The following is a 72,089-nucleotide window of genomic DNA, read 5'->3' as shown; positions in this document are numbered from 1 at the left end:
GCCTCTGAGTGTTTTTCTTGCTGCTGTCACGGAACGCTGCACCCTACCCACATGTGTATCACACCATCAATCCCCCACATATTTACCCAATCACAATCTCAGTCTAAAGTTGTGACCTACTGTAGTGGCTCTCTCCTCTTCTCCCTTTTCTCACAGACTTTGCTGACAACAACGGGAGCCATTGTCTCCTGCTGCTGTCAACCAAATCCTGTGATGAGGGACCAAGGGGCATGACCAAGCCTCACTACCTGTGTCTATAGATGCAAGTAGCATGGCCCAGGATCAAGTCCGCAGGTGTGCCACCATAGGAAGCAGCTTCCTGTGGTGGCACACTGAGAAAAGGAGGAGCGAAGAGCGATGGTGGGGGACCCCAAAAGTGGAGGTTTGGGGCCTCTCAGTGCAATACCATTGCACAGAGTAGATAAGGCCAGCATGTTCGTTATTTTAGATAATTTATTTTAGAAACAATATAAAAGCCTTTACTACCACTTTAAAGTTTCTTACCTGCCTGTCTGCACTGTATGGAAAATAAATTATGTTATGTGCATGTATCTTGGCCTGGCCAATCAAAATGGCCAAAGATCAGAAAGCAGAAGACTGGCCAAAGATGTTCACAACACCACAGCGCTGGAGTTGACGTGGGTATAGTTCAACATATATATATTTTTTTATACCTGAATGTGGCTTGGTATCAGCTTTTTGCAGTCCCTGTACCCAAGAATTTAGACGAGAGAGAGAGAGAGAGAGAAGCAGCACAAGGAGCCAATAAAATGTGCTGCAGTTAAAGAGCAAAGGAAACAAATACTCGTGCTAGGGCACAATCTTTTTCGGTGTTTGCACACTTTTAACCCCCTCTGGTGCAGTTTATTTGTACTATTTATGTTATTGGTAAAAAAGCACTGCCGCTTTTTCCTTTATATAAGTTGTGCTGTAGTGCCAGGAGCACAATGATAGGTGGAGAGAAAAAAGTAACAAAAAGATCAGTCTGCTGCTTCTCCTTTCACTGTCCAGTCACAGGCTGAGGGAGAGACAGGACATGTAAGTATTAATGGACTGCAACAGAGAAAAATCAGTTTTCCTCTCCTGCCAGATAGGGCTGTGCTGTGTGCCAGAGCTGTGTAAATCTCAGGACTTGATGGACAGAAATACAAATCCTTTCACGTTTTGGATAGTGATCTGTTACATCAGTTTTGTGCAGGGCAGTACTTAGGGTGGTGGGGGCCCCTGGGCTTGAGTCACTTTCGGGCCCTACCTTCTATATGTTACCGTATTTTTTGTAGCCTTGTCTTTTGCAGTCTTAAAGTTTAAAAAATGGCGCAGCCGAGATACAGAGTCCAGTATATCTTGGCACCTCTTGGGTCCTCTCTGCAGCTCTCGGTTCCTCTCGCAGTCCTGAGCGGAGCGTACTCGGCTCGGCTCACAGTCACGCCCAGTCCCTATGTTATGTGCGTCATAGGGCGGGACTGGGCGTGACTGTGAGCGGAGCGGAGCCAAGTACACTCGGCTATGTATTTCGGCGGGGTCCATGGGGCCCCCTATTGGGTGGGGCCCATGGGCTTGAGCCCAGTCAAGCCCAATGGTAAGTCCTGCCCTGGTTTTGTGTATTATTATTATGTATCAAATATATTTTTTTTCATTTAGACTCATACCCGTATACATCCCCCTTATCCGCCGCGGAGGGAGCCTTTAGTTCTGGCCAGTGGTTCCCCACATAGGCCATTTCTACAGCATGGTGAGCAATTTGTTAACAATAACTTTTATATATTTTTTTTGTACAATGTGCTGAAATGTATTGTGTGCAATTTTGAATATGATGTATTCGATTTATGCCTCATTTATTATTTACCTTACAGAATAGTTCTCCTGACGAAGTGGTTATCCGTGAAACTAGTCGAGACCCCTATCAATTTTGAGAATTGTTTCAACATCAGATATCTTCTAGGAGTATCCTGAGTATTTGCTATTTGAATAGCATTTTTTTCTTAATTGGTGTTTTAATATACCCTGTATGTTGTTTTATGTAATAAATAGCTTTTTTTTATATTATTTATTTGTTTGTTATTAGTACCGAGATAGTCCATCACACTATTTTTGAGTTTGGGATTAGAATTACGGTCAGTCTCAGCAAACTGCCCTATCTTCCCATTTCTCGTTGCCCCTCTTTCCAAATTTCACAAGTAAAACAACTTCATATCTGTGTATTCAGCTGTTTGCCTGTAGTTCAGCCTTCATGGAACATTACTTCATGTACAAGAATTTATTCTGCAGAAATAAGCCATCACTCCTCTCTACCACATTACAATAGTGGGGCCCGTTGGACAAATAGTGCATCAACAGGAGCATAGGTCATTCAAAATATTGGTGTGGCTTTTGAAGATTAAATTTGAAATCACTATTTGTTTTCTGACGAATGAATGACAGATATTAATCTTTACAGCATAAATATTATGGGCCTTTTCAACGCTCTAGTATTGAATTGTATTGTAACTGTACTGTCTCTCTTTATTTTGTAAAGTGCTGCGCAAACTGTTGGTGCTATATAAATCCTGTATAATAATAACAATCTCCCTATACCATGATCTCCTCTTTCTTCATTCCCAACCAATGTGTCATGTAGGTAAGCTGGGTATGTTTGCTGAACAAATACAGACTGACAGACGGATTAGTCAAACGCAATAGGAGGTTTGGTTCCTGCTCCCAGCGTAAACCCTCATACCCTGCTGCTGTGACATGAATCACTCGTACTCCCCTTACATTTTCTTACCTTGATCCATCCTTTCCATCTTTGTCTATTTTTTAATGATCTACATAATCGTTCCAACTAATATCTGTAATTGAATCCTGCTGTGTAAGAACGAGCAGATGGATTTCATTGGTGTAGAAATACATGACGCAGGCCTGGCTTGTCCCTGATCAATAGCATGTTTTACAAGTAATCCAGTCATACCAGTAAACTGTATTAACATCAACATCTAACATCAAAGCAATTATTAAACCTTCTGAAAGCACGGCTGAGAGAACGCCTCCAGCAAGCCGCAAGCCATAATCCCTTTGCCTCACAGTGCACGGTTTTAAGCACTCTTTTAATCCACCAGAAACAATGACTGCTTCATACTTCATGCTACAAGCAGCACAAAAGGAAACTAGTGATCCATCAAACAAAGCAGCTGGGCTGGCAGGTAGGAAAAGAGCCAGGTTTGTGTCACCAGGCCGGTGACCAGGATTGCAGGGGGGGGGGGGCAGGCAAATGCCTTTCATTTGACACCAATACAGGAATGCAATGTCATGCATAAAGATAATGCCAGCCGTGCAGCTAAATACACAATATACAATATCTCTGGGGTCCAGCTAAATATACAGCTGAAGTACATATAGGTGTATTAATGTCCTTGCCAAAATATTTGTAATTCTGTTTCTCCACTGCTGTGATTTACACCCCCCCAAGTAGGGTGACACCCTATATCAGCTTACTTTGGGTTCCGAACATGACAACGTCTTGTGGCCCCTCTTTGACACGTTTCGTCACGTGACTCATGTTTGCTTGACACACTGCTGCAAGTAACTTATTGTAAGTTTCCACCAAATTTGTGTACATGGATATTGCATTTTTTTCCTATCTTTGGGGCTCAGCTAAATACACAGCTGATATACGTATAGGTGTATTGAGGTCCTTTCCAAAATAATCTTAGTTCCGTTTCTCCACTGCAGTGATTCACACCCCCCAAATAGGATGACACCCTATATCAGCTTACTTCAGTTTCTGAACATGATGGCGTCTTGTGGCCTCTGACATGTTTCGTCACGTGACTCGTGTCTTCATCAAAGGGAAAAACTGTTTCCTTGATACACTTACTGCTGCAAGTCACTTAAGGTAAGTTTTCACCAAATTTTTGTACATGGATATTGCAATTTTTTCCTATCTTTGGGGCTCAGCTAAATACACAGCTGATATACATATAGTGGTATTGAGGTCCTTTCCAAAATAATCTTCGTTCCATTTCTCCTCTGCTGTGATTCACACCTCCCAAGTAGGGTGACAACACTATTTTTGTAAATCGGCTCTGCAGTTTCCTTCTCATCTGGTGCTCAATGGAATATGAAATAACACCATCATATTACTGGGGTCCCCCCAAATCCTTTTCTTGGTCTATGTTGCTGGATTAACAACAATGTGTAATGCAGTAAAAGCCTTATTAGCTAACAGCATTAGTAATCCACAATGGCCATCCAGGGGAAGCTTGTTCAAAGTTTACTCTGTTGGTTAAAAGCCGTTAAAAAAACAATCAATATATCCTATCAATTGATTTAACATTTACATAAATAATTTTGTGAAAAAACCAAGTGCTTCTTCCACTAAATAAGTACAAAAACAAAGGCAAAAAATGATCGATATAATGAAACAATCAATTTAGACATTCAAAAGGAATATTATTATTCACTACTAGTGCCTTCAATAAAATCCATTTCTATATCACCAAAAATGGTCCATTAAAACTTGTTGTTGCCGTTTCAAGCTGAGATTTAGAGCCCAAATGACACTTACTATAGACGATTCTGGTGTGGATGGATACATGTGAAAGCTTCAGTTGATGCTGCTCCTCCAGCCAAGCCCCCAAAAAGTGTCCATGTGATTTTTTCCAAGTATCCATATACCACCCACAAGTGAAAAAAATGAACAGAATAATTGGCAGTATTATTCTACCAATATTTGCAGAAATCCATATAAACCATCCCTTTATTTAAAAAAAAAAACATTATAAACCACTCACAAAATAAGTGAATTTCCTTCCAGTGCACACAGAATATTGACTGCTTTAACAGTGTATTATTGCCCCCTTAAGGATCTCATCAACATCAGCATGTGTGTATATCAACCTACTTAAGGTAAATTTCCACCAAATTTGTGTACATGGATTCTGCAATTTTTGCCTATCTTTGAGGTTCATTGGTAACCACAATTTTAAAAAAATTGTCTTGACACTGACTAAGTTCTTGCATTTTCTCTACCATTTTCCTTTATTAGGCTTCATCTATCTTACCCTTAAGGGCCGGTTCACACTGCGGGCGATGCGAGGCGACACCGACTTGCCTCGCCGCGACCTGCCGCGACCTCAGCGGCGACTTGCAAATTACTTCTGTATAGAAGTCAATGCAAGTCGCCCCGAGGTCGCCCAAAAGTAGTACAGGAACCTTTTTTCTGAGTCGGAGCGACTCGAGTCGCTCCTCTCAGAACGGTTCCATTGTACAGAACGGGGGCGACTTGTCAGATCGCAGCGAGGCAAGTCGTGTCGCCTCGCATCGCCCGCAGTGTGAACCGGCCCTAAACCTCAACAGTTTCCAATCCCTGCCAATGAACAACTTCCCTTCAACAAGATGCTACAATGGAATGTTTCCATTAATGGTTGTGATGGGTAAGTTAATACTTCATGCTACAAAAAGGGAGAAGGAGATAAAGAGGGTTTCCTACAGGTACCATATGGTCAGGGCAGCCATCAGAAATTTTTGGGCCCCTTACACAGCTTTAGGTCTGGGCTCACACGAGGGGTGTACATGCACATAGTAGCAAGAGGTGGCAGTAAAGGGCTCAACGACACAAAGAGCAGCAGAAGCTGCAAGATCATTTCTATAGTGCACAACACAGCTTCCCTTCATCTGTCCTGCCTTTTTCTGGCCCTGGTGTGCCCCGAGGCCCCTTACAGTTGTATCGGCTGTCCCCCTCTCTGATGGTGGCCCTGGAAAAACTAAATCTAAATCTGGAGTACTAAGAATCTGGTGCAGCTGTGCATGATGGCCAATCAGCTTCTAACTTCAGCTTGTTCAAATAAGCTCTGACAAAAAAAACTTGGAAGCTGATTTCTACACAGAGCTACACCAGATTTTGCACTCTTCAGTTTTAGTAAATCAACCACAGAGGATGGCAGTCTGTGCTGGAGGAACAAGAGAACGTAAAGTAGATATAAGAGGAGGAGGAGGCACTCTGAGCAGAGCAAGCAGCTGGAGGAAGCAGCTGAACATCCTACACTGATAGACCTGCAATATCCTCTGTGATGACCCTGCCCCCTCTGCACCTACAGCCCTTCTCTGCCCTCACACAAAACTGTGAGTAGGGGGAATGCTGACAGGCTTTAGTGGTTGCTTTACTGGATGTGCTGTGAGCTTAGCTGAGGAATTGGAGTCTCTCTCTCCATCTTACCATTATCTGTGAGGCTGCACTGCATGCTCTGTCCTGTGAGGCTGAGCTGTATACTCTATCCTGTGATTCTGGGCCTGTATACTCTGTCCTGTGAGGCTGTGCTGTATACCTTGTCCTGTGAGGCTGCGGTCTATACTCTGTCCTCTGAGGCTGCGCTGCATACTCTGTCCTGTGAGGCTGAGCTGTATACCCTATCCTATGATTCTGGGCCTGTATACTCTGTCATGTGAGGCTTTGCTGTATATCTTGTCCTGTGAGGCTGAGTTTTATACCCTGTCCTGCGATTCTGGGACTGTATACTCTGTCCTGTGAGGCTGTGCTGTATACCTTGTCCTGCGAGGCTGCACTGTATAGTCTGTCCTGCAAAGCTGCGCTGTATACTCTGTCCTGTGAGGCTGAGCTGTATACCCTGTCCTGTGAGGCTGTGCTGTATACTCTGTCCTGTGAAGCTGTGCTGTATACCCTGTCCTGTGAGGCTGTGTTGTATACTCTGTCCTGTGAGGCTGTGCTGTATACTTTGTCTTGTAAGGCTAAGCTGTATACTTGATCCTGTGAGGCTGCACTGTATACTCTGTCCTTTGAGGCTGAGCTTTTCTACCCTGTCCTGTGAGGCTGCGCTGTATACTCTGTCCTGTGAGGCTGAGATGTATATCCTGTCCTGTGAGGCTGCTCTGTATACTATGTCCTGTGAAGCTGAGCTGTATACCCTGTCCTGTGATTCTGGGCCTGTATACTCTGTCCTTTGAGGCTGCGCTGTATACCCTGTCCCGTGAGGCTGGGCTGTATACTCTGTCCTGTGAGGCTGGACTGTATACTCTGTCCTGTGAGGCTGAGCTGTATACCCTATCCTGTGATTCTGGGCCTGTATACTCTGTCCTTTGAGTCTGTGCTGTATACCCTGTCCTGTGAGGATGCGGTGTATACTCTGGCCTGTGAGGCTGCGCTGCATACTCTGTCCTGTAAGGCTGAGCAGTATACCTTATCCTGTGATTCTGGGCCTCTATACTCTGTCATGTGAGGCTGTGCTGCATACCTTGTCCTGCGAGGCTGCGGTGTATACTCTGTCCTGTGAGGCTGTGCTGCATACTCTGTCCTGTGAGGCTGAGCTGTATACCCTATCCTGTGATTCTGGGCCTGTTTATTCTGTCCTGTGAGGCTGCGCTGTATACCTTGTCCTGTGAGGCTGAGCTGTATACTCTGTCCTCTGAGGCTGTGCTGCATACTCCATCCTTTGAGGCTGAGCTGTATACCCTATCCTGTGATTCTGGGCCTGTATACTCTGTCCTGTCAGTCTGTGCTGTATACCTTGTCCTGTGAGGCTGAGCTGTATACCCTATCCTGTGATTCTGGGCCTGTATACTCTGTCCTGTGAGGCTGTGCTGTATACCTTGTCCTGTGTGGCTGAGCTGTATACTCTGTCCTCTGAGGCTGCGCTGCATACTCTGTCCTATGAGGCTGAGCTGTATACCCTATCCTGTGATTCTGGGCCTGTATACTCTGTCCTGTGAGGCTGTGTTGTATACCTTGTCCTGTGAGGCTGAGCTGTATACCCTGCCCTGTGATTCTGGGCCTGTATACTCTGTCCTGTAAGGCTGTGCTGTATACCTTGTCCTGCGAGGCTGAGCTGTATAGTCTGTCCTGCGAGGCTGTGCTGTATACTTTGTCCTGTAAGGCTAAGCTGTATACTTGATCCTGTGAGGCTACACTTTATACTCTGTCCTGTGAGGCTGAGCTTTTCTACCCTGTCTTATGAGGCTGCGCTGTATACTCTGTCCTGTGAGGCTGATATGTATACCCTGTCCTGTGTGGCTGCTCTGTATACTGTGTCCTGTGAGGCTGAGCTGTATACCCTGTCCTGTGAGGCTGTGCTGTATACTCTGTCCTGTGAGGCTGCGCTGTATACTCTGTCCTTTGAGGCTGCGCTGTATACTCTGTCCTATGAGGCTGTGCTGTATACTCTGTCCTGTGAGGATGCGCTGTATACCCTGTCCTGTAATTCTGAGCCTGTATACTCTGTCCGGTAATGCTAAGGTGAATATGCCTGACACTATGGGTGGAAGACAGGGGATGGAGTGGGTGGATTCCTTAAGGGGTGGGGCTTATTAGAAGTGGAAGGGGTCAAATGGAAGGGTGGGGTCTGGCACCGCCTCATCCTAAAACTTCACCAGCCGCCACTGCTCATATTCATCATCTTGAAGTGCAGCCGTATCTTGTTTTTTGCTATATTTTGTGAGGCCACCTTTATTTTGCAGCACTGCCTTAACCCTCTTGGGCATAGAGTTCACCAGAGCTTCACAGGTGCACAACTGCAGAGGCGTGCCTGCTCCAGTGTTTTTCTCTTGGGCTGTGGATGATAAGGGGTCGTTCTGGACTTCTAAATGACCAACAGATCTAGCAGTTGCTTGATATGTCAGCTCTCAAACTCTCTGCCCCGATCAGAATGGATTTGTTGGGGCAGCCCATAGTGGAAGAAAAACTTCTCCACCAACAACGTAAAGCGGAGTTCCACCTATTTTATGTACTTTGTCTGTATTTCATCCCCTTAGCTCATCTTTTTCACAATGTCATTTTTATTTTATTTTTTATGCTTGGAAATACATTTTTTCTGTTATTTTTTTTCTTTACTTTTGCCCATACCCGCGTAGGCGATTACATCTCACTAGGCAATTTGCAAGGGTTCCTGGGATAGCTCGTCATGTATCCCAGGAGTCCTTGCGAAACGTCTACTGCCAAAATCTTGCAGAGAGGAAATTACGTGAATGGGAGATCCGACTTCTATTACCTTCCTGTCCTCTCCTCTGATTGACAGGTTGCTAAAGCAATGGGGCAGAACTTCCACCAACACTGAAATTGCTATGGCAACCTGTTAGGAAGAAGGACAGCCTCGAAATTCGGAGGTGCATGCTGGGTAGCCAGCTGCACAGAAATTCAGGAAATGAAACAGGAGGGAGAAATTCAGGAAATGAAACAGGAAATGAAACAGATGCCCAAAGCTAAAATTGAACCTGCCTGCTTTCGAGATCTGTGAGTAACAAATTATTTTCAAGAGAGTAAAAACGCAAAAAATATGACATGTTAGAAATGTACATTTACAGGTTTTGATAATTACAGAGCAGTCTTTAATCACTTCCCGACTGACTCAGGCCGAAATATGTCGGCAAAGTGGTTTGTTCCCACGAATCGCCATATGGTAATGTCTGTACCTTTTGAGGGCAATAGCAGGCACGCGTGCGCCTGCTGCACAGCGGGGAACCCGGTGTGATCGTGTGCACGAGAGCAGCAACAGAGAATTGTGTGTGTAAACACACAAATCCCTGTTCTGTCAGGAGAGAAGGGACATATTGTTTGTTCCTAAGTAGGAAAACCAATATGTCTCTTCCTCTAGTCAGTCCTAACCCCTCCCAGTTAGAACACACTGAGGGAATACACATTTAACCACTTGATCGCCCTCTAGTGTTAACACCTTCACTAACAATGACATATACACAATAAACAGTGCATTTTTATAGCACTGATCGCTGTATAAATGTCAATGGTCCCAAAAAAGTGTCAAAGGTGTCCTGTCTGTCGCAATGTCACAGTACTGCTAAAAAATGCAGATCACCGCCATTGCTAGTAAAAAAAAAATAATAATAATAATAAAAATGCCATCATTTTTTTCCCATAGTTTGTAGATGCTATAACTTTTGCACAAACCAATCAATACCTCCGGTAGCGGTGGAGGCAATCGCGTCCTTCTCCCTGTTAGGTATGGAGATGAGTGACGGAAAGATGGCCCCCACCCGTCTACATACCATTGCAGGGCAGAAGCAACATTTTTTCCCCAAATGACATTTAATTTTTTTTTTTATTGCATGTGTAAATATGAGATCTGAGGTCTTTTTGACCCCAGATCTCATATTTAAGAGGTCCTGTCATGCTTTTTTTCTATTACAAGGGATGTTTACATTCCTTGTAATAGGAATAAAAGTGACACCATTTTTTTTTAAAGAACAATGTAAAAATAAAATAAAAGTTAAAATAAATAATAAAAAAATATGTAAATCTGCCCCGTCCCTCCGAGCACGTGTGCAGAGGCAAACGCATATGTGAGTAGCACCCGAATATGAAAACAGTGTTCAAACCACACATGTGAGATATTGCCATGATCGTTAGAGTGAGAGCAATAATTCTAGACCTGGACCTCGTCTGTAACGCAAAATATGGAACCTGTAGAATTTTTAAAACGTCGCATATGGAGATTTTTAAGGGTAAAAGTTTGTCGCCATTCCACAAGCGGGCGCAACTTTGAAGCCTGACATGTTGGGTATCAATTTACTCGGCGTAACATCATCTTTCACAATATGAAAAAAATAGGGCTAACGTCACTGTTGTCTTATTTTTTTTAAATGTATTTTTTTCCAAAAACAATGCCCTTGTAAGACCTCTGCGCAAATACAGTGTGATAAAAAGTATTGCAACGATCGCCATTTTATTCTCTAGGGTGTTAGGAAAAAAATATATAATGTTTGGGGGTTCTAAGAGATTTTCTATAAAAAAACAAAACATTATTTTAACTTGTAAACAAGAAGTTTGAAAAATAGGCCTGGTCTTAAAGTGGTTAACCACTGTTGGTGCTCACTGGTCATTTATGGGAAAAACCTTGGCATAGTGGGTGAAAGGGTCTGTCACCACCAGAACATTTCCCTGTTTGCTTGAATTGGGTTCTAGGCACTAGAAGTCAATGCACACCAACTCCCTGAGTCCTTAACTTTGCATGTGGCTCACAGGGGCAGCTCTGGAGCCTGGGGGGCAATGTCTTTCTCTGGATGCAGTATATGCAGGAATGGTAGTAATTCTCTACTTTGGTGTGGGAGTCTTCCTGGTCAACTTCGAAGTCTAATTCAAATACCTGTATAAGGAGGAAGAAGGGGGATTTATTTGGGCTAAACACACAACAAGGGTACAACAATGAAAAAAACTATGAAAAAAATGTCTCAACATAAGACAGAACTGTGTGTGTGAAAGATTTTTACATAGGTAGGTAACAAGGTGTGAGACAGCAGGACCAATGTGTGTGAAAATGTGATTGATTTTCACACAGGTAGGTAACAGAAAGAGCGAGTCAGCAGAAGACAAAGTTATACGTGATGTCCATTTTTTTAGTTGAAATTTTTGTACATAGTTGTTACAAGTAAAAAGTACAGAAAGAAAAGAACAGGTATATTACAAACCAGTTTTCCAACACTGTTATAACACAAAGGTTAACAAAACAAAATAACATATAGTGGTACATTAAAAGAGACATATGGAATTTTTTTATTTTCAAGAATCATACTTGACTAGGTGGATGAAGCATCTGTCCAGTCTCACCCCCACAGCTCTAAGACTGAGAATCAAACGATCTGGAGTGCTAAGCTGTGGAGAGGGTGGGAGCAAATGGCTCAGTCTCTCAGCGGCTCACTGAGAGGCTGAGCCAGGTGCCGGGCCAGTGTTCTGGGCGGATCCCAACCATATTATCGCTATTTCCATAGCCTGGACTTTGTGACATCAGCCGACAGTGGGTTACAGCCCGCTGTCTGCTGAAAACAGGTCACAGGAGTGCAGAATGAACTGTACTCCTGTGATCCACACAGAAGCTTTGGCTATACTTCTCCTTTAAGAAAGGCAAACAGCAAGCTATCGGGGAGAAAGGAGTACAATAGTCTTGGCTCTTCCAAATCATAACTAGTGAGGCTGAGGAATCTGCCAGGTCAGCACGGTGTTACTGCTGTTGCAGGGTTATATGGTGAGAATATTGTTCACCTACATGGGGCTCCATTCACAAAGTTGTTTCTACTGCTTTAAGAAACACTGTAAAATACTGCATAGTGTTTTTCAAAAGGTCAGTTCCACTCGGAGAACAGGGTCATCAGGTTCACCACTACCTGGGTATCATTCTTCTTTTATCCAGGGGACTGGAAAAATTGCTGCCATACCAACAGGTCCTCATATAGACCCCCCAGAGATATGACTGAGTTATCAGCTTTCAAAAAAAAGAAAAAAAAAAGAGAAAGGGGAAGAAAAAACAACTTTTTGCAACCCAATAGTTAACGTGCCTGTGGGGGCTCTACTATTTCCTCTGTTTTGCTTCCATCAGAGAAAGGCCGTGACAGTCAGGAAGAGAATTCTGGAGGACAGATACCTCTACTTCTTGGACTACTTCTCAGTGTCTTAGCCTTCTGGGCGCAATGTTGTCATGCATACTGATGATTCCTTGGGTGCATGGGCAGTGTGGTAGTTTCAATCAAAACGGAGGTAACAGGATCTCGCACAGATATTAACAGTATGTATAGCCCCTTCCCCAAGGCACCCCCCCATGTTGAGGGCCGGCCCGGTACGGCCCGGTACGGCTCAGGAGGGGGGGGCGCTCGCTCGTCCCCACCCCCTTTCCTGGCTGGTCGGGTAGCGTGCTCGGATAAGGGTCTGGTATGGATCTGGGGGGGCCCCCACGCCGTTTTTTTTCGGCGTAGGGGGTTCCCCTTAAAATCCATACCAGACCTAAGGGCCTGGTATGCTCTCGGAGGGGGAACCCATGCCAAATTTTTTTTCATAAATTTGGCGTGGTGTTCCCTCTTGAGAGCTGATAATTCTGTCAGAGTCGCCTTCGTATAGACGGAGATTCGACTCTGAGGCGACCTCCATTGAAATCAATGGGAACCGTTCGCCTACAAGTCTGATTGAAGTAGTACAGGAACCTTTTCTGAAGTCGGAGCAACTTCAGTAGTGTGCATTAAGACGGCTCTCATTCACTTACATTGATTTTTAAATGTTGTCCGACCTGAGGCGACTAGGGGCGACCTGAAGTCGGATCTGAGTTGCCCCTGTGTGAACGGACCCTCACCCTATACTCTTTTGAGGTTGCAGATGTCAGCTATGTCGGCAATAACAAGGTTTAAATATGCCGAAGGTCCATTAGTTTGCAAAAATATTGAAGACAGTCATGAGGATTCCTCAACCGCGAAAGAGAATCTTTCCCAGTAAAGTCTATCAATGTTGCTGGTGTTTATATCAGTTCAACTGTTCAACAGAGCAGTTCTGTTTAAGACATTGCTTACTAACCAGTATCTAGAGCAAAACTTCAAACAGAAGGCTCTTTGAGTTTTAATCTCTTAAGCCCCATACACACTATCATTTTCTGCTGTTTTTTTCATTCAGATTTACCAAAACCATGTAGTGCAAGGGCCTGTCTGATTGCATACAAATTGAAACTCCTGAGGTTTGACCTCATATTATATGGTTTTGGTAAATCTGAAGGAAAAAAATCAGCAGAAAATCTGATAGTGTGTATGGGGCTTTAGAGCTTCAGGAAAGCATATTGCTTGCGTTACAGAAGGAGTAGTGTTGCATCCATTGCGTAGATCATCTTATATCAGAGGTAGAGACAGCCCTGCATCTAACAATCATCTGTCCATTGCCTTCCTTTCCAGACGTTCACGCAAGAAAATCACACAAATTGGTCCTTCCCAAAACTTGAAAGAGGTTTCTATCTACAATTGCTCTTTTCAGATCATATGATAAGTCTTTCATTGTTCCAGCTGGAATTCATCAGGCAAGAGAGGTTACCTCCAGGACTCTAACAGGCTTGGATGTGCAGATGGGCGATGGGTGTGAGCCTCCTTTAGTGGCAGGATGCATACCTTTCCAGAGTGGTTGCAGCCTCATAGGCAGCCCAGTTGATGGCTATGGAATCAATCTACAGGAAAGTGTCATGGTCTTCCCAGCATAGCTTTTTAACCTTTACTGAGTAGATCTGGGTGCCTTGTCATCAGTGGGCTCCGGAGGAATGACTGTTCAGTCTTCTGTCCCATTCTAATTTAAAAAATTGGTTTGTCAAGTAGAACCCACCCTGTCAGATAGTTATGTATGACTAGTATGTTGCCATGTTGGCGTCAGGAAAGTGGAAAATTGGATCAAATACTTACTGTAATTTTTCTTTCCTAACGCCAATCCATGGCCGCATACAGACCCACCTTTGTGCATTTCGGTATCTAGCTAATTACGAAGAATGGGGCGGAGTCTAACTACGCTTTTATTTATGCTATTCATTGGTCCTGAGGGAGAGGAAGAAAGGCGGAGCCTATCACTAATATGCTATGAAAATAAATTACGGTAAGATACAATTTTCTGTTTTTTTTTGTTTTTTTTAAATTTTGGATAACAACAATAAAACCTGACAGGTGTTCTATGAAAAATATGTGTTTGGACACCTAAATAGTGCACACAATCTGCTTTAGTGAATAGAGCCCACTGTCACATATAGAGTAAGAAAAATGTTTAAGAAGATGAGTTTGGTGTCCGGGTGTGGGAAAGGGAATAGAGGATAAGCAGCAAAAGAAAAGAAGAAAAGAGGAGGGGAACATGTGGTGGAAAGTTAAATGGGGTCTTCGGTAGGAGTACTTCATCAGGGCTAAATTTGTTCGGGAGGATTATGCTCCAAGATCCAAACCTGAAAAGCTGATGATAGCCTGAACATAGACCAGGTCCATGTCTTTTTTGAACTGCTCTTCCCTGTCTTTTTCCTGGGACAACAGGTGTTCTAGGTCCCTGATAGATTTTAGTTCTGTAGTCCATTTCGCTTGGGAAGTTATGCTTGTAGTTTTCCAGTGGCAGGATATGACCATCTTGGCTGCGGCAAGGAAATGTCTTAGGACATGTGTCCACTTTTTGTATGCCCTATTAACATTCAGGGTTAACCTTCTCATATCTTCTAAAAACTATTTTAAAAAAGGGCCATACCTGAATCAAATAATTCTTAATTTGAAAAAATGAATACTTTATCTAAAGAAGAACACGGGCAGTAAATTCTAATTCTAAAGTGTTTTCTGATGACCACAGTCATGCATGGAAAATCTATACAGGAATTCATCACTTCAAATGAACTCAAATTATTTAAAGGAAGAAAACGTACAAAAAAAAACTGTTTCTATATTTGCAACATTACACATGGATCTTGATAGTGGACTTGTATTTTCTTTGTATTTTTCTTTTAATGTACTATGGCACTGTTCAGACACTCAATATCCCTCATGACATTTATTCCTATAATTACATTAATAATCTTTTGAATTTCCTTTGGGGTAATGAGCATTGGGATATATGCGTCAGCCTGACTAATTGGCTCAACCTTTAGCAGAGGGCTTTAGGGGCCACAGAATGGATTAAGAAGAGTGGCTCTTGTTTGGTGGATTGATGTCACCTGTATTTATTTTCATGCTTGTTATCTTTATTTGTGTAACTTATTGATATACTCTAAAATAGCTAATGACTCTATGAGCGCGTAATGTGCAGCTCTTGTCAGACCACTGAATGCAATGTGTTTAGTACACAGAGTCTTCATTTACTGTATATCAGAGAAGAACAAAGAACTAAGAAAGTGACAATCTACTTCAATTGATCTGTACAGAGCAAGGCTGCTTTAAGATATAAATAGGCTTGGGGCAATGATAACATTAGAGCTCCCTTTTTTATTAACCGATAGGGAATTATTATTATTTTTTTCAAGAGAGTAACACATCAATATGTTTAACGTGTATGTTTGGCATGTTAAAGCGGTTCTTCGGTCTGTTTGAAAAAAAGTCAGCAGCTACAGACTTTTAAAAAAAAACTCACTCACCCGGTCCATGGATCCAGCACCATCCTCACCTAAACCGGTTCTTCACCTGTATTTGGGCCCTCGGAATGTTTACTGTGGGCAGCTGGCTGTGATTCTTTGTGGTTTCACAGCCAGCTGCCCACTGCACATGCGCATGCCACGCTGTGCTTTGTCAATGGTCCTGCAGCCTTCTGGGACCTGGGACATTTCCCAAAAGGTTGCGTGCAGAGTGAGGGGAGGATCCCCCCTAGCAATTCGATCAGAAGTGTGGAGCGGGTACCTGTTAAAACCAGGTACCCTCTCAAAAAAGTTCCAAAAATAGAAGAGAAGGGGTGAAGGAGAGCATAAAGCGGAACTTCCCCTTTAGGGTGAAGTTCTGCTTTAACTATACCACTGTAATAATTTTTCTTTAAAAATGCAAATACTATTAATCCTGCCAGAAAGCCAATCCTGTGTCCCTCTGCATTCTACAGTGTCAACTCTAGCACTGTTATCATTTACAGTGCCTTGCGAAAGTATTCGGCCCCCTTGAACTTTTCAACCTTTTGCCACATTTCAGGCTTCAAACATAAAGATATAAAAAAATTTATTTTTTGTGAAGAATCACCAACAAGTGGGACACAATTGTGAAGTGGAACGAAATCTATTGGATTTTTGAAACTTTTTTAACTAATAAAAAAATGAAAAGTGGGACGTGCAAAATTATTTGGCCCCCTTGCGTTAATACTTTGTAGAGCCACCTTTTGCTGAGATTACAGCTGCAAGTCGCTTGGGGTATGTCTCTATCAATTTTGCACATCAAGAGACTGAAATTCTTGCCCATTCTTCCTTGCAAAACAGCTCGAGCTCAGTGAGGTTGGATGGAGAGCATTTGTGAACAGCAGTTTTCAGCTCTTTCCACAGATTCTCGATTGGATTCAGGTCTGGACTTTGACTTGGCCATTCTAACACCTGGATACGTTTATTTGTGAACCATTCCTTTGTAGATTTTGCTGTATGTTTGGGATCATTGTCTTGTTGGAAAATAAATCTCCGTCCCAGTTTCAGGTCTTTTGCAGACTCCAACAGGTTTTCATCCAGAATGGTCCTGTATTTGGCTGCATCCATCTTCCCCTCAATTTTAACCATCTTCCCTGTCCCTGCTGAAGAAAAGCAGGCCCAAACCATGATGCTGCCACCACCATGTTTGACAGTGGGGATGGTGTGTTGAGGGTGATGAGCTGTGTTGCTTTTACGCCAAACATATCGTTTTGCATTGTGGGCAAAAAGTTTGATTTTGGTTTCATCTGACCAGAGCACCTTCTTCCACATGTTTGGTGTGTCTCCCAGGTGGCTTGTGGCAAACTTTAGATGAGACTTTTTATGGATATCTTTGAGAAATGGCTTTCTTCTTGCCACTCTTCCATAAAGGCCAGATTTGTGCAGTGTACGACTGATTGTTGTCCTATGGACAGACTCTCCCACCTCAGCTGTAGTTCTCTGCAGTTCATCCAGAGTGAGCATGGGCCTCTTGGCTGCATCTCTGATCAGTCTTCTCCTTGTCTGAGCTGAAAGTTTAGAGGGACGGCCAGGTCTTGGTAGATTTGCAGTGGTCTGATACTCCTTCCATTTCAAAATGATCCCTTGCACAGTGCTCCTTGGGATGTTTAAAGCTTGGGAAATCTTTTTGTATCCAAATCCGGCTTTAAACTTCTCCACAACAGTATTACGGACCTGCCTGGTGTGTTCCTTGGTCTTCATGATGCTCTCTGTGCTTTCAACAGAACCCTGAGACTATCACAGAGCAAGTGCATTTATACAGAGACTTGATTACACACAGGTGGATTCTATTTATCACCATCAGTCATTTAGGACAACATTGGATCATTCAGAGATCCTCGCTGAACTTCTGGAGTGAGTTTGCTGCACTGAAAGTAAAGGGGCCGAATAATTTTGCACACACCACTTTTCAGTTTTTTATTAGTTAAAAAAGTTTAAAATATCCAATAGATTTCATTCCACTTCACAATTGTGTCCCACTTGTTGGTGATTCTTCACAAAAAATTAAAATTTTATATCTTTATGTTTGAAGCCTGAAATGTGGCAAAAGGTTGAAAAGTTCAAGGGGGCCGAATACTTTCGCAAGGCACTGTATATGTTTGAGCTAAATAACATCTCCCTTTGATGTTAAGGAAAGATGAGAAGGGGAGATGCTCTGCTGCAGTTCTAACACATTTTCTGGCCTACGGCGACCATGCTGTTCCACCATAGATACAGTACATAGAGCAATGAAGACAATCAAAGTTCCAACATACGTAATAGGCATTCCACTGTGAATAAAGTGGCTGTGCAACAATTCTTCTGTACTCAGTGCAACACTTCGTGCCCTCCTGTTGTACCGAACGCACTAGAGCTTTTTGACCTCTTATTAAAGGTCTACAATGCTTTGCATATAGGTGTTCTCTGCCACTTGAACTCCTGTAGATACACTCCTCTGGGGGTCTCCCAGGATGCGTGCCTGTAACGGAGAGAAGAAGACCAGAGGCAGCCTCCAATAGCATGATACCATATTTATTAAATATCATTTCTTCTTCCTTCTCTTCTTGTAAACATTTTTAAGGATTTTATTTTGAGTCAGAAGTTAATTTATTTATATATAGAAGGAAGGTGATTTCCCCTTTAATAAGAATAGGAAAGTATACAAATATATTTTAAAGGATACAATTTTAAAGGATATAATCTTAAGGATAAACATGTAAATGTATACACAAATTTTAACACATTTTATAGAGCTTGGAGTTGAAGTGTTCCTTTATAATGTAACAGTACACTATGGTATATACCGTACTAGTATCCTGAGATGTAGAGAGTTGGTTAAGAAAAAAAACTATTGTAGCGAGATCCCCCTTGTAAGATTAAATTTATATCTGAGGACTGCTTTGAAAAAATTGCATAATATAAATAAATAGGAGACCCCCTTTAAGCTAGGTGTAGGGGCCCTTTAATAACACCGATGAGGAATTTGTACACTGCGAGGGATTAGTGCATTGCTATATATGCCCATAGAGATATAGTATAGAGGCATTTATTGATGTGCAGATATTGTAGGTCAGTAAAGGGTTACATAACATGAGTGTACTTAAGGAATGGAATCGCCAGCATGACGATGTCAGAGTGATGAAACACGTTGGGAAGGGCTTGTTGCATTTTTGGTAAAAAAAAATCACAATAAGCATTTATTGATTGGTTTGCGCAAATGTTATAGTGTCTACAAAATAGGGGATAGTTTTATGGCATTTTTATTGATATATATATTTTTTTCTACTAGTAATGGCGGCGATCAGTGATTTTTATCATGACAGCGACATTATGGCAGACACATCAGACAATTTCGACACATTTTTGGGACCATTGGCATTTATACAGTGATCAGTGCTAAAAAATTGCATTGATTACTGTAAAAATGTCCCAGGCAGTGAATGGGGGTTAAGTGTGTCCTAGGGAGTGATTCTAACTATGGGGGGGAGGGGCTCTGTGTGACACGTCACTGATCAGTGATCCCGATTACAGGGAGAGCTGATCAGTGACAGTGTCTCTAGGCAGAATGAGGAGATGTTTGTTTACATTAGCATCTCCCCGCTCTTCCTCACCGTAAGAGGATCGCAGATATACCCGTGAGGCGCATTTTGCCTCACGCAGATATACTGCAGCAGAAGAGCACGTACAGGCAGATTAACGTACCTGTACATTGCCCTTCTGCCGCAGTATATCTGCGTGAGGCGATCAGGAAGCGGTTAATAGAATGCAGATGGTTTATGGAAATAACACACTCAATGCAGTTCATGCAATGCAAGCATTTCTTTTTGGAAGTGTATTTTAACTGCTTTTAAATAGAGTTGAGATAAATACCCCTCAGTTCATGTCATGAAAACAAATTGTGTCTGTGTTTTCTTTTTGACACTTTTTTGTTGAATACTCATACTCCCCATACTCATTTACATGAGGGGGGGGGGGCAGGATCTGAGGGCCCCCTTGTTAAAGGGGGCTTCCAGATTTCGATAAGCCCCCTGCCCGCAGACCCCACAACCACAGCCCAGGATTGTGGGAAAGAGGCCCTTGTTCCCATCAACATGGGGATAAGGTGCTTTGGCCCCCCCTCCCGGCCCCAAAGCACTGCCCTCCCCATGCTGAGGGCATGTGGCCTTGTATGGTACAGAAGAATTGTACCCACTAGGTACCCACTCCTCCCCCCCAAAAAAATATGTCAGGGGGTTAGGACTCCTTAAAGCGGAAGTTCCACTTTTGGGTGGAACTCCGCTTTGAGGGGCACTTTATTTATAGATGATATAATAATTGGAGTCATTTAGTTTTTACCAAACACCTAGCACTATTATTTAGGACACAGTATTGCACAATTGTATGACAATCAAATTAGCACTTATTAGGATAGCACGTAACACTTTAATTTAGCAATGCACCATTGTGCCACGCCAAAATTCTTTGTTTTCATTCTGGAATATTACCTTCTAGGGGAGTAGTCAGGGTGCAGGCAACTACAGTATATACAGTATACTCCATTACTAACTTTCTCTTATTTATTTATAGTATAATTTTCTTAGCGTTGACTTTTTTTAGATGTTTTTATTTGCAAGCTTAATAAGTAAATTTTAAGAATTTTACACTATGTGGTCCATTTGTCTTTCCCTGTTTTCCTGAGTATTGCTGGAGGTGAAAGGAAGGTGATACTTGATGTGGAGACACATAAACATCGCCAGCGCGAGTGGAATAGTCTATCTAGAGGATCCTATATTAACCAGCCTGCTTGACCTTTCTTTAACCAGAGGGTCATTTACTTGTGGTAAGTGTACATCTGATCTTTTATGATGGTGATTTTTCCAAGAAGTGATAGTGATGACTTCCTGATCACTTTCCTGTTTGAACAAGGTCGTAGGTAATTTTTTTTCCAGAGAGGGGTTCAGGCTTTGGTACCCAGAGGACAATAATTAGTGTGGCTTCCATGCTGTGACAAATTGTGTGTGCCACAAATGAACTATTACCTTAACTAATAGATGTGCTTGCTATCAGAGCTGGGTAAACTGTATGTAGAATCAGCTACAAACAGGATACAGCACTGTGTTCTAGCAGCAGGATGGGGGCTTCATGCCCTGCTCTCAGAACAAAATTCAGTTGGGTTGAGCCATTCACAGGACACCTTGTATTTTATCAATGGATACAAAGCTTCCTCTGATTAGCTGAGGTGGAGATTGTGACACTATCCACACACCTTAGTGGAAGTTTTATATTCGTTGATAAAATACAAGATGTCCTGTGAATGGCTGAGCGCTCAATGCAACTCAATTTTGTTCTGGGAGCAGGGGGGGGGGGGGGGGGGGGTTCTCCATCCTGCTGCTGGAACACAGTATCATACCTCCCAACTTTAGAACTTGACAATGAGGGAGACCAAAGGAGGTGAGTGACCTGAGGCGTGTGCAAAACAATGGGCGTGATCAAACTATCTGAAGTAAGAATGGCTTTAGATCGGCCCTTAAGCAGAGAGGACAGGGGTCACAGCTGGAATGAGAGAGAGGACAGGGATCACCGTTGGAAGGAGAGAGACGACAGTGATCTTTGCTGGAAGCAAAGAGGACAGGGTCACCACTGAAAGGAGAGAGGACAGAGGTCACTGCCGGCAGGAAAGAGGACAGGGTCACTGCTGGAGGGAGTGATGACAGGGGTCACCACTGGCAGGAAAGAGGACAGGAGTCACAGCTGGAAGGATAGAAGACTAGGGTCACAGCTGGAACGATAGAAGACTGGGGTCACAGCTGGAAGCATGGCAGACAGGGGCACCGCTGGAAGCAGAGAGGATGGGGGTCAGCCCTGGAAGGAGAGAGAGAGGACAGGGATCTTTGCTGGAAGCAGAGAGGACAGGAGTAACCACTGGAAGGAAAGAGGACAGGGATCAGTGCAGGAAGGAGAGATGACAGGAGTCACGGCAGGCAGGAGAGATGACAGGGGTCACGGCAGGCAGGAGAGAGGACAGGGGTCACGGCAGGCAGGAGAGAGGACAGGGGTCACGGCAGGCAGGAGAGAGGACAGGGGTCACGGCAGGCAGGAGAGAGGACAGGGGTCACGGCAGGCAGGAGAGAGGACAGGGGTCACGGCAGGCAGGAGAGAGGACAGGGGTCACGGCAGGCAGGAGAGAGGACAGGGGCCACAGCTGGAAGGATAGAAGACAGGGGTCACCGATAACAGGGCAGAACACAGGGGTCACTGCTGGAAGGAGAAAGGACAGGGGTCACCGGTCACCGCTGGAAGGATAGAAGACAGGGTCCCCACTGGAATGAGAGAGGACAGGGGTTACCAATAGAAGGACAGAGGACGGGGTCACCGCTGGAAGCAGAGCTGGCTGTAGTCACCAGCTACACACAGTACAGTGCATGAAGCTGTGTGAGAAAGAAGATTGCCACTTTCTTGTTCTTTTCTCCCTCAGCTGCTTGCAGTTCAGGTCAGCTTCTCCCCACATCAGAGTAGCTGCTCCATCCAACGGCATCTGTACTGAAAGAAAGCCCGCGTGAATCGGGATGAATCGGGATGAACTTAAAATTGCAATGATGGACACTTTACCAATTGGCTGGGGAGGCAGTGCAGCCTGTAAGCTACACGCTGCAGCGCCTCCTGCTGCCTCTTCAGCCAATGGGTAACTTAAACTGCCTCAGTCTTTCCCTCATGACATCCCCCTGCGGTATCCCGAGTCTCTGCCTGCATGCACAGTGAGCTTACAAGTGATGCAAAGTAGCAACTTTTTGAGCATTTCTTCACTGGAAAAAATAATTAAAGAGGAGCTCCAGTCTCCCAAAAAAAAGAAATACTGTAGCTGCTGACTTTTAATAGAAGAAAACTTACCTGTCCAGGGATCCAGTAATGCTGGTATCTGAGCAATTCTTCAATCGGCTTCAGGTGCAGGCGCCGGCATTGTAAAGAAGGGAAACTGGCAGTAAAGCCTTGCAGCATTCAGCTGCGCTTTGTGAACGGCCCCACAGTCTTTTAGGACCTGTGTGTGCCTTAGAAGGTTGCGGGGGGAAGGAAAAGGGGCCAAATATGCTCGTAGATCACCGCGGCGATCTGAGCCGGAGGTGGGAGCGGGTACCTCTCAAAACCAAGTACCTGCTCCCCCCAAAAAGTGCCAAATGTGGCAGTGGAGGGGGGATGGTGCAAACAAGTGGAGCTTCCCCTTTTGGATGGACCTCTGCTTTAACAATGAATGGCAGCACAAGTGCAACATGTATTTTACGCTCTGCATAAGTGTGAATGCAGCCTAAATGCTGTAATACAATTTCTTTACAAGTAGATAGGGAGAGTCCATTTTTTTTTCTTAGTGGGCCAGTTTCATTACAAATCTCCATTTAAAAGCATACCAACTGTATACAAAAACAAAAAATATATATTTTTAAATAGGACTGCATGAATGCAACAATCTAGGAGAATGTATTATGGAAACATAAATATAGTTGAAATCTGACCCAGAGCTCTAAGGCAGAGTGCTCACAAACTCCATCTACTCCACAAACAGCTTATAGTCCAGTGAAAAAAAGGCACCAAAGTTCTCTTGGAAATAGCTTAGGCTGCTTTCAGACTACTTTCAGACTACTCAATTGAAAAAAAGACGTGAAAAATGCTTATGTGTTTTGGCAGTGTTTTCGGGTGCGTTTCCAGTGAACGCCTATAACCAAGTGTGCGCCTGTAAAATTTAGACATGTGACTCACAAAACACACCAAAACCCAAAACACGGGTGCATTTTTTATGTTTTTTTGATGCGTTTTTGACAAATCCTTTTTATACTTCCATGGAGCCCTGGGATTTTGGAGCGGTTTTGAAAATCACACCAAAGATGCAGCATGCAGGATTTTTCAAAATGCATAGACGAGTCTCATAGGAAAGAGATTGCCTAATGCCCCGTACACACGGTCGGGTTTTTCCGATGGAAAATGTTCGATAGGAGCTTTTTGCTGAAAATTTCCGACCGTGTGTAGGCTCCATCGGACATTCTCCATCAGAATTGCCGTCGCACAAAATTTGACATCTGGTTCTCAAATTTTCCAACAACAAAATCAGTTGTCGGAAATTCTGATCATGTGTACACAATTCCGATATACAAAGTTCCACGTATACTCGAAATCAAGCAGAAGAGCCACACTGACTATTGAACTTCATTTTTCCCGGTTCGTCGTACATGTTGTACGTCACCACGTTCTTGGCGTTCTCAATTTACGACCAACTTTGTGTGACCGTGTGTATGCAAGACAAGTTGGAGCCAACATCCGTCGGAAAAAATCCATGGATTTTGTTGTGGGAATGTCCAATCAGTGTCCGATTGTGTGTATGTGGCATTAAGAACATTTTTACCTGTAAGTGGTCTTTTACCCTGTACTTAGTATCAATGCACTAATAGCTGAAGTTTAATCATTACAATTTTTTAATCAGGTGGTATCTACATGAATGTCTGTCCTCCAGTCATAGAGCACTTTCCATTGCTTTTTTTTTTTTTTTTGACAGCCAGCCCCTAATACCCAAACAGACGTTGCATCTGATTGGATGCAGCCACTTTTCTGCTGACAATTTCTTGCCCAGCTCCTGTGATTTTTTTTTTTGGGGCAAATAGGGTCACCGACTGAATTAATTTTAGATAGGGTATGGCCAGCTTTTGGGAAGCTCCTTTCAACTATCATGGACCTGTTCTTGTGTCAAAACCACCCCTCCATAGCCTCACAATTTTGTGAGGTTTTTTTTTTACAGTAAGAAAGAAAAAAATAGACAGCAAAAAAAGAAAGAGAAAAAATTAAATAGGCACTAATCAAATATACAAATATGGGAAAAATACATATGCAAAAAGAGTCAAATAAACTAAACTACACTTTATACACCCCCAACACCCAAATTTGTTCTCCTTTTTTTATTTTTATAACAAATTTCACCTATGCAGCTCAAACAGTGGAATTGAGAGTTTCCAATAACCAATTTGTAAAATTGGTAGTTTTGCTGCAAAATCAATTTCACCAAAATTACCCTATTACTCTTCAAGCAGTGATAGTGCAGTCGAGCTCTTCTGTCTGCAAGAGCCATTAACAAGTGTGGTGCTAATGCTGGGCTCTCTTATTCAATACAGGTAAGTATTAGACATATACATTAGACTAAGGTAGGCCCTGAATCTAATAAAGTATGGAAGCACATTGTTTTAAACTGCTTTTTGTATGGATTTAACCCAAACAAAAAAAAATTAAAAATTATATAAATTAAAAATAGATTTGTAAAAAAAATGTTTTTAAAAGTTCACAAAAACCATTATAGTTTTACTTTAAGATGCACTGTGGCTAGGTAGTTTCAAAAGTTCATCTACTGCATTGGCACTTAATAATGTTCAAATGAACCATGCTTCACTGATGCCAGAGTAAGCTGATCATCCTTGCAAACTTTGTGAATACCCAACGGTAGAATGCAGTAACTAGTGGTATAAATTAAAGTGAACAGAGCACATTGGATAGTGGAGGTAAAACACATTTTAATATTTAAAAAAATAAATAAATATGTACTTATAGAGTGAAGACTTGACCAGGGCTTAACACCAAGCAATACAACTCAATCAGTGGATCATAATTACAGATGTGATGGTAATTTGCAAGGAAAATTTCATCTCCAAGGCTGCAAAGAGATACCTTTATTTATTGTATTGTTTACATTCAACTTGACTGCAGTTTTCATTGTTTAGCACCCCTGCTCTGGGCTGGCTCTAGCTAAATTTAAAAGAATATTCCAGATCCCCCGTCACTGGAGATCGATGATCATGCCTTCCCTTGGGGACTGGGCTATGGAGGTGGACCGCATAAGGGACCTGGAACGTCTGTTGGCAGAGGAATGTGGTAAAAATGAACAGTTTACTCTCACCTGGACATCTTGGTCCATGTTCCGATATTCCTCTGAGTTTATCTCCTGGGCTGAACGTGGCCTGGACGACGTCGCACTGGGTCCATGATGGAGCGATTCTCGTCCCCTATCTCTGTGCCCCCTCTTCTATGTCCCTGATTCTCTTTCTTTTTTATATATTTCCATACACCCCTAGGAATACATCTAGCTAATGTACCATGGCTCCGACTTATCTAATGTTCCTGAACTGGTGTAAGAACCCTACGTAATATCTTCCCTGCAGATTTTTATATAACTTCGTCCGGAGTTCTGCTCGGGGGCCAGTTTTGAACCCCCCTGGCGGTACTGAAGACGAAAGGTTCTTTAGATTATACGATGTATTTATTTTACTCTTTCTGTATGTATTTGTTTATGTGTATATATATGTATGTATATGTATGTATATATATGTATGTGTATATATATATATATATATATATATTTTTTTTTTTTTTATTTATTTTTTTTTCTTCTCTATTTTCCTTTTCCCCTTCCCCCGCAAATATGGATTGGTCTCATTGACGGTTTCCTGGAAGGCCTTATTTACGTGCTGTCAATCCATTTATATGTAACATAGACATGTTTTTGTTCAGGCATATACGAAGCATACTGTTGGTGTATCTTGTTACTGCTTGTGTTGTTTACCTTCTCTTTCTCACCCTTTTTTTTCTGAATAAAATAAGATTGAATTAAAAGAATATTCCAGAAATAGAGTGGGAGAATCAATCACTGGAGTCATGAATAGTCATCAGGCCCTAAAAAATCCCTGTTGTGGCTGTGAAGAAGATATATATATTTGAGAGGAGTTAATCCATCTCTCTCTCCTGGGGCTCTTTCCTGGGGCTTCCCCCCTGGGAGGGGGAATGTGTGTGAGTTCCAGAGAAGCTACTGCTACTAGGCCTCATAGGTGCCATAGGCTGATGGCCTGTAGAAAGTTTGCCTGTGTAAGTTGGGCTGGAGCAGGAAATAACTGCTAATGAGTGCTGCAAGGCAGCTGGGCAGAAGCTGCCCCTGAGCTTTTGCCTCCAGGTATGGAAGTACTGCTTGAAGTCGAGATGCCAGAATTTGCTGTTCAAGGACTGTGACTCCTTGCATAGGGTTACAGATTGCCTGTATGTCACTTTTTATATCAGCTTTTTTTTCGAGGCTGCTACTACAGGGCTTAATACTGCTGGAACAAAATATTCAGGAAGCTGTCCTCCAAAATTTGTGAGTGCTTTGGGTATCCTGCACAATACAAACCATCCTCCCTGCATTTTGTTTAAGACCTGCATTAAATCCTAAAACGACTTCTAGACTGAAGCCTGAATTTGTCAGTGTGCTTCTGGGACTGGAAATAGGGAAGGCAGCCTCTGAAAAGGCAAAGAGGACTGAGCCTATTTCCAGCATCCCTTCTGGAGGTTATAGCTACAATTGTAACTGCAGATCAAGACTTGGAGCAACAAGAAAGGCATCTTCTCCACGTTTGCTTGATTTCATATCTTCAGTGCCAAGAGCTGCAAATGGACAAGCAGATCGCGAACAGCTGGTAGAACTTTTGCTAAGCACTTCCTACCCTATCATGCCCTGTGATTCCAGCTACAGTATCCACTATTGGAAAGCGGCATATTTAGAGAGACCCCTAACACTTGTTTTAGGTTGCAAACTTTTGCCTTCTATAGTTTATAGGGAAGCATTCTTTCACCAGTTTGTGATGTTTATTAGATTACATGAGTGCATGGAGTGTAGAAGACATCATTTGGCTTTTGGCAGCAAATGTATAGAATTAAAGGTACATTACACATTTGATCTATTTATTCCTAAATTTGTCAACTGGAGTTTTAGAGGTACTAATAACTCATAAATGCACTTGGCGTGTGGTATTATATCCCTGTTGGTGTGAAACATGTAGACTTGTCATTCTACCTTTGGGCACTGAATTTAGTATCAAACATACAATTTTATCTGACAACTTGCACTGACCTTTTCTCTTGCCAAACATCTACACTGAGTTCATAACTAATATGATTAGTCTATCAGCCTCTTGCAGATGATGTAAAGGACCATTGTAGCATCTTCTTATTAAATACATGCTGGAAATGTGCAAGACTCTAAATTATAATGACTTGTAAGTCTAAATTGAGAAGAACTGTTGACCTACCTGTCAGGAAAAAGCTAGATAACACTATAAAAGGACACCATGCGGGGAATAGGGAAACAGACAACCACAAGCAGAAAGGACACCTGAGCAGTAACAATTTCCCTAAAGAAGGTAAGCGTTTGCCACAATCAAATCTTTTAACTAATGGTACCAGCTAATATATGTCATTTAATTTTAAGCCTGCAATTTTATCATTTTAGAAAAAAAAGTATTATGGTTCTAGTTTATGGTGCATATACAATGCAGGATAAAATGTAAAAGTATTGCAGTGGTAGAAAAATGTATATGTATGCGTTTGTCACAATTCACAAAATGCTACTTTCCATGCATGCCTAGTCAAACTTTATACATCAACTCAATTTTTTACATCAAACTTACTTTAAACATTTGACTGTTGCTGCAAGGATACATACCGTACAGGTCACCTTCTACAATATAACCATCCTATATACAGAATATTTTTTTAATGCAGAAAAGATAGCAGTTAAAAAAAATCTGTATTCATCTGTATCTACTAAGGCAAAGACAAACAATGTAAATATGTTACCTTGATCTGCTTGCATTAAATTTAGGTTTGAGTGATTTTTATTGCATTCTTCATTATTGTACTTCTAATTGCTATCTTAAGCAGGTACAGTTAGTTTGACCTAAAACAAAACAAAAACAGTAAAACTAAAATATTCTTAAAAAAGTATTATATTCTGGAAAAAAACCCAGAAACAAATATACCTAAAATATATTTTTATAATTAAATAAAGTAAACCTACGGCATAAAATACATTGCTAATGCCATAATAAGTAATTTTGCACATTAATTTTAACTGTAACATGGGTGCATGCCTTATTTTACCAGTAAATTCAGATCACTACAAGGACAATAGAAGGAGAAGGAAAAGAGCAATGACAGTCCAATGGCGCTCACACAGTCTGACCTTTCATATTACAGACTTTGTATCAAAGATGCAATGTGTATAAATAAGGTTAAATAAAAGCTATACTAGACTAGAAAGAATATGAAATAATTAGATGCAGAAATGCCAAGGCCACTTGCAGAGAAAAAAAAACATATCCAACATCATGCCATGAAGCTTGCAGGACTAAAGTAAATCCAAAGCCCTGAAACATTATTAAAGACATATTAAACCCAAAACCAAAAAAGAGATTATTATGCAGCTTACCTATCATTAGATGTGGTGGCTGCATTAGTTTGGTACTTTTAGGCATGTTTCCCTCTGTGTTCACCTGGTGATCTGGCCAGTAACATACCTCCTGTATTAGAGTGCCCCCACTCTGGATGAAGGAGCAACAGAGACATCTCTGGACAGCAGCATTGTCAGTCTGGGGGGATGATAGAATGTTAGATGAACCTGTAGATTTGGATACACTAACAAATTGAAGCCAAACTCCAGCTAATACTTTATATGCAGTAATGCAGTAACAGTAACTTTTTTTCCTTTTGGGATAAATGCTTTACATAATAAAATAAAAGCTGATCATTATAGTATAGGAGCACTCACTGCCACATCCGAATAGTATAGAGAGCCACAACAACAATCAAACGTCAAACTTTACTGGCATGATAAGGAGTGCCAACAAAAAATAGTATTAAAAAGGTTGCAAAAGTAACTTAGTAAAAACATACCAACATAATATTTGTTATGCGTGCAGACAATTAGTTATCTGTTATCATAATGAATACAATCACTACAAGGCTAAATTTACAACTATTGAGAGTGTATGTATATTCTTCATGGATCAACGTGTTTCCCTTTCAAGCTTCATCAGGACTCATGAATAAGATAGTAGTGATAACCAGGGGCGTTGCTAGGTCTACAAAAGATCTGGGGCTAGGGCCCATAGCAGCGAAATAAAGAAAGTCATACACTTGGGCGGGCATACACATGTATATAATATGCGCGTGTGTGTGTGTGTGTGTATATATATATATATATATATATATATATATATATATATATATATATATATGTATATGTATATATATTATATATTCTTGTTGAGACACAAAGGAGGTTATTTACGAAAGGAAAATACACTTTACACTGCAAGTGCAATTGAAAGTGCAGTCACTATAAATCTAAGGGGTAGATCTGAAATGAGGGGAAGCTCTGCTGATTTTATCATCCAATCATGTGCAAACTAAAATGCTGTTTTTTATTTTCCTTGCATGTCCCCCTTGGATCTACAGCGACTGCACTTCCAAATGCACTTGCAGTGCAAAGTGGATTTTCCTTTAGTAAATAACCCCCAAAGTGTCTCACAATTTGAACACTACTTACAGGGCTCTGAACACGATCGTGTGCACATTCCCACCTCTACCATTGATGCAAGCCATATTCTATCATGGCTCTGGTTATTCTAAGGTTCCCATGTATGCAGATTGGTTTGCTAGGAGCGTTAATGAAATCGCCATGAGGTGGCCAGTCTCTTGGGGAGGCATAAACCAACATCCCAAAAAGAGCAAACAGATCTGCCATGTCCACAGGAAGGTTTCTGCAGCCAATGGTCTTCCACCAAAGTCAGTATGTACGAATACGCACGCATGAGCATATTGCAGCAAAACTGACACCGGAACACATTGACAACATACATTAATAAAAATTTCACCAGAGAGCCTCCCTCTTACATCAGGGTTCCCAGAGAGCCCTCCACTTACATCAGGGTCCCCAGAGAGCCTCCCCCTTGCATCAGGGTCCCCAGAGAGCTACCCACTAATGCAGGGCGGACAACTGTCTGTTTGTCAGGTGAACAAACTGTTTATCAGGCAACTGTAAAAGCTGATCATTGTGTGCAGCCTTGTCAGTGGTAAGTGCTTTGTCTCAAACCTATAACCCTCTAACTGCTACATCTGCAGGACAGCTTGTTCTGTTGAAAAACAGCAGACTTACTGCCTGGAACACCAGGTGTTCACAGGTCTGGGCTTATTTTATCGCAGAAGGTCTGTGCCTATAAGAGACGGATAGGTGGCTTTTCATTGTAAAGTCAGCATTATTCCAGCAGAAGATCACTGATATAATATTCTAAACCTCGTTACAAAACAAGAAATGGCCTCTGTAAAAGGGATGATCCAAGCAAAGGGCCTTACAGGTGCTAGTGAGGTATAAATCAAGGGGATTAAAAAAAAATAAAAATCAAAGGTATATATTAAAATAACAAATATTTAAGTGGATTGAAGCCTATACCCTATAAACTTTTGCTGCATTTACAACTGCAAGTCTTTTTGGGGATGTTCCTACCAGCTTTGCACATCTAGAGAGTAACATTTTTGGCCATTCTTCTTTGCAATATAGCTCAAGCTCTGTCAGATTGGATGGAGAGCATCTGTGAACAGCAATGGATTTAGGTCTGGACTTTGAGTGGGCCATTCTAACACATGAATATGCTTTGATCTAAACCATTCCATTGTAGCTCTGGCTGTATGTTTAGAGTCATTGTCCTTCTGCAAGGTGAACTTCCACCCCAGTCTCAAGTCTTTTGTAGACTCTAATGCCGTGTACACACGACCGGACTTTGAGTGACTAGGTCCGACGGTCTTTCCGACTGACTTTCGGCAGAGTTCCGACTGACTTTCCGAATGAACGGACTTGGCCACACACAATCACACCAAAGTCCAACGGATTCGAACGTGATGACGTACAACTGGACTAGAAAAAGGAAGTTCATAGCCAGTAGCCAATAGCTGCCCTAGCGTCGGTTTTTGTCCGTCGGACTAGCATACACGCGAAAGGATTTCTCGGCCGGCGGAGTTCCGGTGGAAAAATTGAAAACATGTTCTATTTCTAAAGTCCACCGGATTTTTGGCAAGCAAAGGTCCGATGGAGCCCACACAAGATCGAATTGTCCGACGGACTCCTTCCGTCGGACCTTTGCTGTCAAAAAGTCCGGTCGTGTGTATGCGGTATAACAGGTTTTCTTCTAAAATTGCCCTGTATTTGGCTCCATCCATCTTCCCATCAACTCTAACCAGCTTCCCTGTCCCTGCTGAAGAGAAAAGCATCCCCACAACATGATGCTGCCACCACCAGGATGGTGTGTTCAGGGTGATGTGCAGTGTTAGTTTTCCACCACACATAGCGTTTTTGCTTTTAGGCCAAAAAGTGCAATTTTAGTCTCATCTGACCAGAGCCCTTTCACACGTTTGCTATGACCCCCACATGGCTTCTCGCAAATTGCAAAGGTACTTATTATGACTTTCTTTCAACAATGTCTTTCTTCTTGCCACTCTTACATAAAGGCCAGATTTGTGGAGTGCACGACTAATAGTTGTCCTGTGGACAGATTCTCCCACCTGAGCTGTGGATCTCTGCAGCTCCTCCAGAGTTACCATGGGCATCTTGGCTGCTTCTCTGATTAATGCTCTCCTTGCCTGGCCTGTCAGTTTAGATGGATGGCCATGTCTTGGTAGGTTTGCAGTTGTGCCATACTCTTTCCATTTTCGGATGATGGATTGAATAGTGCTCTGTGAGATCTTTTAAAGCTTGAGATATTTTTTTATAACCTAACCCTGCTTTAAACTTCTCCACAACTTTATCCCTGACCTGTCTGGTGTGTTCCTTGGCCCTCATGATGCTATTTGTTCACTACAGTTTTCTAAAAAACCTCTGAGGGGTTCAGTAGGTGACTTCCGAAGGCAGTTGGTTCTACTAGATTGTAGTTAGGGGTATCAGAGTAAAGGTGGCTGAATACAAATGCACCCAACACTTTTCAGATATTTATTTGTAAAAACATTTGAAAACCATGTATCATTTTCCTTCCACTTCACAATTATGTGCCACTAATACCGCGTACACATGATCGGACTATCCGGCGGACTTAGCCCGGTGGACAAACCGCCGGACTTTGAAGCGGACTTTCCGAATGAGCGGACCTGCCCACACATGACCAGACTTTTCCAGCGGACTAGGTGCGGCAGACAAACCGCCGGACTATGGCGGGAGTCCACGGGACTTTTGAAATGAACGGACTTGCCCACACACGGAGGAAAGTCCATTCATTTTGAACGCGGCTCCAGGTAGACGGGACTAGCGAAGGAAGTCAATGTCGCCGCCCTCGGTGGCGAGATTGACACCTCGCTAGCCCCGTCAGCTGGTATGGACTTAAAGGGGAACCCCTACTCTGAAAAAACGGCTTTGGGGGTCCCCCCCAAAGTCCATATCAGACCGTTATCCGAGCACACAGCGAGGCCGGTCAGGAAAGGGGGTGGGGACGAGCGAGCGCCCCCCCTCCTGAGCTGTACCAGGCCGCGTGCCCTCAACATGGGGGGGGTGCTTTGGGTAAGAGGGGCCAGGAGGATGCTGGGACGGTGACGTCATAAGGGGCAGGGACATCACCTGGTGACCCTGCCCATTGTCCCTATATAAGTCGCCACACAACGCCTCCCTGTCATTACGGCCAGAGACAGCGTCAAGTCAACATCTCAAGGAAGAAGAAGAGAAGAAGAAGAAGAGAAGAAGAGAAGAGAAGGCGGCGGCGGCGGCGGCGGCGGCGGCGACAGAATACCAGGCCACCGCTAGTAAAAGAGCTGGAAGAAGGAGTGGAGGCTCGGCAAGAAGTACTGAAGAGGAAGACAAGACCCCTGAAGTCGGAAGTAGACCCCCGGGCGGCGACGAAGAAGAATGCTGGGCTCCTCCGCTAGTAAAAGAGCTAGCAGAAGATAGTGGAGGAGTCCGGCGAGAAGACCCCCCAAGATGGAAGAAGACTCCGGAGCTGTGCAATAAATTATTTTAAAACCTTGTGTTATGTTTTATTTACAATTTTTCACCAGGTGAATGGGTAGGGGTACATTGTAGCCCATACTCATAGAATTAGGGTGAGGGGCCAGTATCTGGGGGCCCCTTATTAAAGGGGGCTCCCGGATTCCGATAAGCCCCCTACCCGCAGACCATGACAACCAACGGCCAGGGCCAAGTCCGCCGGATAGTCTGATCATGTGTACGCGGCATTAGTGTTGGTCTATCACATAAAATCCCAATAAAATACATGTTTTTGGTTGTAACATGACAAGATGTGGAAAATGTCAAGGGGTATGAATACTTTTTAAAGGCACCATAGGCCTCAACACAGAACTAAACATATGACAAAACAACTATTTCATGCATGGTAGAAGTTATGGTAACATTTCCATCCTGTGTATTATCTGCTCTCCAGCACACCAAATGAAAAGGACACAAATAATGTACCTCACAGGGGCAATCATCCTGATTATGGCTGGAGACAGTCTGCAGATTGTGGTAAGAGATTCTTCAGATGAAACCAGGTAAGGATGTTTTTATATAAGCCAGTCATTAAAGCAATATGGCACACACTGATATAGATGTACTATTGGACAAAAGAACTGTGCTTTTCTTTGGTTAGTTGTTGGACACGCATGTTCCCATCATAAACAGAATTACAGTCATCTCATAAATGCTTAATTACCCATTGGCACAATATCTTACCTTAATGGATTTTATCTGCACCAAGGTACACGTTTTGTTTTTTTACTTGCTGGTTCTTGGTTTTCCACAACCCCAATGTAGAGCTTTCTGTGTGCTTCGTCTAATTGGAAGGTGAGCCCAGACCACTTTCAGACTGAAATAAATTGTTGTTCTTGTTTCTGCTGCTGAACAGAATCCACTCAACATAACACTAACACCGCCAGGATTCATAGGATGAGCAAGGTTGTTGGGTTTCCACCATACATAGTATTTTGCAGTCTAGTCAAACCAGAGAACCTTTTTTCCAGTCTTGGTCCACATACCGCATGCTTTTTTCCAAACTTCAAATGGTACATGATTTTGGTTTAGTTAGCTTACTTTTCATCATCACTCTTCCTTAATGCTTAGTATTGTGGAGTGTACAATTTATAGTGGTCCCATGAAGTTTCTCCTGTCTTAGCTGTGGTGTGTACAGCTCCTTCAAATTTACCATGGGACTGAATCTCTGGGGGATGGCCTAGTTGTTTATCACACCTCACAACATTTTAAGAAAGGAATGAGGGACACCTACCAACAAAAGTATGTAGGCATAGGACACAGCCCCATGCCACACCCCATTAAAGGAGAATTAACCAAAAAAAGTTAATTAACTCCACAAGTGCTTTTTTTTTAAATCACTACTATTCCTTTATATTGGCTTTTAAAATGTACAAATGCAGCAATTTAGAAATTGGATGAAAGGTTTAGCACTGGGAAACACTTTTTGAAAGATAAAAAGCACATTTTATATACAACTATATAGATCAGACCAAAACGAGTGACAAATGAGGAGGAATGAGGGGCAGAGGGACATTGCTCCAAATCAGGGACAGTCTCTCGAGATCAGGGACAGTTGGGAGCTATGATTTATCCTGGGGTTGCTTTGATAGCTCCGTGATCTCCATAATGTTGCTTATTGAGATAAATTCTCTAGAATAATCTGGGATCTTCCATAAAAAAAATAATAAATGTATTCTAGGACCAAAAGACATTTTAATTGGTGGGCTCCTGTCAGCTAATTATGGGACTTTTAAAAGCAATTTGTTGCATCAGAGGCTATTTAAAGGGATTGTAAACCTTTGTGTTTTTTCAACTTAATGCATCAAGGTGAAAAAACACCTGGCAATGACTAGTCCCCCAGCCCCCCGTTTTACTTACCTGAAGCCTGGAACTTGACCTGCCAGGGACACGCTCTTCCTCTGCCCAGGGTTCTCAGCTCTTGATTGGATAGATGGATTGGCTCCCGCTGCTGTCAATCCAATCCAATGACGCGGGTGCCGGGGGTGAGACTGAGTCATAAATTCAGTGGCTATGGACACCGAATGCTGGACTTGGTAACCCTTTTGGCGAAGCGCTTCCCCTTGGGGGTTATATGATGCGGGGAGGAGCCGCGAGAGCCACTTGGGGACCCCAGAAGAGCAGGTTCGGGCTACTCTGCAAAATGAGCTGCACAGTGGAGGTAAGTATGATATGTATGTTATTAAAAAATAAAATAAAAATGAACCCTTACAATCACTTTAAACTGGAACTTTAATGAAAAACAAATGTGGACAGGCAGGATTTTTGATGCAGAAGATACATACCATGCCACATCTGCATTAAAGTTTACTTACCTGCCTGTCTGCGCTGTACACTGAGCTGCGTCCACGTAGCTCAGTGTAGAATTTCTTCAGTGCTGAAGTGACTGAACTCCCATGCATGCACAGCATCCCAGCCTGGGATCGATACCCTGAACCTGCTGATCTAAAGATGTCAGCGGCTGGCAGGGCATCACAACGCTGGTGAACAGGTGAGTATAGTTCTGCTTTACCACTTAAGGACTGGAAGGATTCGCCCACTAACGACCAGGCCATTTTTTGCGATAAGTTGCTGCGACACTTTAACTGACAATTGCAAGGTCGTGCAACTCTATACCCAAAGAGAATGTATGTCCTTCTTTCCCACAAATAGAGCTTTCTTTTGGTGGTATTTAATCACCTCTGCGTTTTTTATTTTTTGCGCTATAAACAAAAAAAAAGCGACTATTTAAAAAAAAAACAAAAAAAAATATTGTTTACTTTTTGCTATAATTAATATCCAAAGATAAATAAATAATAATTCTTCATTAGTTTAGGCCAATATGTAATATGTATTCTTATACATATTTTTGGTAAAAAAAATTGCAAAAAAAAAAAAAGCGTATATTGATTGGTTTGCGCAAACGTTATAGCAGTGTTCCCTAGGGAGGTGCTTTTAACTGTGGGGGGAGGAGTGTACTGACTGGAGGAGGAGAGAGATCGCAGTTTCTGATCACTAGGAAAAGCAGATCTCTCTACTCCCCTGTCAGAATGGGGATCTGTTTGTTTACATACACAGATCCCCGTTCAGGCTCTCTGTGGAGCGATCGTGGGTGGCCAATGGACATTATGGCTGCCAGCCACGCATATTGGCTCACGCAGCCGTGCCAACCTGCCGCAGTATAATGATGGTGGCTGGTCGGCAAGCGGTAAAAGTACAACTAAAGGCCGACTTATGACAGTATAATCAAGGCCCAAATACATTTACTTTGTGATGCTCAAGCCTTATAAAGTAACCAAAACATGCCTTTTGTTTGAAAGGACACACAGAGCTGCAGCTCGGCTTGGTGGGCCCCATCATTTCACATTCCTTTTGTTCCTAGTGCTTTGTCCAGTGCCCTGCATGCAGTTTTATATTATATATACTGTTCTTTCTGCCTGGAAACTTGAGATTTTCCATGGCAACCAAAAAGTGTCCCTTTACGTCAAAAGTGGTTGTTTTCTAGCTAGAAAACAGCGACAGTAAATTAGAACACTTACAGAATTACGCGATAGTGAGTCATGGGGAAATTTATTTTATTATTATTATATTATTATTTTTTATAATTATTTATAGTTATTTATTATATTATAATATATGATTTTGTGTTTCAAACGTTATCATACCTGGGATATCTACTAGACTCTTGTTTGGAAAAATTTAAGTGTGTTATTACTAAGAATTAAAGGCCTACAATATAAAATGGCAAATTTCCATGCAAACAATGAAATGCTTTGAGATTAAAACATCTGACATAATCCATACCACCAGGGAGGCTACAAGATCTTCAAAGATCACAATAAAAAATGTAAAGTTTGATTAGTTTGTTTCTAACAGCTCAGGTCCCACTCACAGTGTTCTGTAGCTCAAAGCTATTCAAATGCTCTACACACCTAGGTGCTCAGGCATCTGTCGCTAGATGTCTTTTGCTCAAAAAAGTACAAGTAAAACGTAAAGATACTAGAGCATCTTTTCAGGCAGATTTGGATGGTTTTGTCTCCACAGAGCTCAATGAGTGTGTGAAAAAAAGAAGGGAAAATGTGCAATATGCATATATTTCAGGCATCCCATAATTAAAACGGAACTAAACTCTCTTAATCATCATGAACTATTTTATACCCTAATGCTGCTAGCATTATTAAATAGATAGGAAAATATATTATATGCCACTTTCACCCCAGACCAATTTTCAGCTTTCAGTGCTGTCGCAGTTTGAATGATGATTGCGCAGAATTGCTACACTGTACCCAAACAAAATGTTTAGTGTTTTTTTTAGACAAATAGAGCTTTATTTTTGTAGTATTTAATCACCACTTATTTTTTTGTTAAACAATTGAAAAGAGATCGTAAATTTAGAAAAGAGAAAAAAAATCTTTGTTTCACTCATACAATTTTTACATTTTTTGTAATTTTGCTCCTATACTGATGTGCGCTGATAAGGCTGCACTGACTGGAACTGATGAAGCTGCACTGTTGGGCACTGATGAGGAGGCACTGATGAGCACTGATAAGCTGCACTAATGGGCACTGATGAGGCTGAACTGATGAACACTGATAAACACTCATATGCTGCACTGATGGACACTGATAAGCACTCATATGCTGCACTGATGGACACTGATAAGCACTCATATGCTGCACTGATGGACACTGATAAGCACTCATATGCTGCACTGATGGACACTGATAAGCACTCATATGCTGCACTGATCGACACTGATTGACACTGATGGGGCCCTGATTATCAGTGTACAGTGGTGTGAAAAAGTGTTTGCCCCCTTCCTCATTTCCTGTTCCTTTGCATGTTTGTCACACTTAAGTGTTTCGGAACATCAAACCAATTTAAACAATAGTCAAGGACAACACAAGTAAACACAAAATGCAATTTGTAAATGAAGGTGTTTATTATTAAAGGTGAAAAAAAATCCAAACCATCATGGCCCTGTGTGAAAAAGTGATTGCCCCCCTTGTTAAAACATACTATAACTGTGGTTGTCCACACCTGAGTTCAATTTCTCTAGCCACACCCAGGCCTGATTATTGCCACACCTGTTCACAATCAAGGCATCACTTAAATAAGAGCTGCTTGACACAGTAAGGTCCACCAGAAGATCCTTAAAGGCTACACATCATGCCGAGACCCAAAGAAATTCAGGAACAATTGAGAAAGAAAGTAATTGAGATCTATCAGTCTGGAAAGGGTTATAAAGCCATTTCCAAAGCTTTGGGAATCCAGCGAACCACAGTGAGAGCCATTATCCACAAATGGCGAAGACATGGAACAGTGGTGAATCTTCCCAGGAGTGGCCGGCCGCCCAAAATTACCCCAAGAGCGCAGCGACGACTCATCCAAGAGGTCACAAAAGACCCCACAACAACGTCCAAGGAACTGCAGGCCTCACTTGCCTCAGTTAAGGTCAGCGTTCATGCCTCCACCATCAGGAAAAGACTGGGCAAAAATGGCCTGCATGGCAGAGTTCCAAGCAGAAAACCACTGCTGAGCAAAAAGAACATCAAAGCTCGTCTCAATTTCTCCACAACACATCTTGATGATCCCCAAGACTTTTGGGACAACATTCTGTGGACCGATGAGACAAAAGTGGAACTCTTTGGAAGGTGTGTGTCCAAGTATATCTGGCGTAGAAGGAACACTGCATTTCATAAAAAGAACATTATACCAACAGTAAAATATGGTGGTGGTAGTGTGATGGTCTGGGGCTGTTTTGCTGCTTCAGGACCTGGAAGACTTGCCGTGATAAAAGGAACTATGAATTCTGCTGTCTACCAAGAGATCCTGAAGGAGAATGTCCGACCATCTGTTTGTGTACTCAAGCTGAAACGAACTTGGGTTCTGCAGCAGGACAATGATCCTAAACACACCAGCAAGTCCACCACCGAATGGCTGAAGAAAAACAAAATGAAGACTTTGGAGTGGCCTAGCCAAAGTCCTGACCTGAATCCTATTGAGATGTTGTGGTATGACCTTAAAAAGGCCGTTCATGCTCGAAAACCCTCTAATGTAACTGAATTAGGACAATTCTGCAAAGATGAGTGGGCCAAAATTCCTCCAGGACGCTGTAAAAGCCTCATTGCACGTTATCGCAAACGCTTGGTTGCAGTTGTTGCTGCTAAGGGTGGCCCAACCAGTTATTAGGTTTAGGGGGCAATCACTTTTTCACACAGGGCCATGATGGTTTGGATTTTTTTTCACCTTTAATAATAAACACCTTCATTTACAAATTGCATTTTGTGTTTACTTGTGTTGTCCTTGACTATTGTTTAAATTGGTTTGATGTTCCGAAACACTTAAGTGTGACAAACATGCAAAGGAACAGGAAATGAGGAAGGGGGCAAACACTTTTTCACACCACTGTAAATTTCCCCTGTCACAGGATAGTTGGTTATCATTACATACACCAGAAGGAGAGGAAAGCTCATTCTAGGCTCATTATTTATGTTAACTCTAAATTGATGAGTGATAAAGGTTTATAAAGTGTCACCTTTCTCAACACAGGGGGAGAGCATTACTAAAACTGGTGAACTCAGAATCTGTGCATGGTAGCCAATCAGAAACCTGGAAGCTGATTGGTTTCTATGTAGAGCTGCACCAGATTTTGCACTCTTCAGTTTTAGTAAATCCTCCCCGGGCTCATCTATTACATAAAAAAAAAAAAAAAAAAAATGCAATTAACGTGTTTGCATGAGCTAAAATTAATTCTAGTGTATTTTATATTGAACAAGTAGGTTTGAAAACAATAGAGCAAATATTGTGTGACATACAAATTTGCAAATGCCATCTTTTTATTCTGTAGGTTCTCTTCTCTCAAAAATATACTGTATCTTAATAAAAAATAAAAAAAAATATATATATATTATATATATATATTGTATCATGTTTTAAATGTGCATGTTAAATGCAACTTTTTATGCATGTTTTTCCAACGGAATGGGGGGGGGGGGGATATCAGGCTAAGAAGGGTAAAGTGGTTTTACTGCCTGCTTTAAAAGTGGACTACGTCAAACCTCTAAATAATATATAATTTTGAGGTTATTCTGTCTCGTTAATATTATATCTATCCGATTTTTCATTTATAAATCAGAAATCGATATACAGTGCCTTGAAAAAGTATTTATACCCCTTGAAATGTTAAAACCAAAAAGGTAAATGTATTTTATTGGTGCGACACCACATCTGCGGCACTGCACCGCTTTTAAAAAGTAGTTTCTGTACTACTGTTTGAGATTTTGGGGTGCGATTTACACTGACATCTGTGCAGAAACAGTTGAACTCGCACGGCTGCATTCCCACAGCTCGGTGTGAACCTGGGCTAAAGCAGGGTCAGGTTATAAAAATTATTTTTTAAAAATCACAAGCTTTGAACCTCTTACGGAGCACTGTTCAATCCGTCATCCAAAAATGGAGTGTATGGCACAACTGCAAACCTACCAAGACATGGAGGTCCACCTAAACAGACAGGCCGGGAAAGGAGAGCATTCATCAGAGAAGCAGCCAAGAGGCCCATGGTAACTCTGGAGGAGGTGCAGAGACCCACAGCTCAGGTGGGAGAATCTGTCCACAGGACAACTATTAGTCGTGCACTCCACAAATCTGGCCTTTATGGAAGAGTGGCAAGAAGAAAACCATTGTTGAAAGAAAGCCATAAGTCCGGTTTACAGTTTGCGAGAAACCATGTGGAGGACACAGCAAACATGTTGAAGAAAGTGGTCTGGTCAGATGAGACCAAAATTGTACTTTTTGGCCTAAAATGAAAACACTATGTGTGCGTGTGGTGGAAAACTAACACTGCACATCACCCCGAACACACCATCCCCCCTCCCCCCATGAAACATGGTGGTGGCAGCATCATGTTGTGGGGATGTTTTTCTTCAGCTGAGACAGGGAAGCTGGTCAGAGTTGATGGCAAGATGGATGTAATTGTAGCGAAAGGTGGCTCTACAAAGTATTGACTCAGGGGGGCTGAATACAAATGCATGCCACACTTTTCACATATTTATTTGTAAGAAATGTTGAAAACCATTTATCATTTTCCTTCCACTTTATATTTATGTACCACTTTCTGGCAAAATGTCAAACATTTCAAGGGGTATGAATAGTTTCTCAAGGCACTGTAGGGAAATAAAGGCAGTTTGTCATTATGAAACATTACCTAACAATGCCAATTGCTACAGTCACCTGTCACAGCACTTTCATCCCTCCCCATCTACTGTAGGTAGGGCACATCCTTGTATTATAGCAGCCTTTCTCAACCTTTTCAACACAGAGGAAGCCTTGAAATAGTTCTCCAGTCTCAGGGAACCCCTGCTAAAAATTAGAAATCTACAACTCATGATACATTAGTGTGATGGTCAGTGGGAAGAATGGTCCTTAGCCCTTGTACACACGGTCAGAGAATCCATCGGAATGTGTCCTATCGGACCGTGTCGTCTGATAATCCGACTGTGTGTGGTATGCATCGGACTGATTCCGTCCGAATATCCGTCGGACCCAATTTTCCAACATGTTGGAAATATTTCCCGACCAACTGGGCCGGTCGGACATACTCCGATCATGTGTAGCGAATTTTGATCGGACCAAGTGCCACGCATGCTCAGATCAAATTCCTACATCAAAGATATTGGCTACTAGCCTGAATGTAGTCCCATCTACGTCATCACGTTCTGAAAGATCGGATTTTTCGACAACTTAGTCCGACCGTGTGTATGCAACAGTTTCGGACAAGATCCGACGGACAAAATCCGACTGAGAAAATCCGACAGATTTGGTTGTCGAAATCTCCGACCGTGTGTACAGGGGCTTACACTTGTGGTCATTGGGAAGAATTACCTCTTAACAGATAGCTAAAAAGATCAATGGCATCAGTGGGAACTTATCTGAGAGGCAGAAACTGACCAATGCTGAAGGGACCCCTAGCAACCTCTCGAGGAACCCTGGTTGAGAATCACTGTATTATAGGCTGGAGTGTTTTTAAAACATAAGACATTACATTTTTTTTTGTTTATCGAATAAAGAAAAAATTTGCATAAAATGCACAAAATAACTTTTGTGGGTGCAGACCCTGTGTGCAAATCAGCATTATTGTTGTTGTTTCTGATGAGGTGATGTGGGTAGATGTGGTCAGGTGCCAGGAAGATTGCACTCCCCTCAGCTGCTGCCCCCTAATCTGCAAGGCAGCCATATGGTGGTATACATATCCCATGACAGATATCTCCCTGTCATATTCAATTGAATGGGGCAGCACCACAACCGCCATGCACTGTACATGGTTGTAGTGCAGTGGTGCAGACTTTTAGGAGTTACAACAGACAATGAGGAGTCAATATATCATGTCCTCATTGCTTATTCCTCTAAAAAGCGATTCACTGCAGATCGCTCTTCAGCACAAGCTTAAGCACATGAGCACTTATGGTTTTTTTATGGCATAGTGTGCTTATTAAAGCGGAGGTCCACCCTAAAGTGGACCTTCCGCTCATCGGAACCCTCCCCCCCTCCGGCGCCACAATTGGCACCTTTCAAGGGGGAGGGGGGGTGCAGATACCTGTACAGTACAGGTATTCTGCACCCACTTCCGGGATAGCTCTCTGCGGAAAGGGGCATAGATTACGCCCCTTTCGGCAAGTGCCCGCCCCTTTCCGCAAGTGCCCCGCTGCCTGCTGGGAAACACACAGATCCCAGAGGCAGCGGGGACGTCCTTATTGCGCAGCGCGAATCACGCATGCGCAGTAGGGAACCGGGAAATGAAGCCGAAAGGCTCCATTTCCTGATTCCCATACCCAAGATGGCGGCGGCAGCACCCGACAGACGATCTAGAGATCGGCTTCGGGTGCCGACATCGCGGGCGCGTTGGGCGGGTGAGTGTCACTATTTTAAAAGTCAGCAGCTGCAGTATTTGTAGCTGCTGGCTTTTAAAAAAAAAAAAAAACGCGGAGTCCCGGCGGACTTCCGCTTTAAGGAATGCTGTAGCTATCCAACTGTTCCTGGAATCTGTATGGAACCTACATACCTGCGCTTTTTTACTTGCTCATTCATTTAAGGGGTCAAAATCAGGAGGTGAGTTCATAATGATATTTTTTAGTGTTCTGAAGGCACAAGGCTTCACTAAATATAATTTGATGCATATAACTAGCATTTTATTGATGAAGTTTCTAGGGAGGACTTTATTGAAATGTCACTATTAAAAAAATTAAAACATACTTTGAAATGCTCAAGTCACGTTTAAGTAGATTTTTTGGGCACAAATTTCCTACTGGATGAATATTATTGATATATGTATATTTATTATTACTGATTGATTATAACTGAGTATATTTATTTATGCTAATATCACAATCAATGTTTTTTTTATAATTATTTAAAATGTTGTTGTGATATTTATACAGCTGTTTAGGTGGAGTTTTATATTTTAATGTATTTTAAATTAGAAGCACTGTAACTAACTGAACATTGAATAGGACCCTAACGCTTAATGGCCATTCCTGTGTATTGTCACATGCTATAATATTTTCCTTATTTGCTATACGGCACACACAATCTAAGGGTAAACGCCTCAAATATTTATGGACAGGAGCCAAGAGCTTTTATTACGTTTTATCAAACAATTAATAACTTTTTACTTTAAATATCTAATCATCCTAGGTACATTTTGTATACCAAAAAACACATTTGAATTAAGTGCCTTTTTTATGACTAGACAGATTCTTTTTTTCCAACGCGTAAATTGATCTAGCGGAGTACCATATTTTTTTTATTTTATAGAGCAAGCCCTCCCTCTACTGGACAGAATGTGGTATGCAAATATATTTTTTGCTAGAATATGTCATTTAGAGAGACAGCAATGTGATTTTTATTAATTGATTTTAAAATCAATTTTAAAAGTGTATACACACCCCTGAGTCAGGCAATGGCAGCCTTCACCGGTGGGTGAAAGGACGTCTTTACTTATTCATCACCTTAAATAAATAAAATACCTCATATTCAACTATTTTTAATTTTTAAACCAAAATACATTTTCTAATTGTGGGCAGAAGACCACCATTAGATTGTGATTTAAATGAGAGAGATTCACTCTCACTTCTTGCCTAGGTTACCCTTGTTACCAGGAGAGATAATATGGGGAATCCTAAAACTTAATTGTCACTGGAAGAGGCATAGAGAGCGATTTCTTGTGTCTCTTGTGTCTCTAAGTTTAGTTCTGCCATGATTACAAGCAACTCCTATGGAGAAAGGTGGAGCTGCGAGCAGGAGATGGCATGACTTATCAGTGGCAGAGCAACAGTAATTAGGAACGGTTTCCTAATTCTAATTTTCTGATTGTTTCCCTGAAAGAGAGTAGCCACTCAAACATAAGATAATCAACCAATTAAATTTGTAGCTTGATTAGCTGACTCATGTGTGTGGAAATCCTTATGCTACATAGTTACTGGAAAACATGTAATTCTGTTGCTGACTTGACAGATTATATTAGAAAAAAATAAGAGTAGCTGAACATGTAATCACAACCCAATTAGTATTGCTATTACGCACAGTAGAGCTAGTCCTATTTTCATAACAATGACCACCTTAGACAGTCCGTCTCCCCAAACGAACTTGCATAAGAAGCCACAAGCAATTAGTGACCAGCTCTGGATAACTTAAGAACACATTATAACATGGAGTTCTCCAGGCCATGATTCACCTGCAGCCCAAAGTCTGTGACTCAGTGTAACATAAAAAGTTGCAACGACCACCATTTTATTCCCTAGGGTGTCTGCTAGAACAATAGATATAATGTTTGGGGGTTCTGAGTAATATTCTAGTACAAAAATTATGATTATTACATGTAGGAGAGAAGTGTCAGAATTGGCCTGGGTAGCAAGGGGTTAATTACCATAAGTAATATACAAGTACTGTATTTATTGGAGTATAAATCGTGCCGGCGTATAACACGCACCCCAAGTTTAGGAGGGAAGTTTAAGGAAAAAAAACTTACATTTAAATGTCCATCAATGCAGCCTTATCAGTGTCCATCTGCAGCCTTGTCCATCATTGCACCCTTGTCAGTGTCCATCTGTAGCCTTGTCAGTGTCATTGGTAGCCTTATCAGTGTCATTTGCAGCCTTGTCATGCAGCCTTGTCAGTGTCATTTGCAGCCTTGCCGTTTAAAAATGTTGTGGCCGAGATACAGAGCTGGATGTCCTGTGTATCTCGGTGGTGCTCAGTAGCTCTTGGGCCGTTTTAGGTAGCTTTCAGTAATTTTTGGCGACTCTCGCCCACTTTCAGCCATTCTCAGCGGCTCTCAGTTATTCTCGCCAGCTTTCGCCCGCGCTCGGAGGCTTTTGCCGGCTCCCGCGGGACTGCGAGAGCGCCCGACAACAGCCGAGAGCAGCCAAAGGCTGCCAAGAATGCCCGAAAGCCACCAAGAATGGCTCACAATCAGCAGGGGATTGGCGTATCACACGCACCCACGATTTCCCCTTGATTTTAAGGGGAAAAAAGTGCCTATTATACGCCGATAAATACAGTAATTATTATATATTGTTTTAAAGGTGATTTACTATATTTTCAAGTTTGAATTTATAACTCAAACCAGTAATTTCACAGTAAATAGATAAAGAATAAATTATGTTATAATTGTACCTGTGTGAGAAAAACATGGGATTGTGGGTAAATCTTATACCCATAAACACATGTATTTGCTTAGGAGCGCTGGGCTGGATGGGAGCATTTGTCTTTTAGACACATGCACCTTCTATGACACTGCAATAAGAGGAGTGCCCCCACAAAGAGGCATGCCTCCACTGCAGCATTTTTATTGGACAGCTGGGGCTAATGGTACTTTACCATTGGTCCAAGACTCCAAGCTGTCCATTGAGCTCAATGCGTCTAACAAGAAGTGAGGCGAGGCACTGTGAGCTCAACCTCTCAGTCTGCTGCAAACAGAGTGTGCCAGCTTGTATTTAAACTGGCCGCTCCAGATGTAGCTTCTGACAGGCTGCGCAAGGAGCCCCATATCTCCGGAACCATAGGTCGTAGGAGCCCCACATTTTACCAGTGGTGAGGTAGGCTACCTACCCTTCAAATGGGGGGTCTCTGTGACCTCGGGTCGCCGAGCTACAACCCTCAAAGCTCAATTTTATTCTTTTTTTAATGTTCATGGCTCTGCCTCACCTGCCTCCCCTGACTGCATGTCCCTGCTATAGTCATATTGCTTCTGAAGTGTATTTATACAGTACCAGAAATATATACACAGCTCCCAATTAAATATATCCAAACTCTATTTTTTTATTAAGATATAGTGAATTCTCATTTAATTGTCCAGAGAGAGAATACAAGTGCAGTGGGGGAAAAAAGTATTTAATCCCCTGCTGATTTTGTATGTTTACCCATTGACAAAGAAATGATCAGTCTATACATTTAATGGTATGTTTATTTTAACAGTGAGAGACAGAATGACAACAAAAATATCTAGAAAAACGCATTTAAAAAAAGTTATAAATTTATTTACATTTTAAATGAGTGAAATAAGTATTTGATCAAGTATTTGATCAATCAGCAAGATTTCTGGCACCCAGGTGCCTTCTATACAGGTAATGAGCTGAGATTAAGAGCACTCTCTTAAACAGTGGCGGGTGATGGGTTTTTCGTTGGGGGGGGCAGCAAACAAGCACTCACCCACCCCCAATAGGATCGCCTGATGCTTTGGCCAATTGGGAAACAGGTCTCACGATTTGCCTACTGTTTGGCGGGGAGGAACTTTAGTGTCAAAATAGTGAAAATGAATTTGCTATTGTCACACAACAGGGTGGGATCGGGTGCAGTGCTCTGCGCCCCGAGTCCACCTTTTTTTTTTACGCCTATTAACTAATCAAATGCTTAAACCCCCCCCCCCCCCATTGAAATCTATAGTCTGGCGCCCTGATATGTAAATCAGGGGGCCAAACGCATAGATAGGGAGGGTGACACCCATGCACCCTCTATAGACGGGCCGCCACTGCTCTTAAAAGGGAGTGCTTCTAATCTCAGCTTGTTACCTGTATAAAAGACACCTGTCTACAGAAGCAATCAGATTCTAATCTTTCCACCATGGCCAAGACCAAAGAGCTGTCTAAGGATGTCAGGGATAAGATTTTAGACCTACACAAGGCTGGAATAAGCTACAAGACCATCTCCAAGCAGCTTGGTGAGAGGGTGACAACAGTTGGTGAGATTATTCGCAATGATAGAAACACAAGATAAACGGTCAATCTCTCTTGGTCTGGAGCTCTATGCAAAATCTCACCTCGTGGAGCTTCAACGATCATGAGAATGGTGAGGAATCAGTCCAGAAATACACTGGGAAACTTGTCAATAATCTCAAGGCAGCTGAGACCATAGTCAACAAGAAAACAATTGGTAACACACCACACCGCGAAGGACTGAAATCCTGCAGCGCCAACAAGGTCCCCCTGCTCAAGAAAGCACATGTACGGGCCCGTCTGAAGTTTGCTAATGAACATCTGAATGATTCAGGGGAGAACTGGGTGAAAGTGTCGTGGTCAGATGAGACTCATCCTCAGATGAGAAAATCCAGCTCTTTGGCATCACTTCAACTTGCCATGTTTGGAGGAGGAATGCTGCCTATGACCCCAAGAACACCACCCCTACCTTCAAACATGATGATGGGAACATTATGTTTTGGGGGTGTTTTTCTGCTAAGGGGACAGGACAACTTCACCACATCAAAGGGACAATGGACAGAGCCATGTACTGTCAAATCTTGGATGAGAACCTCCTTCCCTCAGCCAGGGCATTGAAAATGGGTCGGAGATGGGTATTCCAGCATCACAATGAACCAAAACACACGGTTAAGGCAACAAAGACATTAATCCCATAGAAAATATGTGGAGGGAGCTGAAGGTTCAAATTACCAAACGTCATCCTCAAAACCTTAATGACTTGGAGAGGATCTGCAAAGAGGAGTGGAACAAAATCCCTCCTGAGATGTGTGCAAACCTGGTGGCCAACTACAAGAAACGTCTGACCTCTGTGATTGCCAACCAGGACGTTGCCATCAAGTACTAAGTCATGTTTTGTGAAGGGGTCAAATACTTATTTCACTCATTAAAATACAAATCAATTTATACATTTTTTGAAATGCATTTTTCTGATTTTTTTTTGTTGTGTTTTTGTCACTCACTGTTAAAATGAACTTACCGTTAAAATTATAAACTGATCATTTCTTTGTCAGTGGGCAAATGTACAAAATCAGCAGGGGATCAAATACTTTTTTTTTCCTCACTCCATTTCATTTCTCTCCATTTCCACTGTATGGATTGGAAGCTCTCTGCTTCATCAGGGACCCGAAAAATTTCAATCAGTGCGTGGTGGTCCCCGTTTGACAAATGTCGATCATTGGAGACTAATTCTTCCTCCTCATTTGTTTTTAATGGAGGAATCTGTTCTTTTTTTTTAATTTTATTTAGCTTGCTAGCTGAACGAAAGAAAATGAGCAATCTATGGCTAAATTTGTTATTTTTCAATAGAAAGATGTAACAAAAAGATTATAAATATGATCACTAATTGAACTTACAGTATACAGGAACCATGACAACTTTGACCATTCAGAATCCTTATTTCCAGCTTTAGAACCTCATGGCTTTCAAATGACACTAACCATATTGACCATAGTTGAAACACCATAAACACAAAAAAAGGGTTTTGCATCCAGTAGTCAAAAGATTGCTAGGAGTTACATGACTGCTATTTGATCCTTGTTACTGTATAGTACATTTAACATTGTGTTTCTCAGTATGATGGTCGCAAAACGAAATATACTCAATGTATGTTATTTAAAATCATTTTCACAAATAGTGCATGAAAAAGCAAATAGTAGTTCAAATATTAACGTGTGAAGGTAAAAGCTTTCTGAGTCTGTAATGAAATTAGATGATTCTCATGACTAACACACTGTCATATATGATTCATGATCCCAGCCTGGAATTTATATGTTTGGCCAGGAAGATGTATGATTCTTTATGAATAGTGCTTCCCTGCATCATTTCTATGGGGAATTCATTTCATGCTTTCAATGTGCCCTAATGCACTTCTAATTTGAAAGTCAGTTTACGTATATTAACTTAATTAGCCTCAGATCACAACGGTCATTGATCCTGATCATCCTGATCATCTGACTGTGAATATTTGATGAAAAAAAAAACAAAAAAAAAACACTATATTTCTTTGGTATGTTTTCTGTAAAGAAAATTCCTTACTTAAGATGAGATGTCATTTTCTACATATTGTAGATATTCGTGGTTTTGCAACCCCAATAACCAGGAACTGGGAAGTAGAATATCCCACAAGCTCCTTTGAGAGTTCATTGATATGAAGAACTTGCAAAGAGTGAATAAAACTGCCTTAACTCTTATGCCTTTTGTGTACCAGTGAGGGACTTGTAGAAGAATACATAAAGTACTGTTATACAGCAGGTTCAGATTAGTGGATAGTCTACAATGGCATTATGGCAGAAACCTACAGTGGCAATGTACAAGGGTGGGGGTCAGCAGTCTTCTTATTTTTTTATCTTAACAAATATAACACCTTTGAAAGCCAGCAAGCATAAAATAATTAGCGCGATACCCATACTTTTTTATGTATTATGTTGGAAACTAAAGGGCTATAAAGATCTCCAATTATTGGTGCAGGGATGTTGATGTGATGGTGCATAATTAATCTTCCCAGTGTACAAATGGGGCTACTAGTGACACCTTGTGGTCAAGTATGCTTACTGAGATCAGCAGGACTACAGAGATGATTAAGGAAACATTTGTGAGTAACAGATCTGCAAAATTATTGACACTATGGGGTTGATTTACTAAAGTGAAAAAGACTGTGCACTGGTGTACGTGCAGTTGTTTCAGAGTTAGTAAATGAGCAGAAACTCTGATGACTTCCATCATCCAATCATGTGCAAGCAAACATTTTTTTTTCCTTGCACGTGATTGGGTACTCTTTGCATAGTGAAGCCTTACCTCATTTACTAAGCTTTGAAGCAACTGCTCTATTTGCCTTTAGTAAATCAACCCCTTAGTTCACTGAATATTAGGTACGGTGCTGTGTAATTTCTCTGTAACAAGTAAAATGCATGCTAACCTTTTATAGTCAATACCAAGGTATTCAAATCTCTAATACAGAAATTATACTTAATGATATGGTGTTCATGTTTCTCTTTTTGTTCTTTTGTGTTTAAAGGTGGCAAGAATATCAGTCTCAGATCTTTACATCAAATATTAAACGGCACTCTGAAGGAACTTTCTCCAGTGATCTAACAAGATACCTGGACAGAATGAAAGCAAAAGACTTTGTCCAGTGGCTGATGAACGAAAAACGATTCAGGTGAAAAACACATTACAGGGCCCGTTTGTTAACTACTCATGTATAAAAGGCCTGGTGTGTAATGGATGTAGCATACATCTTTCATACGAGGAATTTTTAATGATATCAGAATGAGTCATGGTTGAAATCATCTTAGTTAATATAGTTAACATTAAATGGTCAGCTGATAAAAAAAATAGGAAAATACCGGAAAGGGGGAATGTACCAGAAAGCTCTAAAGCTAGCCATACCCAGATGGAATTTCACCTGGTTCCTGCTGTATCAGCTGGAATTCGTTCTGTGGGTGGCCCAGACAACACCACCCAGTTCAACAAGATATACAAAGAATAGTTCAATTCTAGTTTTTGTCCATCAAAAAAAAACCACAAAGAATTGTTTAGATGGAAATCTATGACATCAATTTATCATGCAGTTTTGACAAAAGCTTTTATGTATTGATGTTTTTTTTAGAATTTGTATTAAACTATATGTTTCTATAATTTTTATTGTCTGCATACACCATTTTTGGAGTCGTGGCCCTAAAAAAAATCTTTTCAGGGTGTTTCTTTGTTTTTTTTGACCCAGCTCAACAAGAGACAATTTTCCATTTGACTTTTGTCAAAGGAGCTGGATGGACAATTGTTGGTCAAACTGCATCTGTATCCAATCAGAGGCAGCTACTGTTCGGTTATTCTGACAGTTATGGGTGCAGGCTGTCACAATGAAAAATCTCAAATGATAGAAATACAGAGAAGAGCACCAGACCAAAAGCAGATTAAAGTCCAATCTAATTTTAATTGTTGATTAAAAAAAGACCTATAAAAACAGCCAACACACCACTCTCCCTTCATTGGGGCTCAACACAAAATAATAAACTTGTAAACTTGGGGATAAAACTTGGATGGACTCACAGGTCTATATTATTATTATTATACACGATTTATATAGCGCCAACAGTTTATGCAGTGCTTTGCAATGTAGAGGGGGGAAAGCACAATTACAGTACAGTTCAATACAAAAGGGACAGGAGGGCCCTGCTTGTAGAGTTTATATTCTAAAGGGAGGGGGTGGTGGTACAAAAGGTAGTAGATGCAAGAAATGATTTGATGGGGTGGCTCAGGGACAGTTGTTAGGTGGGTGTGGGATAGGCTTCCCTGAATAAGCGAGTTTTTAGGGATCTCCTAAAGGTGGACAGGTTAGGGGCTGATCGGATATACTGGGGCAGGGAGTTCCAGAGGATGGGAGAGGCTCTGGAGAACTCCTGAAGGCGAGCATGAGAGGCGGTAACAAGGGAGCTAGAGAGCAGGAGGTCCTGGGAGGAGCGTAGGGAACGATTTGGGTGATACCTGCAGATGAGGTTAGTGATGTAGTTAGTGATGTAGTTGGGGGCGATGTTGTGGATGGCCTTGTATGAATCTTATATGGTGGGGTATATATCAGTATTGAAATATTCCCATGGAAGAAGAAATTGACAGCATTGCTGCTCAGCAACTGCTGTCAAGTTTTTCCTGCATGAGGAAAGGTAATCCAAGTTTCATCCCGTGCTGAGCCCTGTTTAAGATGGAGTGGTGTTGCCCTGAAATGCCTTGGATGTTTTTATATGACATTTTTTTGTCATCAATTAAAACTATATTGGACCCTTTTATCCAATTTTGTTCTGGTGCTCCTTTCTATATTTCTGTGGTTCAAGCTACTGTTGGGCGCCCATCCAGCTGAGCGTTGCTGTGTGTGAGCTGCCTCGCCAGAGCTATTGAGCTCATTTGAAGCTTCCTTCAAATAGGGTAAAGCTGCACTAAGTGAGCAAAAATCCTTTTTATTTTCCCCTGAGTTATTCATGCGGTGGCACATGCATAGAATAATCTTAGCCTTCAGCTGTTCTAAATGACTAAAAGCCAAGGTCATTCTGCATGGGTGTCATAACCCCATAATTGACTTATTCAGGGGGAGAGGTAAACAATAAAGTAGTTGTAACCCCCCCCATACTCTAGCTAGTACAGTTACAGTATGGCTAATTGGCCCAATTTGGACATTTTCACTTAGGGGTGTACTAATTTTTGTTGCCAGCTGTTTAGACATTAATGGCTGTGTGTTGGGTTATTTTGAGGGCGCAGCAAAGTTACACTGTTATACAAGCTGTACACTCGCTACTTTACATTGTAGTAAAGTTGTCACATGAAAATATATAATAAAATATTTACAAAAATGTGAGGGGTGTACTCACTTTTGTGAGATACTGTATATATTTAAAAATCCTAAAGTGTATTTTTAGGGCTCATGCACACAGCTCCAAGAGGGCCGTACAATATCCAGATCCTCTGCAAAAATTTTCCCAGGGCTTACAGCTGCTGTGAACAGCCGAACATAGACATCAGCGCTATAAGGGCTTATGCACATGGGCGTTCAGAGCCTCCGTAAAAACTTTCCTAGGGTTTGTAGTTGCATTAGGCTTCGTTCACATCGTGGCATTCCAGGTGGAATCGCTGCGATTCTGCCCACGATTTAAAATAGTAGCGAATCGCTGGACGCTTGTGTGATCCCTGTCACATCCAATGGCACCCTGATCACGGCGCGATTTGCTGAGATTCGTCGGGTGACAATCATGGTAAAATCACACAAACAGAATCACAGGGCACCTGTGGCCCAAAAGAAGTACTTCTTTTGGGCCACAGGCATCACGCGATTCTGTTTCCACGCTTTTACCACAATTCATCAGGCGATCGGGGTGCAATTGGAGGTGACAGGAATCACACAAGCATCCCGCAATTTGCTGCTATTTCAAATCTTGACATTCCGAATCGCAGGCAAATATGTGAACGGAGCCTTAGAGATTGTGTAAAGCACCCACACACACAAACATGGATGTATGCCCCCAATGCAGGCTATCTCTATTCAGAGCATACCTCTGTGCACTTGTCTGTGCTTTACACAACTCCTGGTGCATAACTGCCACGTAGCCGCAGCTTCTAATTGTTTATGGCTGGCTGTGTGCAGCAGTTGTCTGTCCTATGAATTCTTTTTGTGAGGAGATGAATGACACACAGACTTCTGAGCTGACAGGCAGGGAGGGAGAGGGAGAGACTGTGGTCTGACTATGTGTATATGTATGGTTTATGCAGATTGACATATCCAGGCTTCAGGTCTCATAATTTTCCAGGTCTGCTTTTCAAACTGTTTTTGATATCAAGACTGCACGGTTGACATGCTCTGCTCAAAGCTTTTAGTTAGCAAACAATCTTATAATGAAGGTTAATGATGGGAGGAGGACCGATATTATTGGACCCAGTGGCTGTATTTGTTTTCATCTTTGTCATTTGTGATTACAAAGCGACAAGAAATATTATGGAAACTATTTTTTATTTTTTTTTTGCAGTAACAGCAAACGGAATATTGGAAATAACTTAAGACTTTCAAAATTCCCACCTGAGGTCTCATTTCTTAGGTAAGAAATGGTGGGTAACTGTTTTCATAATTGAGTTTTTCAAGGTTTCCTTTATAAAGATATCTACAATAACATGTGTAGCCCTATTTTGGGTGGTTATGAGAAATGGCCCTCCCCAAACAGAACATGCACTAAACCTGTAGGTAAATAAGAGAACTGGAACCTTTACTAAGTGGAAGAGTAGGTTTGATACTAAAGTTGGCAGTGCCTCCACCCAGGACAGGACTTCTGTGAACAGAGGGGATTCCTTTCCTGTGAAAATAATCAAAGTAATTATATGCTTCAACCAACAACAAACTTTATATAAGAAAAGATTATAAATAGTACATACATCCAATGTACAAAAATGTATTATCAGCAAAGGGCCCAGCAAAAGTCCTGGTGGAATTGTACACATGCTTTTTTATATATATACAGTTATACCGAGATACCCCCAGATTAATGTCGCAGCAAAGTCCAGCTGCACGGGTACCTGAGGGGAGGGTTAACTAAAATAACAAGAGCAGCATATAACTAAAATAACAGGAGCAACATATAAACTCTCTTGCAGTAAACAAGTTTACCTACTAATGTACTGGAAGATGACTGCTACATACATACAGTAGCACAGACCTAGGCACAATGCATGTGAGATAATAACAACAGGACAGAGACTTGTCTATTGCGATGATTCAGATTAAGAAGATATGGGCAGCTACAGTTAAACAGCCAGAACACAGGAAAAAGTGCCTAATAGTCTCTTCTTTTGGTCTGAATAAAATACAGTATTGAAGTAATGCACCTTCTGTATGTGGACATGGGGGTTGATTTACTAAAGGCAAATAGACTGTGCTAAATGAAGTCTTACCTTGTTTACTTAGCCTTGGAGCAACTGCAGTTTGCAAAGTGCATAGTCTATTTGCCTTTAGTATATCTCCACTATGGTGTCAACTCTCTCGCTCTCTCCACTCCCTCCTTTTGGGGTTTCTCATCCAGCCTCTCAAAACAGGAAGTGGTAATACATAATTATACATAACACTGTAACATTAGCAACTAACGTAACGTAAAGGGCAGTAGAGCCCTACACATGGAAAAATGTACCACTTTTTAAAATTATTTACATATTACAAGGCAACCCAAACACTTAAATACACAGTTGAAACACATCCTAGAAGTTTGTCAAATACCCATTATCTTTCTACTCTGCTAGGCTATATTTGCATGGCAAAATGACAGGGACAGTGCATTTTAATTGCTATTCTAAAAAAGGCATTGCCTCACCACCTGTGTGCTCTTGGGATTTCTAAATTACTAAACGCTACCAAACTAGGGATGCCTGAGCTCTCTACCTAATTCAATCAGCTTACGGATGAGACCCCACTAATGCAAAAATAATTTCAGACTCCAGCTGGCAAGTGGATAGTTAGAATAAAGACAGGTCTTGGGTTATTGCACTAGCTAAATATAAAAATATTTAATTAATTGTGAAGGAACACAGAACTAAATTGTGTTTCAAGGGTTAACCTGAAATAACGTAGCCACTTTTCAGAATATGTAGATTTTGTCTTACACATTTTACACCCACCCCATTCAATGGTACTGTATGCCCCTCTAGCCCCCAGTACCCCTCCATTTCCCTATGTTTTATTTAATGTGCCATAACAAGAGTTTTTATTTTTATTTTTAATAAATGTGTACTGAGATGAGTTAAAGTATAACATACCAAATATACATTTGGTAATCACAAGAAATTGAAATAACAAGAGGTTTTATTTCTGCATGGTGTTATTTTCTGGAATTATAAGTGTACATAGGCAGGATGCAGTTTTGGTGAATAGGAGAATCATATAATATCTCTTCAGACTAAAGTTTTGCAATTACCAAAAGCAGTATATGGGTCTTTTATTGCCACACTGACACTTGGCTTGCGATGTAAAATATATGTGAAGGTACTGAACCCATCGTCATTTGTTTTTGGGAGCAGCACTTTCAGCATGCCCATACTTGTTGCAATACACATCCTTCAATGCCTGAGTGGGCATGCATTATGGGTAGTGTAGTTATCAATAATAATGTAAAGGTCAGTCACACCTGATCTAACAGTATTTTTTAACGTGGTTCCTTTGATAGGTCTGATAATACCATTGAAATCCCAGCTGATAGTACACCCTAATAACCAAGGTCAAATGTGTCACATGCAATAAAAAAGTCAATTACTTTTGATTTCTTTTGCTTTTTCTACTCTTATTCTACACATGAAGTTCAAAGGTTCTTACAGAGAAAAGACAGTCACAGTGCTTTTTTTTACTTTCCTGTAGAATAGTAATATCCCCACTCAAGATTGTCTCACTTCTGCCACTTGTATGCACAATCACGGACATCATAGTTCACTCCATAATGAAAAAGGTATAATCCACTGTTAACCACTGTTTCCTGCAAATCTTAATATAGATATGGAAAGCCAAGACATCTCCGTTTCTTTCTTTCCCAATTCCCAACATGCCTCAGTTATTTGCTAGTGTCCTATGAGCAATTACTTCTCTCTACTGAGATACGTTTAACTGCTGTACTTTAAAATACTTTTTTTACTGCAATCGAAACTTTATCTAGATGTTGCTTGGGTCAGTCTCTTTTATGCATCTATCCAGATCTATGTTTGCTTAACAACAGCTTTGGAGGTCGTATTCATAATGGATGATTGTGGGGCTTATCTGAAATTTAACCTAGGGGCATGGAGTTACTATGTTCATTAACTGCAGAGACCTTTCCAAGTCCAGAGCCGTGGTAAAGCCACTGGTGTAACCCAGTCTCTGAAGACTCATTTAAAATATGGCTGTGTGGGCCAAACATCAGGTTCTACTACATTATTTGGGGTTTTCATTGGTCTCTACAGAAAGAGTTAATACTCTGAGCACTCCACGTTTTGTTCCCACCTTTCAGTTCTCACCTTTCAATGTGAGGTAGCATCTTCCTGCCATTGGTTCTGTTCACAAGAGACAAGCAATTCCACCTCAGTTAGCCCTTGTTGCCATCTGCAGTGACCTAGTCCCCTCCAGCCATTTGAATCTCCCCTGCTCTCAGGAGCCAGTTCATTAGGGGTGACCTGCAGTGCCTCTGCTCATGGACCCATCAATGACAGCCTGAACAGTGGTAACTTGCTCTTAAAGCCATACACTCCTCTGAGTCTTCCTTAGTGATGTTTGTTGTGGATCCCTCCTTGGCCTTATGTCTTAAGGGGGGGGGGGGATTCTCAGCAGTTATGAAAGAGGTTGTACTTTAACTCCTTTCCCTCCAGGATCATTGTCTGGCATACCTGCCGCTGTGGAGGCCTCTGAGTATTCTGATGCACAGACTATATCTGACGAAGAGTCTCACAAATCCTTGCCAGATGACTTTGTACCTAAAGAGCCACAGGCAATGGTCATGGCTCCCAGATTTAAAGAAACTAAACATTTCTTAATGACACGGTGGATTCCACAAAGGATGTGAAAGAAGGAGGAGGTGTGTCCCTGTCCGATGATCTTTAAGGAGTTTTTTATCTGAACATCCTCCCATTTAGGTCCTGACTGATAACATAGCGCAAACTTTTCAGATGTTAAAAAGGTTCACCTAGATCAGGGGTGCTCAACCTGTGGCTCTCCAGCTGTTGTGGAACTACAAGTCCCATGAGGCATAGCAAGACTCCGACAGCCACAAGCATGACACCCAGAGGCAGAGGCATGATGGGACTTGTAGTTTTGCAACAGCTGGAGAGCCACAGGTTGAGCACCCCTGACCTAGATTCTATACCTTCTGAAATCTACCTTGGTGCAAACTTATCATTTAGAGCAGGGGTGCACTCTAATGTGAGCCACAAACTCCTGCTTTGGGATGGTGGGTCATAAAAACAAACAAGACCGGAAGAAGCAAGCGGCTGTGGAGGGAGCAGGAGCCGCATAAGCAGGCAGAAAAATACCAAATGTATTTCTCTTGGAACAGGAACATTTTTCACAGCCAGCAATGCCTGCAGAAAGTGCAGGATAAAAGGTCAGTTTGTGAATATCACTGTGGCAAAGGGTAAATGTATTATCATATAGTTGCAATGGGCATCTATGAGCAATGGGCATAGTTTTGCAATGGTTATTATGCTGCTTTCAAACTGATCCCCATGTGCAGTGCACACCAAAACTCCTGAATGCAGGAGTTATGGCGCGCTTTCAGAAAGTGCACCACACCTGCAAGATATAATAGAAGTCTATGGCAAAGCGCAACTAATCTGCAGGAAACCCACACTGAGCTGCACCCATGGCATGGGTGAACTGCTGGGCATCAATGTGAAAGCAGCCTTATAGGGGGCTCAGGACAGTAAGGGCTCATTTACATTTGCGGTTTGCGGGGCAGTAAAACCCTATTCATTGTGGCCTGTGACCAGTTACCAAATCACTTAGACAGGCCCATAAATATTGGGACATCAACACAATTCTAATCTTTTTGAAATGAAACGAACAAGATGTGCTTTAACTGCAGACTTTCAGCTTTAATTTGAGGGTATTTACATCCAAATCAGGTGAACAGTGTAGGAATTACAACAGTATATGTGCCTCCCACTTTTTAAGGGACCAAAAGTAATGGGACAGAATAAAAATCATCCATCAAACTTTCACTTTTTAATATTTGGTTGCATGTTTGTTTCATTTCAAATCCATTGTGGTGGTGTACAGAGCCAAAAAGATTAGAATTGTGTCGATGTCCCAATATTTATGACTATAAGTGGTTCTATCTCTTTAAAAGGTTGAGCACCTCTGATTTAGATTATCTGGGCCTCATCCAGAATAACCCTCAAGCCAGAGAATTTATTTTCCAGGAAAAATGTATGACTTCATGCTCCCAAACTTGGAACTAAAGTTCAAGAGCTGTCTGACCCTGCAATTTTTAATGAGAATTCTGGCTCTAATGATAACCTCTTTCAAAGCAGTTCTGTTTTCTCCAGAAGTCTTCAGCTCTGCATTCTCAGTTGTCATGGGACAAGTTAGTTTAGTCTCTAGAAAAACCTAACTGCCTTACATCAAAGCCAGGTTATTTCTGGTCAGGTGGCTCAGAAATCTGGCTCCGGAGTTGGAGGAATCCTTCCAGACATCTTGGAAGATTCTAAAAATGCATGGCAGCTTGAAGGGTTAGAGAAGAGTCCTATAACTTGCCTGTACACGGTACTTGGTTGTCTGAGGAATCCCGACCATCGATGAACATTTTGTGACTTGGGAGATTTAGTTATTCTTAAATTGAGATTAGTTTGGACAAGGTTATTGCAGTGGTATACACAAACCATAAACCATTGGGTAGCAAATACTCTGTCTAGGGCAGATTTTCATGTTTCAGTATTGTCAGCTCATCCCAAGTCTAGACAATTTCAAGGCAGACTACCCCAGCCAGCATTACCTGGACTGGGGAAAATGGTCCCTAGTCCTGGTAGTATTTCAGGACCTGTGGCTCTGGTGATTCATGATTGTGGGATTAATATATGCAACCTGATCTACAGTTGACCTACCCTGAAACACCTTCCACTCTACAGGATCAAAATGGAGGGCATTCGGGTGATATTTATAGCTTTGATATGGCGTAGGAGGACTTGATCAAACTGCTAACCAATATCTTGCGAGCTCTTCCAGATCAACCAGATTTTCTATCTCAGAGACTGGTTTACCACCATTATTCACAGTCCCTGGCCTTAACACATCGCTGTTCAAGCACAGGTTTTGAGAGGGGTCTCTCTGATTCTTTAATTCCCATGCCCATCCCAAAAGCTAGGAAGTCTACCTTCCACAAGGTCTACCAACACACATGGAAGACATACTTTGCATGGTGCAAGGAGCAAAGTTTTCACCCAAGGAAATACTCCATGGAAAGAATCCTGACCCTTTTAACATTCAGGCCTGGATCAACATTTGCACCTGAGTAGCCCCAAAGGGCTAATATTTTATTTTTCTAAAGGCCCCCTATTCATAGTTTAGGATTTTAATACAGCGTGTCTCTGGTGCAGCTCCTCCTAATGGATGTCCCAATCTGTGACTCCATGGGATTTTAAGTTGGTTCTGTTGACACTTCAACAACCATTTTTTGAGCCTATCAGAAATATTCCTCTTTCCAACCTTACTCTAAAGGTCAATTACTTGTGACTATCACCTCTGAGAGGTGTGTATGTCCACTGGCAGCTTTGTGTAAAGAATCCTTTGTAGTCCTACACTGAGATAAGGTGGTGTTGAGACTCAGAGCCTCATTCCTTCTTAGGTAGTAGTTTCAGTGTTTCACTTCACATCATTCAAGACATTGTTCTTCTGTCTTTGTCCAGCTTCAGTACATCTAAAAGAAATTTCTCTTTACTTTCTGAATGTATGTGGGTTTACCTGCCTACAGAAACAAACAATACAAATAACTGCCCACGCCTATAACTGGCCTTCATCGCAAGGAGCACATGGAAAGGACAATAGAAAGACTAATGCCGCGTACACACGATCGGACTTTCCGGCAGACTAGGTCTGACGGTCTTCCCGACAGACTTTTCGGCAGAGTTCCGACGGACTTTGGAACGAACAGATTTGGCCACACACGAACAGTCTGTTCGAAAGTCCGTTCATTTTGAACTTGATGATGTAAAACGGGACTAAAAACGGAAGTTCAATAACCAATAGCTTCCCTTGCGTAGTATTTGGTCCGTCGGACCATCATACAGACGGTTTTCCCAATAGGAATTTAGTCCGTCAGACAGATTTGAAACATGTTCTATTTCTAGGTTCATCTGATTTATTTTAATGAAAAGCGATCGGATTAACCCACACACGATCGGATTGTCAGACTGGCTGATTCCGTCAGACCTAGTCTCCGGGAAAGTCTGGTCGTGTGTATGCGGCTTTACTCTCTTTTTATGATCCCTGGCAGTCCTCATAAAGGGTAATCATCTTCTCGTTTCACCATTTCTTGGTAGCTTATAGAGACTATTGTCCAGGATTATGGTATTAAGGATTGGGTTACACTATTTCCTGTTAAAGTTCACTATACTAGAGAAGGTGTGCGAGTCCATTTTGGGCTTTTCAGCATCAGGGAAATGTTTCCCAGATTTGAAAGGCTGCCACCTGGTATTAAGCTTACACGTTCTCTTAAGCCGGGTACACACTATAAGTTTTTTAACATTTAACTCAGAAGGTTGAATGAAAAAATACTGTCAGCTCTAGTCAGAACCGCTGTACTAACATTGGATCTCCCCAGTTGAGCTATTGTGTTCTGACAGGGTTATCCACCAGAACACTACAATCAGCACTTTCAGCCATTGGCTGAGAGCGCTGATCGGGAGCTGGTCAGCTGCTGGTTTTCCAGCATGCTCATCCAACCGCTTCTCTTGGCCTGACTGCCAGACACATGGGTCGTCTGGTTTTTATTGAACTGGCTGATGTGTATATGAGCCTAAGGCTGGCGGTGCAAATTTCTTTCCTGCAACCACGGAATTTGCACGATTCCCTCATCAACACAGACAGTGCTGACAGGGGAATCAGCTATTGTTTTCTCCTGGCAGGAACGGCTTCCCCTGCCCGCCCCCACTGGGTGAAGACAGTGATAATCGCAAGAGAATCTGGCATGGTTGTACCAAAGTCGTTTGATCGATCAACTTGTTACATTCAGCCTGCCCATTAATGCTTTGAATCTCAATTCAATTTGAACGGTTTATGGTCGGCCTAAGTTTTTACAAGGTGAATGTTTTAGCCTTATTTGGTGCAAGCTTTTGGCATAATGAAAGACCTTTCCAGTGGCTCTATGAGCTGCGGGCAGCCCCTAGTTTCATTGTTTATGTGAGATCATTAGTGTTTAGTTACTGTTGCTCACCCCTCGGTTGGATTGTTTTTGCATGCCCCAATCTTCTCTGAATTCTGTGTCCCTTAACAAAGGGAAATAAATAATTTTTTGTACCTACCAGTTTTTTTGGAGTTTGATAGGGACAGGTCTCACCCCTCCATGTTTTGTGATCTTCCATTTACTATACTGTTTAACTGAGGCATGCAGGAAAGGCAGGGGCATGGGTGTCAATACAACCCAATTGCCTCTGGATCCTGTGTTCCTTGATAATTCCAAGAAATGTATTTCATAGTAAGTGCAAAAATTCCATTTGAATTCCTATGGCTTTCCAACACTTTCCATCTTGTGAAAAAATTTAGCAAAATCTTCCATCCACAGCTATTTTCAATGAAACCCTTTTAATACAAAAGCTACCAAATTCCAATTACGGCGTTTAACACCCCTGTCCTCTTACTTAAAAAAATAAAATAAAAAAATACTCAAAAGCAGTGAGAAATACTATAAATATATAAGTGCTACACTTACAATGTGTGTTTGATTGAGCATGTCAATGAATGCGTGTATGAGGTCTTGTTCCTGTAGGAAATGCCCATGGAAAATATGTTAACAGATGGCACATACATAGCCGTAAAATACCACGCTAGCAATTATCTGAATTGCGTACAAACACTAAAGTGCATTCCTTGCAAGCCTAAATTATTTGACCTGATCTACATTAGATACATTGAGTCACACATCCAAGGTCTAGCGCTAAGCCTGTTGTATTTCATAGGATGTGTTCTATTGAATAGTATGATAGTCATAGCTGCTGTACAAAACACTTGGAGTAGTGGATAAACAAATTAAAGCAACCAGAGTTAGCGCTCGGGATCTCTTTGTAATGGTTCGCTGTGAAGCATAGAATATCTTATGTATGGCCATGAACACCCAGCTGGTCCTCAGAACAAACTTCACAGTTCATTGGAGCCATTGCTGAAACGCATCAGAAGCATGTGCAAGTATATACTACAGGCTGACATCCATTCATTACCATTAACCATGAAAAAGCAATTGTAGAGCAAAACGCATTGTCACAGCAACACAGAGGCTTGCTTTCATCTCCATCCATATGCGCCCCCCCCCTCCCCCCCAAGGTAGCCTCTGACTTCACTTCCAGTGCAACACCGACCTCGGGCAGTTTATCGGCATGGAATTCACCTCCGCCTACCGAAAGAGGTTTTCTTCTTGCACCACAGCAGCCACAAATAGTCATGGTTTTCAGCCTGTAATATATACCTGCACATGCTTTTCAGCAATGGCTCCAAAGATGGTGGTTTAGTAAGTTAGACTCATATTGTACATATCATATATACGCATGTGGAAAACACATTCTAATGTGCTTTAAAAACTGGTATTTTATTATTTTATCTTTTTTAAATGTTTTACAGGTACAGCTAAAGCTTTGTAACACTGGGACTGTTGATGCATCAGATATTCATTAAAAGCAGACACACTATCTATGAAGAAACATTAATCAAGAAAAATGACCTATTGTACAGTAAATGTACTTGTATACACAATTTACTATGAAAGAACAAATATAATGTATTTTCTTTTGCTTACCTAGCAATATTGTTTTTAGTTTTTTACCAATTTTGTTACTTAATATTCTACAGTTGACTAGAAATATATAGTTATATGACTTCTGTTTGCTGGAAGAATAAAATAATTTGTGTTACTAAAGAATTTTAACTATAAACAATTGTGTATTAAGTCATCATTAAGTACCACAATGACATCATCATCAATGGTCACGTGTTATCTGCACTGTACTAGCCGTGCAACAGAGGCAATAAAGACTGTTTGTGCAACACTTCTAGCTGATACGATTGAAAATCTTTTTGTTTAAAATAATAAGCTTCTTTGGTAAGTGCTACAGCTTTTCTTTTATTTACAATACAATCACAAGTTCTGCAGCTATAAACTCTGATAAAGGCTTAAACATGCTGAAAACATTTATCTGTGCTTTTGAACCATACGTTTTTGTGGAAGTATAGGTTAGATATTAATAAAGCTAAAAAATGCTGAAAAACGAATTCTACAGCTAACGCTACTGGCTTTTTTTTTTTTTTTTTAATAGAACGTTCAGTGTACATGAGCCCTTATTGATGAACATTTGGATCAAAGGATTGTGAGGCTTTTGATGCAAAAAAAGACGATTGGAATTTTGGTTGGAAAAAGCTCTCATGGTTTTCCCGACGAAATTCCAACAGGATTTCGCTCAAGCTGTCTTGCATACACACGGTCACACCAAATTCCGACCATCAATAACGCAGTGACATACAACACGTATGATGGGGCTATAAAAAGGAAGTTCAATAGCCAATAGCTTCCGTCTCGTAATTGAATCTGAGCATACATGAGTTTTTGCATATCGGAATTGCATACACACGAAAGCATTTCTGGATAGGAACTTTTTCCAATCGAAAAATTGAGAACATGCTCTCAATCTTTTGCTGGCCGAAATAGCATACACACTATTGCATTTTCTGACCAAAAGCTCTCATCGGTCTTTTGCTAGCCAAATTTCCGATTGTGTGTACGCGGCATTAGAACCCTTTCACACTGAACCGCAGGCAGTGTTAGCGGTAAACCGCTGCTAGTTTTAGTGGTGATTTACTGTCGTTTTAGCGGCGCTATTCGGCCACTAGCGGGTGCTTTTAACCCCCGCTATTTCAATGGGCAGGAGCAGCTCCTCCATTGCCCCAAAGATGCTGCTTGCAGGACTTTTTTTTAGACCCCTTTCACACTGGGGTGTTTGTGAGGTGCTTTTGGGTTAAAAATAGCACCTGTAAAGCGCCTTTCCTACAGTCCCAGTGCTTTCACACTGGAGCGGTGCGCTTGCAGGAAAAGATAGAATTTTTATTAAAGCTTACCTGTAAAATCCTTTTCTTGGAGTACATCCTGGGACACAGAGCCTTAAGTAATTAACCACTTCAGCTCATAAGATTTTAAGAATAAATAAGACATCAGTCTTACGAATCAGAGCAGTGGCCTTTTAATAGATTTTCACTGCTCTCACCACATCAAGATAATGTAGTGACTTTCCTTCCCTGGAACAAAAACAAAATGATGGCAGGACAATATCTTGGTTTAGGTCAAAACCTGAGAATACTTTTGGCAAAAAGCCTAGACGAGGGCATAACACCACGCTGTTTTTATGAATAATAAAATATGGCTCTTTTCAAGAAAGAGCAGCCAATTCTGAAACCCTCCTTGCTGAGGCTATAGCAACCAAAAAATACCAGTGTCCTTGCCAGAAGGACTAAGGGAATATGCTGTATTGGTTAAAATAGCAAAACAAAATTCAAGTCCCAAGAGATTAAAGGTGATTTAACTGGCGGCAGGGCCGTCTTTAAGGCAGGGCAAAAGGGGCAGCTGCCCTGGGCCCTGTCATTGTTGTGGGGCCCAAAGCAGCTGCCTCGTACTTTCCAGCTATCCCAGTGCAAATTCCCTTGTCCCTTGAAGTTTTAGTCCCAATATCTCAGTGTGAAGTGATGGTACTAGTGCTGCCCAGCTCTGCCCTATTGTTGTGTACAGATGACTCACCGGCAGGCCTGTGTTTACATGTAAATAACCAGCATTGATATGTAAATAGTGGCAGCATTACTAATTAAATAGATGCAGCCGGCAGCATTGATATGTAAATAAAGGTGGCATTCATATGTATATCATGCTCCCCTGCAGTGAGGAGATGATGTGCTGTAACCTCCAGCAACCAATCATTGAGCAGTATTACTTTACAGTAATCTCTAGTAACCAATTAACAAGCAGAAATCATTTGCTGTAACCTCAAGAAACCAGTCATTAAGCAGTAATGATATCCTGTAACTGCTGGTAACCAATCGCAACTGCCGCATGATCTGATACAGTAACTGATTTTGAGTCTAGCTGCTATTTATTGTGTGTCTCAGAGCAGGTGGAGAGCAAAACTGCATGGGGGGGGGGGGGGGAAATTTTTGCCTGGGGTCCAATCAGTATTAACCACTTTCAGACCGGACCATTTTGCTGGTAAATGACCAGAGGTCTTTTTACAATTTGGCACTGCGCTGCTTTAACTGGTAATTGCGCGGTCATGCAATGTTGTACCCAAACAAAATCTGCGTCCTTTTCTTCCCACAAATAGAGCTTTCTTTTGATGGTATTTGATTGCCTCTGCGATTTTTATTTTTTGCGATATAAATGGAAAAAGACCGCAAATTTTGAAAAAAAATGATATTTTCTACTTTTTGTTATTAGAAAAATCCAATAAATTCAATTTTAGTCATACATTTAGGCCAAAATGTATTCAGCCACATGTCTTTGGTAAAAAAAAAAGTCAATAACTGTATATTTATTGGTTTGCGCAAAAGTTGTCACATCTACAAACTAAGGTACGTTTTCTGGAATTTACGCAGCTTTTAGTTTACGACTGCCTATCTCAGTTCTTGAGGTGCTAAAATGGCAGGGCAGTACAAAACCCCCCCAAATGACCCCATTTTGGAAAGTAGACCCCCTAAGGAAATTGATAAGTGGCATGTTGAGCCCATCGAATATTTTATTTTTTTGCCTCAAGCGATTGAATAATGACAAAAAAATAATTTTTATTTTTTTTTACACAAAGTTGTCACTAAATGATATATTGCTCACACATGCTATGGGCATATGTGAAATGACACCCCAAAATAAATTCTGCTGCTTCTCATGAGTACGGGGATACCACACGTGTGGGATTTTTTGGGAGCCTAGCCGCGTACGGGGCCCCGAAAGCCAAGAACCGCCTTCAGGTTTTCTAAGGGCGTAAATATTTGACTTCACTCCTCACTACCTATTACAGTTTTGAAGGCCATAAAATGCCAAGATGGCACAAAACCCCCACAAATGACCCCATTTTAGAAAGTAGACACCCCAAGCTATTTGCTGAGAGGCATTTTGAGTCCATGGAATATTTTATATTTTGCCACAAGTTGCGGGAAAATTACAAACTTTAATTTTTTTTTTTTTTTTTTTCACAAAGTTGTCACTAAATGATATATTGCTCACACAGGCTATGGGCATATGTGAAATGACACCCCAAAATAAATTCTGCTGCTTCTCCTGAGTACGGGGATACCACATATGTGGGACTTTTTGGGAGCCTAGCCACGTACGGGGCCCCGAAAACCAAGAACCGCCTTCAGGTTTTCTAAGGGCGTAAATATTTGACTTCACTCCTCACTACCTATTACAGTTTTGAAGGCCATAAAATGCCAAGATGGCACAAAACCACCACAAATGACCCCATTTTAGAAAGTAGACACCCCAAGCTATTTGCTGAGAGGCATGTTGAGTCCATGGAATATTTTATATTTTGCCACAAGTTGCGGGAAAATTACAAACTTTTTTCTTTTTTTTTTCACAAAGTTGTCACTAAATGATATATTGCTCACGCATGCCATGGGCATATGTGAAATGACACCCCAAAATAAATTCTGCTGCTTCTCCTGAGTACGGGGATACCACATATGTGGGACTTTTTGGGAGCCTAGCCGCGCACGGGGCCCCGAAAACCAAGCACCGCCTTCAGGCTTTCTAAGGGCGTTACAGTTTTGAAGGCCATAAAATGCCAAGATGGCACAAACCCCCCCAAATGACCCCATTTTGGAAAGTAGACACCCCTAAATTTAGGGGTACACTAGTGAGATTAGGTAATAAATGGCGGGTGCCCTGAAACTATAAAAAAAATAACTAACGAACCAGCGTCACCTGTAACAGTTATATGGTGATCACTGGTGAAAGGGTTAACTAGGGGGCAATCAGGGGGCTTTATGCGGTAGTATATGGGGGTCCCTGGCGCTATAAAAAGTTGCGGCGAACCTAAATACCTACCTGCCTAACTAGCGTCACCTGTGACACTAATATGACACTACATTGTTCACACCATGCGATCCGATTCTGCTGCGGACCAAAAAAAGGGTCCCGTGCGAGTTTGCGGCGGGTGCGGCGGGTGCGACACGAATTCAGCCATACTATCTGTATAGCTGAACTCGAATCGCACAGAGATCAGATGTGATTTGCACTGCAGTGCGGTGCGAATCACATCCGTTCTCATAAACCGCTGCAATGTGAACCCAGCCTTAGTGACACTGGCGACGGGGGGTGATCACGGGGTTAAACCTTTATTGGGGGGGTTAGGGGGGTACCTTAGAACTAAAGGGGGCTAACCCTAACTGCCCTAACAGTTATTACAGTCACAAATGACACCCGCCGGGTGATCAGGGGGTTAAACCTTTATTAGGTAATAAATGGCGGGTGCCCTGAAACTATAAAAAAAATAACTAACCAACCAGCGTCACCTGTAACAGTTATATGGTGATCACTGGTGAAAGGGTTAACTAGGGGGCAATCAGGGGGCTTTATGCGGTAGTATATGGGGGTCCCTGGCGCTATAAAAAGTTGCAGCGAACCTAAATACATACCTGCCTAACTAGCGTCACCTGTGACACTAATACAGCGATCAGAAAAATGATCGCTTATTAGGCTGGGTTCACACTGGAGCGATGCGGGAACGCCACGAATCCGCGGCGGGTTCCCGCATCGCATGCCTCCCGGTGGCAGTTCACACTGCCCTATGCCAACTGCTGGGAGTGTCAGTGAAATGTTAATGACACCCCCAGATCAGTTCGCATATCGCAGTGCGATCTGCAAACTCGGATCGCATGGTGTGAACACCCATGCGATCCGATTCTGCTGCGGACCAAAAAAAGGGTCCCGTGCGAGTTTGCGGCGGGTGCGACACGAATTCAGCCATACTATCTGTATGGCTGAACTCGAATCGCACAGAGATCGGATGTGATTTGCACTGCAGTGCGGTGCGAATCACATCCGTTCTCAAACCGCTGCAATGTGAACCCAGCCTTAGTGACACTGGCGACGGGGGGTGATCACGGGGTTAAACCTTTATTGGGGGGGGTTAGGGGGGTACCTTAGAACTAAAGGGGGCTAACCCTAACTGCCCTAACAGTTATTACAGTCACAAATGACACCAATGCAAAAAAAAAAAAAAAAAGCAATTGGTGTCACTGTGACTGGGGGGGCAGGGGTAATTGGGGGGGTGATCGGGGGGTAAAGGGGGGGTGTGAGTGTGCCTGGCATGTTCTACTGTATGTGTGGTGTGTTGGTGCAACTCACCGAACCTCTCTCCTCGGTGCCGGAACGAAAAATACCGACACGGAGGAGAGAATACATCACTTCCTCTCCTGTGTTTACATTACAGGAGAGGAAGTGATGTCACGGAGGATTTCCATTCGTCGAGAGCGATCGCGAGGGGGTGGCCATGAATGAATGGCCGCCCCCTCATCCCGGATCGCTCTCGAAGGAATGCCGACCGCCGCAGGCACCGGGGGGGGGCCCGATCGGGCCCCCCACCCGCGGGCAGGCAGGGACTTATATATACGCCCATATGCCTGCCCGTGCCATTCTGCCGACGTATATCGTCGTGCAGCGGTCGGCAAGTGGTTAAAGACGGCCCTGACTGGCGGATGAATCCACATCACCCCTTGCATAAAAATCCCAGACTAACATAGCAAGCGGTCTTTGAAATGCGATTGATAAGGCTGAGACTTGGCCCTTACTAGTACTCAGGACCAATTTCATCTCTACGCCTATTTGTAGAAAGGCAAGAATTCTGCCTATGATAGATCTCCATGGGTGTCAACCCTTGGAATCACACCAGGGAACATAAGCCCTCTAGACTCTATAATATATAGTTATGGAAGCTGGATTCCTTGTATTAATCAAAGTAGAGATAACTGACCTGCAAAGCCCATGTTTCCTCAGAATGTGGGTTTCAATAGCCAGGCGTTAAATTTACCATTCGTAAAGTAGGATGGAATATCGGCCCCTGTGAGTATGTCTGGCCTTAGTGGAAGGGACCATGGATCCTCCACTGCCATCTTTGCGATATCTGCATACCATGACCTTCTAGGCCAGTGATGGCGAACCTTGGCACCCCAGATGTTTTGGAACTACATTTCCCATGATGCTCTTGCACTCTGCAGTGTATTTGAGCATCATGGGAAATGTAGTTCCAAAACATCTGGGGTGCCAAGGTTCACCATCACTGTTCTAGGCCATGCTGGTATTGCCAGAATTACTGGTTTTCTTTCCAGCTTGATCCTGCAAAGAAGTCGAGGCAACAAGTGAATCAGTGAGAACTGATCCCACGGTATCACCAACACATCTGTTCTTCATGTGAATGGATCCTTTGTTTTGGGCACAAAGTTAACTAAATTTATGTTGAATCTGGACGCTAGAAGATCTATGACTGGAGTCCCCCATCTTTGACAAACAGCCCGAACATATGTCGGGGTGAAGAAACCATTCCCCTGGGAATAATCTGCTGTCGACTTAAGTAGTCCACGTGCCAATCTTCTATTCCCGAAATGAGGACTGCCAATAGGCACGGAATATTTCTTTCTGCCCATGTTAGAATATGGTTCACCTCTCTCTGTGCTGAGAGATTCTTGGTGCCCCCTTTGGTGATTGATATAGGCCGCAGCTGTGGCATTGACGAATTGGATCCTGTCAGGACAATCCTTTAACCTGGAAGTCCAGGCTTTTAGAGCCAGACGCACTGCCCAAAACTCTAGGATGTTGATGAGCAAGTCTCTTTCGGTTCTTGAACACTGTCCTTGGACAATTGTTTTCTCTGTCGTTTACCACTTTTCAGATAAGTGGTCTAAAGGATTTACCTTCTAGCATATTCTTTAGTAACCACCCTTGGGGAAAGCCACATTGGCAAGTCCAAAGCTTGGATTGTTTTGTTCTAAGCAAATAAAATACTGTTTTGCAACAGTTTTTCTTGAATGGAATTGGGCATAAGGAACTGCTTCGAATGAAGCTACCATCCTTTCTAACAATCTCATGCAACGGTGAATGGAGGTATCTCCTTTTGACCTGACCATCCGCACCAACTCTCTTATGGGGTTGTCTTTTACCTGGGCAAGAACACCCTTTTACTGGGCTGTATCTATGATCAGACCCAAATACTCCCGATTTTTTAGCGGTTTTAAGGGTGTCTTCAATAGGTTGAGAACGCAACCCAGACCTTTCCAGGTAACTGGTTGTAATAAATACACCTTACTCCAAACACCAATTGGTCTATTAGCAATAGATTGTTTAAGTATGCCAAGACTGTTTAAGCCCTGTGCCCTTGACCTGACTAGAGGTGGGGCTAGCACTTTTACGAACACTGGGGGTGCTGTAGCTGGCCCAAAGGGCAAGGCTATAAACTGAAATACTGCTGTTCTACTTTGAACCGCAGAAACTCCTGGTGAGCGGGAATATATGAACATGCAGATATGCATCCCTGATGCCGATAGGCACCAGAAGTTTTTCTCCTTGTAGGATAGAAACTATTGACCTGATCGACTCCATAAAAAGGAGCGGCTCTTTAGGAACTGATTTCGATTCTTTTAGACCAAATTGAATCTGTTGAATTTCTGCGTGGATCTATACATGTACAGGAAATCCATGAAAAAGGAACCTAAGAAAAAACAGAACTGTCAGCTGACTCTACTAGAGGTAGCTTGAAAGAGGCGTGAATCATCTCTGTAATAGGTTTGTACCAGCAATTTCTCAGATTGTGAGGCTGAGAAAAGGTTCAACTCCAGTTGTCTACTCCGGTTTGCCTTTCTTTCCGATAACCTGAGGGTAACCCCTCATCCTCTACCCACTGTTCCCTTGATAAGGGATCTAAGGTGGGGGAGGAGGATCTAAAACGCTTCCTATCCTTGCATAGCGGATGCAGTTAAAGTCACTAATTTT

At 42.0% G+C, this 72,089-nt stretch overlaps 1 protein-coding gene across 1 annotated transcript; it reads left to right on the top strand.

The window, feature by feature from the left end:
* Positions 1 to 27,657: 27,657 nt before the first annotated feature.
* On the top strand, positions 27,658 to 64,116 carry LOC143983703 (pro-glucagon-like). The gene is made up of 5 exons (XM_077483709.1): positions 27,658 to 27,997; positions 34,052 to 34,160; positions 50,903 to 51,046; positions 54,396 to 54,464; positions 63,692 to 64,116. The coding sequence occupies exons 1-5, from the start codon at positions 27,847 to 27,849 to the stop codon at positions 63,699 to 63,701; spliced, it is 483 nt and encodes a 160-aa protein (XP_077339835.1). The 5' UTR covers positions 27,658 to 27,846; the 3' UTR covers positions 63,702 to 64,116.
* The last annotated feature ends 7,973 nt before the right edge of the window (positions 64,117 to 72,089 follow it).

The sequence above is a fragment of the Lithobates pipiens genome, unplaced genomic scaffold (assembly GCF_037356315.1).
Source record: "Lithobates pipiens isolate NorthernLeopardFrog02 unplaced genomic scaffold, aLitPip1_a1.2 Scaffold_16, whole genome shotgun sequence".
Classification (NCBI taxonomy): Eukaryota; Metazoa; Chordata; class Amphibia; order Anura; family Ranidae; genus Lithobates; species Lithobates pipiens.
This window is presented reverse-complemented; position numbering and strand designations above follow the sequence as displayed.

What these genes read in the sequence shown, in the direction of transcription:
- LOC143983703 (XM_077483709.1), top strand. Translation starts at nt 27,847, where the DNA reads ATGACTTGTAAGTCTAAATTGAGAAGAACTGTTGACCTACCTGTCAGG. An exon ending in TAACAATTTCCCTAAAGAAG is followed by an intron (nt 27,998 to 34,051) that starts GTAAGCGTTTGC and finishes TCTGCTCTCCAG; the next exon opens with CACACCAAATGAAAAGGACA. An exon ending in GATTCTTCAGATGAAACCAG is followed by an intron (nt 34,161 to 50,902) that starts GTAAGGATGTTT and finishes TTGTGTTTAAAG; the next exon opens with GTGGCAAGAATATCAGTCTC.